Source organism: Haemaphysalis longicornis, unplaced genomic scaffold (genome assembly GCF_048455015.1).
Source record: "Haemaphysalis longicornis isolate Haplotype H1 unplaced genomic scaffold, Haemaphysalis longicornis Haplotype H1 scaffold_2, whole genome shotgun sequence".
Lineage (NCBI taxonomy): Eukaryota > Metazoa > Arthropoda > Arachnida > Ixodida > Ixodidae > Haemaphysalis > Haemaphysalis longicornis.
This window is the reverse complement of record NW_027526295.1, coordinates 119,347,259-119,419,347: the sequence shown is the minus strand read 5'-3', so window position 1 is coordinate 119,419,347 and position 72,089 is coordinate 119,347,259. Positions and strand designations below refer to the sequence as shown.

Here is a 72,089-nt window from a genome sequence, read left to right as displayed (position 1 = left end):
TTTTCACGGATGCACAACATGGTTTCCGAAAGGGATTTTCGTATGAAACACAATTATTGTCTTTTACACACCAGCTTCACCGCATTCTTGACAGTCGCTCCAAAGCCGACTGTATTTCCTTGGATTTTGCAAAAGCGTTTGAGAAAGTGTCCCATAATCTCCTGCTCCTGAAACTAAGCAAACTTAACCTTGATCGTGATGTGTTAAAATGGTTGGAACACTTTTTGTGTGGCAGTACACAGTTTGTTGCAGCCAACTCTTATAATTCCCCAGAATGTCCTCTTCATTCGGGTGTACCCGAAGGTTCAGTCCTGGGCCCCCTCTCATTTTTAATTTACATCAATGACCTCACTGATTGCGTTTCATCAAACATACACCTGTTCGCTGATTATTGTGTGATATTTTGCGAAATTAACGACACAAGTGATGTTAGTATTTTATAAAACGACCTTAATAATATTTCAAACTGGTGTAGTCTTTGGCTAGTGAACCTCAATATTAATAAGTGTAAAGTATTACGCGTCTGTCGATCGTCACCCACTCCCGCTTCGTTCCATCTTAATAATGTTTCACTCGACTGTGTTTCATCCTACCGGTGCTTAGGTGTGCACATTACTCCTCGCCTGACCTGGTCCGTTCACATAAGCAAAATTATTAACAATGCAAACCGCATGCTAGGGTATCTTCGTCGCAATTTTTCTTCTTCACCTGCCTCTCTAAAACTACTGTTGTATAAGAACTTGGTTCGAAGTAAATTAGAATATGCTGCTTCAGTTTGGGACCCCAGCATGGATTATTTAGTTAAAGGCCTCGAATTGGTCCAAAATAACTCTGCCCGGTTTATCCTACACAATTATGATCGTACAGCAAGCGTCACACCTATGAAAAAAATTCCCGCGCCTTCCCGCGAGGGGAACACGAGTAAAGGCAGAGCATTGGGGCCTCAGTACTGATTGAAGGCAGTGTTGCTTCCATCGCTTCTTCCGTGATGCTGGAGTAGCAGACACGAGTAAACGTGGGCACGAGCGTCAACCAAGGAAGGAAGGAGCAACGCAGTGACTGAAACACGAGCGACCGCTAGCCGCTATATTTGCAGCGTGCGCAGTAGAGGGACAGCAGTATGGGGGGGAGAGCGCGCATGCGCAAGCAGCGCGCGCCCTTCTACGCCCCACCGCGCTGCTATCACGCACCTGTTACGCCGAGACCGCGACGGAGCGAACGGGCTGACTACGACGCATGCACGCGCCAGCTGCTTTTGAGATAGAGGAGGGAAGGAGAGGCGCACCTGCTGCGGACGCGAAACTGTTGACACCGTCCGACGCAGAAACAGGCGAGGCTAAGAAATCCTCTGCATTTAAAACTCGTTGCAACTGACTTCCCTTTCTTCTCGTCGTAAGTTCTTTCGCCTGTGCCTTTTTTATAAAATCTTAAATAACAGCCCACACCTCCGAGCTAATCTTTTTCTTTCACCGTCCTACGTGTCATCTCGCATCGATCATGCGCACAAAGTTGGTATACCGGTATGTCAAACAAGAACGTGTTCTGAAGCTTTTGTCCCAAGCACCAGCAAGGAATGGAACCACCTTCCTGGCGCGACTGCTGGGATTACTGATTATCAGCTGTTTCGCGCTGCACTAACAAACATTGTAAACTGAGATTACTTATGACGTGTGCTCTTTTCGGTTTTTTTCTATTCTTGTGTGTTCTAATGTGTTTCGTTGCTAGCATTGTATACTAAAATTATTTATAATATGTACACTAGGCCTCTTTTAATCTGCTTTTGTGTCCTGACTTTGTTATCAGCTAAAATTGCTTATTCAGAAAACATTGAATCCTGCACTCCCTTTTACTCACGTTCTGAATCCATTTTTTGTGAAACCCACTCCCCTCTTCAATGCCTCTGGCCCTGAGGGTACAATAAATAAATAAATAAAAGGTAGCAGGGGTGTTAAATAGGCCAAACGGCATTACCTTAAATTAGTAGAGGCCATCGGGCGTAAAAAACCCCGTTTTTTCGCAGTCGGATGTTTCAGCAGAAATTTGCCACTATCCAGACCTGAGGTCTATAGATGAAAAATATTTGGCGTCGTGTAGGCAGTCTAGTGCGTCGTCAATGCGCGGCAATGAATAAACGTCCTTCTTGGTAATCTGGTTGAGCCGTCGATAATCCCCGCAGACCCTCGGACTTGAGCTGCCTAATAAAGTTTCATCTCTCTCTCTCTCCAGCTACCATCTTTCTTTTTGACTAAAATGAAAGGCGAATCCCAGAGGCTCGACTTGGTTTGATGATGTTCTTGCGAGCATGCTTTGTACTTCCTGCTGAATGAACAGTCGTTCAGCATGGGACACACGGTATGGGCGGCTGTGAGCAGGGCTGGAATCACCGTTGTCCATACGATGTCGAAGAGCAGTAGTCTGACCGAGAGGACAATTATCGGAGTCGGCAATGTCTTGGTAGGTGCTCAAAAGATCGCTTAGAGCGGCAGCTTGTTCTGCCGGAAGATCGCAGGCGATCGTTTTGGCGAAGTCCTCGACATAAGGAATTCAAGTGGTTTGGGTACCAGAAGTGCTCACGCATCATCAGAGATTAGCCTTTAAAACTACAACTATTAAGCATTGACCTATAAACCATAAAACACTGGATACGTCGACTGGTCTGCAAGCAACATGCCAAATCCGTTTCTCTTTGTTCTACAGTTCCTACTTCACGGCATATCATCGGAGGCCCGCGCACACGAAGATGCGCCCCCTTTAGTCATCGCGGCAACCGGTGGTGGACATGGCCTACTGTGCGATCGCTATCAACAGAGCAGCATATAAGAAGACCATCCACACCCTACCGCTTCAGTGGGCACGTCGGCTGGTCTACGAGCAACATACGAAATTCGTTTCTCTTGTTGGTGCACGTCAGTAAGTATTCCCCTGCCGAAACCCGTAATCGTAGTTTGATTCACCTGATGTTCCCATAAAGTGTCTTTTTCACTTGTTTGGTGGTTTAGAATTTTCAATGTCGTTATTGATACTATGTGGGGACATTGAGTTTAAGCCGAGCAATACTATTGCGTAACTTCTTCATGAACTCATTGCACGCCCGCAGAACATTCAAACAAGGCTCGACGCAATAGAAACAAAGCTAAAGCAGATAAAAGGTTCGGTTTCAGTCCTTAGAAATGTAAATATGATAGCGTCAAGCCTGGAAAGAACTGCCCGCAATTTGGAAAACGAAGAGGTCGACTTAGACGACTCTAGCAAACGCAATATTCTTATACTGCTCCGTATACCTGAGGAAGAAAAAGAAACTGTGAATGCCTCAAACTAAGACTGTTGTTGAAGGTGTGCTTCAGAAAGTGCTGGACGTACAGCTGAGCTCGGCGGAAAGACTGCAGAGCATTGGGCGGAAGCAAGCAAATAAACACCCGCCGGTCAGATTGATTTTTTGATAATGGTGAAAAAGGGGAAGTGCTGAAAAACTGCTTTCAGGTAAAGGTACTGATATATCAGTATCCGCATTTTTCCCTAGCCACAAGAGGAAAATGAAAGAAAATGAGGGAGAGCACTTCGGGAATAAAAGAATTAGGAGGCCGGAGGAAATGCTACACTGAAATACTAACAAAAAATTGATTCCGAGCTCTACAAATGGCATGACGCCCGAAACAAAAGAATTCCCCTAATGAAGACCGGGGGTAGCCAACTACGCAAGAACTAAAATAAAGTTGAAGCAGGGAAGCCTCCCGTTTGCATTAACATAAATTCTCGTAGCGTCAGGAATAAATTGGAAGATTTAGAGAGTATTGGAATGGCACACCGTCCCCGTATCCTAATAACCACAGTAACCTGGGTAAATTATGACATAAGAAAAGAGGTGGCGGTGGCGTTGCCATTATCATTAAGGAATCAATGCACGTGATAAGGTGAACCGATATGGGGGGCGTTGAATGTGTTCTTTAAAACTGCATTTACACGAGCTTAGTTGAGGCTGTAGCCGCATTCTATCGCCCTGCTAACAGCTGTAACACATTCTTTGAAAACCTTAACGAGTTCCTGTGTTCCAGCAATTGTGGCAAAAGGGATGTTTTGTTAGTCGGATGCTTTAATGTTCCGTCGATTGACTGGTCTGATGGTTTCCCAGAGGCACTAGTCGCTGCGCCGGGACCGATTGTAGACCTTATGTTATTCCATAATTTTACGCAGTTAGTTAAACAACCCACACGCATCCGGAAAGACAAGAGGTCGGTCATGAAATTATTTTTTGTTGCTAGAGAATTGGAAGTCGACACCTTGACATACAAATAATGAAAGGAATATCAGATAATCACGTAGTTTTCATGTCTATCCCTGGAAATCGCATCACCAAAACCTAAAAAAACACGCGATCGGTTCCAGTCTTTTCACACGGTCAAGACGTGGAAATTATTGGCGCTCTAGGTGTATCCTTTACTACGTTCAGTTCCCTTTACGAGTCAAACGAGTGTTCGGTGCACGGCATGTGTCATTTTTAATTCGTTATTTTTTCGTTCATTGAACGATTTTTCCATTCAGAGAAACTCTCAGCCATCGGGTTAATCCATGGATAACCAGGGAAATACTGCCGTTTGAATGAAGTATGAAAAACATAAGAAAACATCCACAATCTCCATCAGCAGTTAATGTACAAAAACTTGCGCATACGCCCTCAGAATGCATTTAAAAGCTAACTCAGTTTACCACAAAGTAACCATGAAACATTTTTACTTCCGTCAACTGAAAGTGTTTAGAGTAATTTCACTTCAAAGAAGAAGCAAATTTCTAGCATTGTAGTTATTGGTGAAACCATCACTGATTGACTCAATATTGCAACAACTGTTAATAAATTCCTGTGTTCAGTATTCACACAAAATGACACTAATACGTCTTTAGTCAATGTGTACAAAAAAATCCCCCCAATACGCAACATATCCATATTCCAGGCAGGTGTTCTTTTCTCTTTTGCTTCAAATCGACGCAAAGAAAAAACCCGGAATACACTCTATTTATAATCACTTTTTGATGAGGCATGATGAATGGTCTCGATATAGTTGCATCTTATATTAATATATCTTCATCCCAATCAGGGATCCCAGAGGACTCGAAATTCGGTAAAGTTACTCCAATACCCAAAGGGGACACTTCGTATTTGGTTACTTCATATAGACGTATCACCCTCTTGTGCGCATGCGCGAAAATATTGGAACATAGCAAATGGGAACATCGTTAAATGTTGGATCACGAGCATAGCCGTGGGAAATGCCCCACAGCGCCATTACAAAGAGCCAGCGACGACAAGGACGAGGGAGGTGCGCGCGTACCCTGCGCTGGCTATGTGAGTGCCGCCATGCAAAAATGGTAAATAGTTTGTTCGCCATCTTCATGGTTCGTGTCATCCGCTGTGCCGCCATGTTACAATACCATCTTAAACACTTATAAACGTTTCTAGATGAAAACACACTTATTGATCCTGTCAACAAGGCTTCCAGAATGTGAAATATCCCCATCATGAACACTGAAGACGAAGAGCAAGAAGATCTGCTCCTCGTGGCGCGAGCGCGCAATAAGAATTCTGGCAGCCATTAAAGAAAGAATTCAGATGGTTCCCCGGTCTCTCTCGTGTTTACAAGTGGTGCCGTGACCAGGATTTCTACCTCCACGCCACGAAAGCAAGCAGTCTGCCTTGGAGCAGCGGAGAAGACGGCGGCGTCGGAGCAGCTGATCGACCTGGTCCAGACAACGAGGAGACCCCCGCGGAATCAACGGGATCCGCCGAGCTGACAGAAACGTAAGAGGACTTCCGACAACCCTCTTCCAATATGAGCAAAAAGATAGTAACAAAGAAAAGGAGGGCAATACGTGGGCAAATTACGCAGCTTATCAACGCAGCCGAACAGCAAACAGCAGAGAGAGCCGAAAGGACAACGTTATGCTCCACGCAAGCACAGATCAAGGGAATGGAAGCGCGACTTAAAGAAGCAAATAACCAAATAGAGCAATATTTAACAGACGAAGTGGCGGGCAGCGAATTTGAAAGAATCCTTGAATACGACATGAAAATATTGGCTATACTCTCGAAGCTTGAAATGAGCATTGTGGAGTCCATCCCAAGCAACATAAATAGCCCGCCGATAGCACCACTCCCACAGTGGAGCACAAGGACAGATGAATCGGAGTTGGTCAAATTGCCAAAGCTATATAAATTTCGTCGGGAATATGCTTGAGTGGAACAGATTTTGGACCCAATACAAGTCATCAGTTCACGACAGGCCTAACATGAGCAAACCTCAGAAGTTCAACTATTTGATGGCGTCATTAGATGGAAAGGCAGCTGCTGAAATAGGAGGCTTACAGTTTTGCGCGGAAAAGAACTACGATCATGCAGTCCAATTGCTATTGGAAGCTTATGGAAGACACGACAAATCGGTGGATCTTCACATGAACGAGCTGCTAAACATTCAAAAAGTGAAATCAATAAAGGATATTGAAGATCTTCGACGGCTGTTCCAGGCGGTACAAGTGGACATGCTAGCCCTTGAATCCCTAGATGTGAAACCCGAGTGCTATGCACCAATGCTAATGCCAGTGTTGAAGAGGGCTATTCCACCAGAACTATCAGTAGAGTTCAAGTTGAAAGAGTTGTCGCAGAACCCACGGAACAGGGAAGGGGAAGAAAGACAGCATGTTCACTTGTCAACAGGAAAAAATAGCGCATAAGCACTAACCCGATTGCTTGAATTCCTTCGGCATCAAGTAAACCTACGAGAGGAGACAGAAAAGGAGCAAACAACAGTCTTTCAAAAACAGTCAACAGAAAGCACGAGACAGCTTCGAACGACAACAAATTTTTACAGCTCATCCGAAAGAGTGTGCGTATTTTGCAAACAGAACAACCACACGACTGAGGATTGTCCGCGCAATATGCAAATGGAAGAGAAAAAGGCAGCACTAACAGCTAACCGGGCATGTTTCAGGTGCACGCGGCCAAATCACACTGCACGTGTCTTCAGAGCCAGCGTGCGATGCAAACAGTGCAAAGGAAGGCACGCGACATCAATGTGCAGGACAAAACGAGAAAAGAAAGCAGAACAACATGCCGCGATGGTCCAGCCACAAGAATCGGCGGCCTGCACCATGCATGCAATTGAACGGCAGGAAAGGCAGTGCGTACTGCTTCAAACTGTGGTAGCTTGAATTGAAGGAGACTCCTCAGGCAACTACGCACGAATCTTACTTGACAGCGGCAGCCAAAGGTCATTCATCGCAGCTGGATTAGCAGAAGCAATTGGTGCAAAGATCATCAAACAAGAAAAGTTGACGATTGGCTCGTTCGGCGGTAATGAAACGGTGAAGACCATGGATGTGGTGCAAGGAACAGTAGGGCTGGAAACCAAGAGCTCGACCACCACAATCGAAGCACTGAAAGTAGACGTGATATCACGTAATTGTCTGCCAGGACCCAGCAAAGACATCAGCGAAGAGATGAAGAAACTAGATTTGGCAATTGCCGACGACACCAGTAAAACAAGAACGCAAAAGTCGATAGGTTTGCTAATTGGCTCAGACTTTTATTGGGAATTCTTCACAGGGAAGATAAAACGAATAGGTGACAAACTAATGGCTGCGGAAACAAGGCTCGGATGGGTAGTGCAAGGACCATACTGTCAAAACAAAGTGAAAGTGACAAAAGACCAGGCAGTCATGGTGCTTCATGTCAAAGCTACTGATAAAGGAATACAGGACGAATTGCAGAAATTCTGGAATTTGGAGTCAATCGGCATCACAATGAAACAAGGTCTACCAAGTAACGAAGATAAGGTGTTAGAGGGGTTCGAGGAGAAAATAACGATGAAAAATGGTCGCTACGCAGTAGGTCTGCTATGGAAAGAGAACGTCAACCTGGACACGAACAGAGAAATTGCAGTGAAAAGGCTACGGCAATTAACCCTTTCAGCCCTGAATTTTTTCTTTCTACTGAAAAGGTTTTTTCTATGTGTTTTCTTTGATATTTGTACCCTGTTAGTTTACCAACAAAAAATTGAGCTTGTGATGCATGTAATTAGTGATCTACAGGCATGACAACTAATTAGGTCATTAGGCAATTAAAATTTTAAACTCGAGTAGAAAAAATATTTTTGCTTGTTTTCCCAAATTTTGGAAAGAACTTAACCCACATACAAAAATTGAAGCTGGTAGTGCAAATATTTTTCGATTGACAGCCATGTAATTTAACTATGACTTCAGTCCTTGGAGTCACCCTGACGTCAATTTGGTCTTCAGTGCAATGCCTTCCTCTTTCATGTGTTCAGCTATAGTAAAAAACGAACAATAGTTATATCAATCAGAAGGGGCATCCTTGAAGAACTATTTCCCAGAAAACTATCTGTTTTCGTTTTGTTCTCAAGTTGCCAGAAGACTTTTGGTTAATGTCCTAAATATAGGACACCAGGGCCGAAAGGGTTAACAACGAGGTTGAAGAAGAATGGTGCTCTAAGAAGGTATGACGAGGCAATCTCAGAATATTTCACCTCTGGGGTAGCGGAAGAGGTACAGGAGGGAGCAGGGAAAACAAATACCCTTTGTTACTATATGCCCCACCACGCAGTCATACGAGAGGACCGAGCAACCACGAAAGTCAGAGTCGTTTTCGACGCATCGTCAAGCTCGATGGAAAACAGATCGCTAAACGGCAATTTAGAAGACGGTCCAAACTTTAACGAGGACATACTGTCCATGCTTATAAACTTCAGAAAAGAAAAGATTGCACTGATCGGAGAAGTGGAAAAGGCATTTTTGCAGATCAGCATCCACGAGGAAGACCGAGACTCTTTGCGGTTTCTGTGGTGGAAACACGATGACCAGGGAAGACTAACTGACGAAATTCAGGCATGGAGGATGACAAGAGTGACATTCGGCACTACATCGAGCACATTTCTACTGGCAGCCACAATTAAGCACCATCTAAAAGAAATTACTTCTGAATTTCCAGAAACAACAAAAAGGCTACAGAGGGCAATTTACGTCGACGACGTGATGCTCGGAGCGGACACAGTCGATGAAGCCACCAAACGGTACAACGAGACAAAAATGGTGTTCGACAGAGCCTCGATGAACGTGAGAAAATGGACGTCAAACGACAAGCGAGTAAGTGAAGTGTTCGACGCAACCGAAAAGGACGAGGGTGCGCACAAGGAGCTTCGGTCAAACGGCCGAACGAAGTTGTTAGGAATGATATGGAAACGCCACGAGGACGTTCTGTGCTTTCCAGTGGAGAAATGGGTGTCAGACCTAACAATGCTCCCACTGACTAAAAGAACGGTGCTGCAGGCAACTGCTAAAATATTTGATCCACTTGGACTATTGTCGCCATTCACCATACGAACGAAAATAGGTTTCCAGAGCCTATGGAAAGTGGACACAACATGGGATGATCCTTTACCTGCTGAAGAAAACAAAAGGTGGAGAGTTTTAATTGAAGAGGCATTAGCGATGAAGCACCTCCAAGTGCCCAGGTGCTATGCTGAAAATCAAGGTATGATACAAGACTCAACGCTGCACGTCTTTGCCGACTCAAGCCCACTAGCATATGGAGCAGCAGCGTACCTCGTGACATCAAACAGCAATGGAACAACGGCGGCAACATTGATTGTGGCGAAAAGTCGTGTGGCTCCGATCAAAGAACTCACGTTGGCTCGATTGGAACTTATGACAGCAGTGCTAGCCGCAAGATTAGGAGATTACGTACAAAAACACTACGTGGGAAACCTGGGAAGCAGTCACTTTTGGACTGACTCAATGATAGTGTTGCACTGGATCAACGGAAGCAGCAAGAGAGAAGCATTCGTAGAGAATAGAGTCGCGGAAATGCGGGCGACAACGAGCGCGGGAAGCTGGTCATTTGTACAAGGAGAAGATAACCCAGCAGACCTACTAACGCGGGGAATCAAAGCACGTGCCTTGATTGAGTCACAACTGTGGTGGCGCGGACCCAGTTGGCTAGCGTCACAAGAAATTGATCGCTACAAAAACTGCAGTGTAGACGACCAGTTAATGATTGAAGAACAGAGGATCGAATGCAACAAGTGCACAGACAGAACAGAGGGACCGGCATCATCGATATTGAACATCGAGAACTATGGAACGTACAATCCCCTTCTGAGAACAACTGCTTGGGTATTTAGATTCATCAAGAACCTTAAAAAAGAACATTGGAAAGGGCCATTGGGAACGCAAGAAATAACCTCAGCGGGAAATTACTGGATTAAGAAAGCTCAAGAAACCTTTACAGGGCACAGCCATTCACACCGAAAAGGAAAAAAACGTGTTTCAAATACAAGGACAAGACGTATTTGTTGACGATGAGGGGATTATACGGCAAAAAAGACGCGTTGAATATAGCAATACGATAAACAAGCACGTCATCGTGTTACCGAAGCAAGGACATTTCACGGAGTTGCTTGTGAATCAAGTTCACCGTCTGACGATGCATGGTGGAGTTCAATCAACGCTTGCTCAGCTGCGAACACGATTTTGGATCTTGCAAGGCCGTCAGACGGTCAAACGAGTAATAAACAAATGCATCATTTGTAAAAGACAATGCAAGACCACTGATCCAAGTGACACCTCCCTTACCAGCGGACCGAGTCACGCAAGCCACGCCATTTCAAGTCAGCGGAGTAGATTTTACAGGACCGCTCTACGCAGCAGACAAGGGACAGTGCCTGAAACAGTACGTCGTGATTTTCACCTGCGCTGTCTCAAGAGCAGTTCATCTGGAAGTGGTCAACAACATGTCAACACTCAATTTCTTGCAAGCATTCCGCAGATTCACAGCGCGGCGAGGAATGCAAGCATTTGTGTATTCAGATAATGCGAAAACCTTCAAGAAGGCGGCGAAAGATATTAATGATGTACTGGGCACCATTCAACGAGAGAACTTGGATAATTACTGCAGCTCGTGTAATATCAAGTGGAAGCTGATAGAGGGGGGCGCACCGTGGTGGGGAGGGTTTTATGAGCGTCTCATACGCAGCCTTAAGGTGGCGGTCCCACTCGATCGGCCCGCGCTGCCGGTTTTGGACGATGTTTGCGTAGGCGCTGTTGCCCCCCAGTTGGCACCACATTCATGGCTAATGTATCATTAGAAAGCAGAAGTCTTCTAGATTCCGAACTCGCTTACCGGTCTATTCCAGCTAATTTGGCTTTAGAAGGAGAAGCCAATTTGCAAGAGAGAAAAATTGTATTTTTGCTTTTTTTGCTTCGGGCGGTGTAAGAATTTGAGAAAACTATGCGACGTAATTACATGTAGTTTGGTATGTGCATAGAATAGATGTCTATGCAGTTAGTTACGTTTGGAAGTTCCATTTCAGCGAATAGATTTTGTTATACGGCCGTTTGAAAATAGCTAAAATAGCGCAACTTCACTCGCGCTAAACTTTTACATGGATCAATGCAGAGCAATGTGTTTTCGTGTGCGCGTTGCCAGCATATGTATTTGTATACTGCCGAAATTTCGCTGAATTTCGTTCAGCGGTTTTAAAGTTATTTTGGTCTACATATGGCAGTTTACACGTACACATGGGTTTTCTGGTGTAACTTTTCTGCGTTGCTGCTGAAGACGAAGTTTCAATATTTTCACACATCAAACTTGAAGACCTCCTTTACTTAGTTACGTTCAATGTTTGAGCTGTGATAAATAGAACACGTATAAACTGTTACTGAAATTGGCTGATTTTCATCACGCCGGCCGAAGCGCTCAAACGCGCCTATTTACGTACACACACGGAACTCCAAAAAGTGCGTTACATGGAATATACGTCGATGTCATATCTTTATAACATTACCAAGTAAATGTACAATTAACCCTTTTTTATTCCTGTAGCGACAATTTTACAGCCATAACAACGTTGCAGTTTTATGTGGCGCCATCCAGTGTCGAAACTGTAAAGCTACTTCGTTACGTTTCAGCTTTCTGCTACCGATGGCGCGGCCAAACGCACTATTCGAGGGAGCCTCAAGGCGGAACATTCAGGCTCCCCAGACTTTTCGCCTCTTCTTTGTCGCGGTGCCGATACCCGATACTGCCGATACTCGTTCAGTTTTTGTCGCCACGCCGTGCGGTCTGTGCGAACTTCGGTGGTAGCAAATTTGCTTGGTATCTCTGGGCATTCTGCACCGCCGTTGTCCGGTGGAGTACAGCGGTGCGACGTTTTGTGATCTGCGATGGGTAACACCCGTAAAACGCCAAAACGTTTGATAAGGCGTAAAAATGCATCACAAAGTCGCCGAGCGCAAGCGAGAGCGGCCGCAGCTTCCTCATGCAAGTAAGGATTTTCGTTTTGTGTTCATTGCACGCAATCTCGCGCTAACGCGCTGCGAGTGTTATTTCTGTTCAGCCTTTGTTGTGTTCTGGCGGAATATGAGGGTCCGCATGAGGGTTCGCATGTGTTGGGGATGTGAAACAGCGCGCTTAGTTCTTACCACGATTTTGACCGGCGTGGGGCTGCTAGTTTTACCTTTCAATGCTAAAAGCTCTGGGTGGTTTGTTATTCGGAGCCTAGCCACCGCTTGCTGCCACCGCTTGCACTTTTATTCGCGGCCCCTTCCCATTGCATGTGGCCCGGCCACCAATGCCTGGCCGTAAAAATGCAGAAGGTAGCCATATATGGTTGGCGTCTCGCTGGCGTCGTGAAATCCCCCCCCTACCCGTCGTGAACTAACCTGGCTGGCTCGCCGGCGCGCGCCCCGGCGTGCCCTGAAAACTCTCCGTCGTCGCTGCCGTAGCCGTAACATCTAGGCGTCGTGAAATAGCCGTACTCGCTCCTGCCGTACCCGTAAAAGCTACGCGTTGTGAAATAGTCGTACTTACGCCTCTGCTTACGGACGTTGTAGTTGGGTGTTGAAATCTTGCCGAGCTCTGTTTTTTTTTTTTTTTTTTTGACGCATTTAGAACTTTTGTAATAACTATACTTCACGCCCGCCTTACAACTCAGTTGGCTAGAGCAGTCGATTTTGGTTTTACCCAGCCGGCTGAACCGCTACGGCTCACTGAAGCCAAGGCCGACGCAGCCAACGCTAGGGTTACGTCCGATAATCTGTAATTATTATAAGTGACTATGGCTGCACAAAGCTAGTCTGTAAATTTTTTTGTAACCATTTACTTTTGATGAATCAACTTTAACTTTCAAACTTAAAAAATACAAGCGGTTTTGCCTTTGCATAAATATCAAGAAAGACTGTTTTCTGTTCATGTTGCCAAGCAGGCTTGGGGTAGCAGCTTGGAGTTCCTTCCGTACTTAGCTAGAGGTAGTCCGACCATTTATAATTACTAAATAGTGATTACTAATTAACAACGACCCTGGCGGTGTGAGGAAGCGGTGTGTTCGGTTGGATAAAAATCAACAGATTGCTCTCACGGAGAGTTGCGTTCCTCCTGAACAGAACTTTAGTGACAGCTGCCGTTCCGCAACATTAGCATTCCTTATCGTTCCGTCTGGACGGAACGCTAGACAATGCCTTTTTTGTAGTGCTCTTTTGTTCACCTTATCCATAAGCTCCTTCTTTCTTTATCTGGGAACTAGGCGATACAGGTTTTCTGCCCAATTATGGGGTTGCGTCTGGGGTTTTATGTACATTTGCACATTTATATGTTTCCTGACATTTTGTTTTTTCTTGCGATGCATTTTGCTGGTGCACATGCAGTAAAGAGACATTGTGTTTTACAGAAAACGTGCTGAAAATATGCACAAAGCAGTGCCTCTGATGAACACCAACACTGCAACCATCACGGCTGATTCCATCATCACGGCTTTCTCACCCTGTTGTCCCATCGCTGTATTTGATAACCATTATGTTATATTTTTGTCTTTTCAGCTTGCTGTAAGATACAAAGGTCTTTTGCCAGTTTGTGTGCCTCTGTAGGGCTCATGACTTTTGCTTAGTGCAAATAAAGACCTTTGTTGTTACCCTTGCTTGTTGATTTTTGTTTTGCAATGTTTTCAGGAAAAGCAGCTGAGTTCGGTATGCCAGGAAACAACATGCAACCGCGAGAGGAACATTTACCAGCCGAAAGCCATTGTCAACGAAACTGGTTCCTATTTCGTGCAAAACCTTCATGTAGTTAGCATGTTCAGTAACCTTGTTCATTTCAAGCAAGTGAAGAAATTTGTGTACCATTGCGCGTTGATTGGCAAGCACATCTTTCTTCTGATGAACTTATTGTAACATTACATAGCCGAGAGTATTTCAAGGGTAAATAAAAGTTCCTTCGCAGCAGCTTTGGCGAATCTCTGCCTCCTGCATCCGAGTATGCCAGCTTTCTTTTTTTTATTCACATTCCAAGCGCAGCAAAGTTTGTATGAAGGCAGCGGCGTTGGAAGTTTTGTCTCCAATAAACAGCTGTGTCAGTGCCTGTACTGTTGCAGTTCGACCTCACGTGTGACTTCAAAACGTGTGACCTCAGTTTGCTGGGAAAGGTGGCATCTAACTTTGTTGGCAGAGCAAAATTATGCAATGATCTTGGCGCTGTAATGACCCCGTTGCTGGACGGAAAGGTTTCATTCAACCAAGAACATGCAATATAATTACTGATTAGCTCATTCCTGTCAGATCGAATGCAATCTCTGGAAAATTTGGTGACTGGGTGATGGCACCATAAATAGCCGATGGTGGTGGTCAGTGGCGTAGCCAGAAATTTATTTCGGGGGGGGGGGGGGTTGCGCCCCAACCCTAATGCGTGTATATATATATATATATATATATATATATATATATATATATAATTGGTAGTTTTTACAGGACAACATAACATTTTAACACATTTGAAAGACAAGAAAACATCCAGCAATAAACATTTCTGGGGTTTTGAACCCCCCAAACCTCCCCCCCCCCTGGCTACGCCACTGGTGGTGGTAAAAACGTTTGCGCAAAGAAAATAAATGTTACGAAAACTAAGGTTAGGTGCACGATTTGAACCTATGCTAGGGTATGCCCGTCCAGTCCCACACGCGTCCCTTGCACCACGACTAATTAGATCTTACTCACTACAAGGTGAAACGGGAAAGCCCGGCCCCGTCCACTGAGCCGCCACGGCCGCAGAGCGCCGTAGAGCGCTCTGCGGGCGTGGAGCGCCGTAGAGCGCCGCGTACCTCCCGTTGCGGCCAGAGAGTCGTGGGTTCGAAACCGGGCATGGCCTAAGTATTTTTTTATAGTAGAGTGCGGACGCCGACGCCGCGGGACATAGACCCGAGCAAGAGATGCTTCGCATCTAAAATAGAAAAGCCCCCCCCCCCCCCCCACCCACATCGATGTGGCAATGTCAACAAGCTGTTTGGGAGATACTATCAGTTGTCTTGTTCAATAAAACGATTCATTCAAAACAAAATGGAAATTGGAAATTAGCTTCTCCGCAAGTGTATATATGCTCGGTAAAATAAACTCTGAACAACGGTATCAACATAAAATACAACAATACTTTCCTAAATTTAGGCTTTGATTTCTACCTGGAGAGTGAAGCTATGACGTAGCAGTCTTCCTATACAGTGTTTTTTTTTTCTTTTTGAATAAAAGGCAACCCTGTAGAAAGTGGAAGGAAGAACGCCGAGCGGCCCAAACAATTCGCTATATGCCATAGCTATTCTCATAGCTATGGTACCACAGACATTGTGCTGAAGTGAACAATCGAAGTGCCATAACAACGCTTTATTCGAACCATCTTCCCCTGCCCATATTCCCAGATCCCACAACAGGGCCGCTTGGCCTCCTTTCTGAAATAAAGTCATCCTTCTCCTCTCAAACACTTTCAAAACGCCATCAGCAAACAACTACAAAGAGCCGCGACCAGGCTCCCATTCAGAGGGACTTCCTCAGATAGGGAGGGGGGTGTCGTGGGTTGCGGAGGTGAATTCGCTACGGTATTGTGGAAGGGAGGGTGGGGGGTGCTTGTAGGCTCGGCAGGTTCAGCTTTTCTCCAATTTATGTGCAGCGAGAATTCTTTTTTTCTTGAAGTAAAAAAAAACACTGTTTACCGTGTTGACTCGCGGTGTCCTGCCTAGAGTTCATACAAGAAGCTGCGTGCGCCTAACTCACCGTGAAGGAAAGCCGCAGGGGCCTGGCGGTTCCACCTGGCCCTAAGCCCCCTTCACGGTGCATTAGGCGGACTGTTCACAACGATGTAGCCTCCACAATGCTGTACGCAGCTTCTGGTATGAGCTACCACGCACGAGCTAAGGAAGAACGCAACAAGGGTGAGCACTGACTCGAAACGGGAGTTTATAAGTAGTTATAATCGCATTTGAAAATGGAAAAAAAAAATCTGTTCGGTGTTCCCGCTAATGGGTTAGTATTCTGCCTTCCGACCAAGAGAGAAACTACATACCTAGTGCAAGCAGGCCAAACAAACGCAGAAAGGCTTTAGTTGATGGTGTCGCGTGTTTCGATCTTTTTTTTTATATGTATAATAATTCTGAGCAGCATGTTCTGGCGTCGACAGAGAAGCCAACATTGCCGCCGTGCATACGTCGAGGGTGTTGTTGATGAATGAGCAAGTGGAAAACCGCCGTGGAAAACAACCCCTATACAACCTAAGAGCAGCGTATATTTACCTTCCCCCCGCCAAATAAAAATAAAACAAGAAAACATCGTCGCGTGTCGCCAAGAGTCCGACGCTCAATCTTGGCCGATTCGTTTCACCCGGCGTGACCAAAGCTAGCGTTTTGGCAGAACTCTTTACTCAGACGGCGCTATTGTTCTCTACATCTGGAAGCAAGTTAGTTCGCTCCTCCAGCACCAACATCCTGTTGAAAGGTTAGGATAAGTGGAACCAGAAGCAAGGGAGAGGAACACAAGAACAAGAGGGATAGCCAGCTGCCTTTGGAAGTTCAGCCTGACACAGGTGTAGGGCAGCGACAGCACCGTGAATAGAGATTTCACTGGTAAAAAAAGAAAAGACAGGTGGCCTCACAAAAATAATAATCATAATAAATCTATAACATGGAAGCGTGTGGACCGCAAACCCGTGACATGCTGAGGTGCAAAGTGATGAACAGAGGTAAAAACGAAGCAACCTGCCGTATAGTGACTTACTGTGAACAGAACAAAAACGCCATGAACGAGATCGAAATCAACGGAAACGCGAAGAACAGAATCAAAGGATTTCTGGAGACAAATTTATACCCATCACAAAAATATAAATGGCACCGAATAGTCCGTACACGGAAGTGTCCGGGTCCCGCGTAATTAGTTGCCTGAGAAACCTCCGCCACATGGAGCCCAGGGTCGTCCTGATGATCGGCACCAACGACCTGCGTCTGGTATGCACAACAGATGCAATTCTGCCTCTGAGCTAAGGGTATGCTCAGAATTTCTGCATCAACACTTCCATTTTCATTCTTCTTTTTTTCACAGGCCAGAACCATGGACGACGCGTACCAATTGATTACGGATTTGGAGGTCGTATTGGCGCTGTTACTCGGACGCGGATGTGGTGTTGTCGTGATGACGCTGCCGCCGGTGGCCCGCGCTGCGCGGTCCAGCTCCCACTGGCGAATTCTGAATGCCGTGAACGCGTGGATCCTCGGGCTGACTATGGGTACTATGTCTCTCTTTACGACAGTTTGCGGCAGAGAATAACCTGTTCGTTGCGCTACTTTCACGCAGACGGAGTTGTTGCTCTTGAAATCCATCGCCTCTTTGTGCTGGGCAGACGTCGTGTCCGCTATTGCCTGTACGAGCGGTAAGTTGCTCCGGCTACATTGGTTGTAGTGTAATCAACACTGACACATTTACAGGTGGATGGGGTCGGACCGGCGGCTGGACATGGTGCACTGGAACGAAGAGGCGATGGGTCGTGTGACGATGGTGCTGAGGGACGTGATCGGCGCCTGAACACACCCTCCTCCTCTTCTCAGCAAAAAAAAAAAAAAAAGGATAAGTATCAGTTGCACTGCTTTCAAAAGAACTCGATTATTTCGCAATCTGTTCATACGTAATTTCACACCGACCATACATTTAGGACTCAATTTTTGTTGCAAAAGCACGCAGACTCGAAATTTGTTTGTTTATTTTATCCTTTACCTAGTGATTTTTTTTCAATTTCACTTCTATGTCCTTTTTCCCCTTCAGGTATGCATAAACTTCCTTAGTACGTAGAAAAAATATTTTTATAGCTGAACTAAGTGTCCTGACCGCCATTTCACCATTTCGTTTTGCTGGCCGCATCCGGCATGATTATTTCAAGCGTAGTTATAAATAATCAAAATTAGTCCCGAGAACACCCCATTGTATTGACGAAACATTCCCGTGATATTTTATAACGCGCGTGTTGCTATTGCACTAGCATCACTGCCCCATTGCAGGTTAGCTTGGCTCTTCTTATAGATCATTTGTTTTTGCTCATAGCGTGCACATATCTCACCCATTCTTTTTTTCCTTTTTTACAGCGGAGTTCGGCCACGGCCAACTCCCACCGGGAAGCAAGGGTGGGTTGAAAAGCAATTTCCTGCGATCTCCTGCGCTTGCCTGTGCGAGCTGAAGCCGCTGAGCGACGTATATGCTGAAGCTGATATGGTCTTCGCACTTCGCCCCCCCCCCCCCCCTCTCATACCACCAGCTGCAATATTTATGTTGGAAGCTAAATAAATATTTCCTCTGACTCGGCGTGCTATGCTCAGTTTCATCCGGTGTAAAGCCGTGATTGCAGTGCAAAGCATGTAGGCTGAAAGGTTCTACGAAATGTTGACTGCCGCAGTGAGATGTTGGTTATATTTTCGAGGCGATCACGTGGGATGCCACAAAGACATGTGATGTCGGAAAAAAAATTTCGAACAGTAGCACCAGGATAAATTCAACAGCGCACCTGTCGCTTCCTTTGACCGGACAAAATGCTTTCGGCATCTTTTGACCTCTATCTTGAACATGCATGATGAATTACGTTTGGTGCCGGAAGGCAAGAATAGAAGACAGACCATCTGATACTTGCGCATATGGCGCAGTCTATTATATTTGCAGTATTATGTATGTAATACGATAAAAAAACTTTTGTGCCAGACTTAGCTTGCAACCCATACTAGGGTCCAAAGGTGTTCTGATTCCGGCTAAAGTTGCCATGACATCAACACAGAGGACATTATTGCACAGCGGGAAAGACGAGGATAGAAGGAAATACGCAAGGCCCGTGCCGACGATTTAGCGGCGGTTCATTGAGAAAAACCGCCTGAAATATATCAAGAGACGCCGATAATTTTCACAATATCTCTTTCTTCATTCCTTTACACCGAGCTTTCTTTCTGCTCTTTTAGTAATGTGCGCTGGCAATCTTGGCGACATATGTATTGCTCATTCGTCCAACGTTTCACCCCAACAACAGTGAAACGTTTAGTTGATTATTCTGTTTTATTTGTGCTACGCGCGTGTACAGAGAAAAAGCTCTTCAGCGCGATTTCGGAGGCCGAGCGCCAAGCAACTCGCGGCGAGAAAGAAGGCAGGGCCAATCCAGCAACCCCCCCCCCCTCCCCCCGTGCACGGCGGCGAACAGAATCGGTTGGTCATGGTTCAGGTTCGGACAAAAGGAGCGTCTCCCCTCGCGAATCGCAGGCGGAGGGGAGGGGACGCCGGTACGGGGAACATCGCGCCCGGAAGGCCTGTGCCGGTATTTTCGTCCGCCACGGGTGGGTGGCGTAGTCTGGTGGCAAACTCTGAACTAATTCCAACATGGCGGGTGTGGGACCGCCACCTTAAAACCTCCCTGTGGAAAATCAACGCGTGGATGACTATTACAGCAGAAGAGCTGCGAACCGCCATAACAGAAGTGGAAGGAGCTTTAAATAACCGACCGTTGACCAACGTGTACGGCGAGCCTGGCGAGCCTATGCCAATAACCCCTGCGGACATCATCGGAGGGAGACAGCAACTTAACGGTTCACAACGTCTCATCCTCGGGAATATCGAAGAGGCCTGGAGAAGTAGCTGTCGGATCGTGCGGACTTGGTGGGCAAGATGTCATCGAGAATACAGGAAAGAAATCGGAGCGACAGCGCGCACAAAAGCAACGGCCAGTAAAGCGTTGCAGGAAGGCGACGTAGTTCTTCTGGGAGGAACCGGCCCGAGGACATTCTGGGAAATGTGTATAATAGAAAAGACGTATACAGGACGTGACGGTGTGACTAGGGCGTGTCTTCTGCGGAAAAGCAACAAGGAGCTTATACAGCAGTCTACAAAGCACGTTTACCCGCTCGAGGACGGTTTCAAATAAGCGCGCCACTGATCCTTCAAGCGCACTTCCGGCGGGCGGGACTCTGTAAAATATCACCATCATGAACACTGAAGACGAAGAGCAAGAAGATCTGCTCCTCGTGGCGCGAGCGCGCGATCAGAATTCTGGCAGCCATAAGAAAGGATTCAGATGGTTCCCCGGTCTCTCTCGTGTTTACACCAGAAAGGCCTACCGACCGTAACACAACTATTAGAAGCAGTGCATGATTTCGCAAAGCTACTAAAAGGCAGCGTCAAAGCGACAGTATTTTTTCAGATTTGGAAAGGCTTACGATCGAGTCTCGCACCAAGAGCAACTTTTAAAACTAGAACCCATACTGAAGAGCCCCGAACTTCTGACGTGGATATGATATTTTAACCTAAGACGAAAATGTGCAACAATTTATGCTACGTGCTCTTGAGCAGATACCGTTATATCCGGTATTCCTCAAGGTTCAGTGGTTGGACCTCTTTTTTCTACTGCTTATTAATCACATAGCACTGGAAATTCTACTTACAATTCGAATATTGGCAGATCACTGCATCCTCTATGATGAAGTCCACAGCCCCTGCGACAAAGTTCTTTTGAATTCATCTTTAGCGAAAATGCAAGCTTGGTGCTCAACTGGGCGAATCAGTGTTAACAAGAATAAAACAATAGTTATGTCGATTACGCGCAAACATCATCAACTTAGCGTTCAGTATTCTATAGATACTCACACTCGTTCCATTGTGTAAACGTACAAATATATAAGCGTAATCGTTACTTCAGACCTCAGATGTAATGAAAACATAAGGTACATTCTAAAATAAAGCTATGCGTATACTCGGATACCTTCGAAGGTCATTGCAAAAATCAGCCACGGAAATAAAGTTAATAGCTTCCAATAATTTTGTTAGGCCCTCCCTCGATTATGCGTCAGTTATCTAGGATAAGAGAAACAATATTGCTAAGCTGGAACTTCTTCAAAGGAAAGCCATCACATTTGTTCATAATTGCTATCGCTAGCGAGAATCTGTAACTTCGCTTTTGAATAAATCAGAGGTAGATACATTGCACTAAAAATGTCAGCGTGAACAGCTAAGGTTTTTGTACTCACTTTACCGCGATAAGCTGGTAACAGACAAGAATAATTTTTAGACCTGGTGAGTAAGCGCTCAACGTGAGTACACCACTCAAAAAAGATAAATGATTTCAGCCGTAAGACAGTCACGTTAACAACAATTTTTTTCCGAGAACAACTCGCCAATGGCATAGACTTTCAGCTGAGGTCACTGATTGCCACAGAATAGAATCTTTGGCCAAGACGTTGTCAAATTATATAGTTTTTATCTTCTTCTTGGAGCTGTTTTCTTAATTGTGTGACAGAACAAACTGACACGTCATTGTAAATCAACAATGTTGCTCTGCTATGGATTTTTTTATGTATTACATTCTAGGGCTCTCTGACTAGTTACAATGCCCTCATTGTACCATTCGCCCCATTCCTTATGTTTCCATTTATGCTCTAAATATTATTAATTATGCTATATGTATTTGTCCGGCTAGGGACCGCATGGTTTGTTGTTTTCGTTTGCTAGAACACCTGAATGTTTTGTTTTGCATGTACTTATAGTACCTGCTGTTCACTTTGTTGGTGACGCAATGCGGTATTCTTTTCCGCCTATGTTGTGATCGCATTGCGGATGTTGATCCGATGTGCGCATTTATGATGTGTATTTTTGCGAATTCTTTTCTTTGTTCTGACCTCTCCTGACTAAGACCTTTTTAAAAAAGGCTGGCAGTACCCTTGACATCAATATATTTTTTTCAAGTCAATGACACTACACGTATGCTTTTTGCGTGGTGGGAAAATTTCTCTAGAAGCGATACCGGTGGTTGACCTGCTGAATCACGAAATGTTTCAGCAATAAAAATGACGCAAACGCTATCCTGAACTCAACTGTGCAACAAACTCAGTTTTGAAAAAGAACAATTTCACGGCTATGTTTCTTGTAAGCACAGCGTTGTATTCAAGTCTTTGTGATTGAACAAGGAGCTTTTTAATATTGTGCTTCGCACTACTCCCACCAGTTGTCATGTGTAATAACAAATACTCTTGGTATCAATTTTGATCGCAAATTCTTACAATAAAATAGTATTTGGGAATAGTTTTTATGCAAGGGTGTGCCACTAAGCATACCCGTTTTTCGCATTGGCCCAACAAACCATATAATCTCCCATCCACATTCCTATTATCACAGATTTAGGGGTCTTCTTCTTTCAGTTGTATTTATTTGAAAATTATTTAGGCTTGTGTTCCAGTACCAGTGCGTGCTATTCACTAATAAATTGCTTTTTTAATTCAAAGTTAAAAATTATGGGTAATGACATGCCAAGTTATCCACAGATGGTGCACAAAGCATCTGAACGCAGGCACACAAATAACCCACTGCTGAACGAATCAAAAAAGTAATTTATACCAGGAATGATTGAAGTTTTCACAGGGGACCTTGAGTGCAAAAAGTAACAAAGCGAATTGACAAATGAGGGAAATTGTGCTCGAGGTGAGATGGCAACCACTAGCCTCCGGAATCTTAGGCGAGCTTAGAACCTTTGGACAAGCACAGCTACTCGATGGTTTAGGCTGACTACATTTTAAGCTTGTGGATTGGTGGTCCCCCTCAACTTATAAACGTTCATTATTGCAACGTACTCATAACTACCATAAAAATTTGAGCATATAATTGCATTTGTCACTTCTAGATGAGCACCAAAGCACGTTGTTGCTACAGCGTACGTGGAGTGCTAACAACAATATTCGGCCCAATATCTAAGTCATGGTAACTAAAATAAAATGTAACATTGCAAATAATAAAGGGTGGTTATAGTGACCAGGCGCAGGAGTACCCCTCCACACAACCCAATGGAGGCTCCGTGTGATCTCGTCGTTATCATATAAAGAATGAACGCGCTACCTGTCACGCGATATTTGTTTAACAAATTTCAAACTTGCGGGATATACGGTGGTGGGCTACGAACAGTTTACGACAACATCTGATGTGAAACATGGTTGGCACACAACACCAGCCTATTCTTTCCTCGTTTCAGAACTAGTGTTGTTGCATTCACTTTGTCATAGGACTTGTTAGGTGCCTAGAATTTCTATTGTTTTAGTGTTGTGTCGGGTGCATAGCGGTACTATACAGACATTCAATATGTATATCTAGGTAGTATTAAAACCAGAAACAAATTCAGACCGGAATAGTTCTTTTAAAGTTCTGGTTTTCGTCAAAAGACACTCGCATAGCACTCATTACGGCTGCCTTTTAAACATAGAAGTAGAGAAAGAAGCATGTTTTTATTGCGAGTTTTGTTGAAGGAGAATGAGAGAGAGAGAGAGAGAGAGAGAGAGAGAGAAAAAGTAAAGGAAAGGCAGGAATGTTAACCACGCTACGGCCTAGTATGCTATCCTGCACGGGGCAAAGGGGAAAAATGAGTGAAAAGAGGAAAACAGAAAAAGAAGGGGAAAGGTACGGACAGAGCGTGGAGTGGTGTGCCCAGCGGTAGGACACTAAAGACATTGTCTAAAGTTCAGACAGTTCGTAGAGAGTAGTCTTGCGCTACAGTCTCTTGTGCAATTCCGTCGTTTTGAGGAAACACAGGAGCGCTTTTGTCGCCTTGTCCGCAGACGACGGAGAAGGCCAGTAGCCCAGGATTGTCTCCTCAGAGAACGGGCGCCGAGAGTCTAACTTTCGTACAGTCGCAGAGAGCTGGCGGCGTTCGGTTGAAAACCGTGGACAATCGCAGAGGACATGTCGTATGGTCTCTGGTGTTCCACAGACTTCGCACGCCTCACTGGCTGCCATTCCAATCAAATAGGAGTAAGCATTTGTGAATGCGACTCCAAGCCAGAGGCGACAAAGAATGGTTGCATGAGATCGTGGGAGGCCTAATGGGAGGGGGCGCTGAAGATGGGGGTCCAGGGCATGGATACGAGCGCTCGTGAACTCTTGGGTGCTCCATTTCGATAGCGTGGTCTCCCGAGCAAGTTTTCGGAGAGTCCTAGCGGCGTCCGTCCTGGATAATGGAATAGATATGGTCTCCGTTTTTTGGTGTGCCAAGCGTGCGGCAGCGTCCGCACTTTCGTTTCCGACAATGCCGCAATGACTGGGAAGCCACTGAAAGGCACTGTCATGACCCGCTTGGGTGGCACGGTCGTACAATAGTCTTATCTCGGCCAGCAGCTGTTCACGAGGTCCACGGCACAGGGCTGACTGGAGCGATTGAAGCGCAGGTTTTGAGTCGCAGAAGATCGCCCATCTTCGGCATGAAGTTTGTTCAACGGTATGAAGGGCACAACGGATGGCGGCAAGTTCTGCATCCGTGGAAGTGGTGAGATGGGCTATTTTAAATCCTGTGGACATGGACATTCGTGGTATAACGACGGCGCCGGCAGAACTAGATGTTGTTACGGAGCCATCGGTGTAAATATGGGTGCAGTCACTGTATCTCTCGTGTAAATAAATGAGACTTAGCTGTTGTACTGCCAGCGTTGGAAGATCTTGCTTCTTTGTTAAGCCTGGGATAGTGAGGCATGCTCGAGGCTGCGTCGTACACCAAAGTGGGAGTGGCGGCCTCATCGCAGGCGTGTAGTTGGATGGCATGCTGGTCATGTTGGAAGCTACAACCTTTGCGAAATACGCATGGGGGCGTTTAGATGGTAGACTAGCAAGGTGATGATCCGGCAGCCTGGTTAGGTGCCTAATATGCGCCCTGAGTGTTTCAATTGTCAGGTAAGTGGGTAAGGGGTGATCACGAGCCACAGCAATGGTTGCAGCGGTTGAGGTGCACCGTGGTAGGCCAAGGCAAGTTCGGAGAGCCTGGGCTTGTATGCCTTGCAGTTGCTGAATATTGGTACGGCACGTACCATGATTTTATGCATCCTGGCTGACCTCCTCCTTTAGGTGAGCACTTCTGGATCTGCTGAATAAAGGTCACGCATTTGATTACTCGCAACAAACTTCGACTATTTCCTGACGCATAGGCTCCCCGACACGAGTTAAATCTGTCAAAGGTCAGCAAATGCACCCTATAACCACCAAATGAAAGTGAAGGGTGACTCCGCTAAACTTGATGTTAGCCATTAGGTTAAACGGAGTAAAATAACCAAGGAAATACCTGGATGGACCTTAATTTTCGGCCAGCCAACTCGAATCAACAGTTTAGCTTATTCAAAAACAGTGTTTGCAATGCAAACCTGCTCGTATGCTACAACTTTGCGTTCGAAAGACCGCAATTTTCTATCGAATCAACAGTTCTGCTTATTTAAAAGCAGTGTTTGCAATGCAAACCTGCTCGAATGCTACAACTTTGCGTTCGAAAGACCGCAATTTTGTACATCGTAAAATACTGCCCTTTGGATACAATTGAACAGTAACCGAGGCACCCCACGCTTAAAGGGCTGGTGAAGAGCTTTTCTAAAAAATTTGTTGGGGGCATTACATTATGGTTTTCTTGACGCTGAATTCGAAAAACATGTTTATTTGATGTGTAAATACACCCAAACATCTGTTTTCGTCAAAACAAACGACCCATGCCCGCTGGCGCGGTGAGAGCCCTGGCTGCCTTTCGCGATTCGCTGGCGGCAGATGACGTCATATTCGGAAGTGCCGGCACTGCGGTGACCGCTTGGCCTGAAGATCTCATTCTGTTCCCGTTGAGATGCAGGCCAGAAGGTCCTCTGGTGAAGGGAGGGCTCACACAATCTTTCCTTACAGTAGGAGAGCCTGAGGGAAGTATAAACGCAACAGGTTCGCTCGCGGTGACCTTTAGAACGCGGTTCTACCCCGACGACTCATGGACGACTTGTTTCTCAGGTGCAGGGAAGTTGTGCAGATATTGGTTCGCCGCTTTCATTACCAGCGCTAGTCACAATTACTAGCACAATTTTTCAACCCACTATCATCCCCATCCTCGAATGTGGAACTTACATTTCGACAGGCGGCAACAAGCTCTGTGCAGCGGCCTGCGATGCGCACAGGCAGTGCGGCCGCCGCCGGTCGCCGCGTCGCGAAGACGTGCTGGTGCCGGGTCGCTGCTCGCCGAGTCAGCGGAACGTGGCATTGCTGCACATACGCATGTTTTAGAATAGGGAAGCCGAACGTTGGTCGCCCACCAAAAGGTAGAGGAACTCAAGCGGAGCACGCTGGACCCCGAACGCCTTCCCCAACAGCTCTAGCCGGCTGAGGTTGCACGGAGTCGCCGCTGATGTTGGGAACTTAAGGCTTAGCAGCAAGGGACATCCTTAACACCGTTTTTCACCACACTATCATCCCCTTTCTCGCATGCGAAACCTTATTCCTACGTTGATAGTCATTCTACCGATCGGTGCTGTGGTCATTCTTGCGCGCAGGTAACGCCATCCATCGGCCTCTCACCGCATCTCGTGTCCGCGGGCAGGTTCGTATGCGGCCGTCGACAAGCCTCAGCGACCGGTCGGCGCGCGGCATCGCGATACAAATTCGATCACCTCTTTCGAAATCCCCTTGAATGACAATCCCTAGCACAATTCTTCACCACAATATCATCCTGTCTTGTACATTTACCTTGCTTTTCGCGATGGCCTTGTTTCTGGACGGCAGCGAAGAGCGGTCGCTGCCGTGGCACGCGTGGTGCGAGCCGTTTCGTGCTCCGTACGGGAATGCACGACCGGAAAGTGTGCGGAGCGCTTCCGCGCGCAGAAAACGCTTCATGCTCACTGCTTGCTTGATTTTTCCTTAAAATCTAGCTATTCAGCTGAGCTGTCGTCATAGCCAACAGCGTTGATCGTGAAAACGACGAAAAGTCGGGAAGCCTACAGCGCTGCGGCCGAAAAATTTTCTAATTCCCTTATAATAACGGATTAGGAACTTGGGGCACCTCCGTATTCCTTTGAGCCCGTCGCTTCGCGAATGAAGTAGAGCACCCGACGACACGGCCGGCCCCGCGACTACTCGTGAAGGCAGTGTAGCAGCCACGGGCGCTCGGGTAGGAAATCTTTGGTATAGGAGGCGCTTGAGGGAATCACACAGTAGCATTACGGTTAAAAATTGACGCGGAAGCCACTTTAGCCAATGATGATTAATCAAGTGCAGATTACACGCCTGCCTAATTCCGAACTTAGCCCAGAAAACTGGGACACAGCGAAGCGGCGGCGCACGTCGCTGGCCGTCTTCCGAATATGACGCTACTTCCGGTCGCTGCCTCTCAGTTTCTCGCTCTTCCGGCGATGCGGCAGGGAGAAGTGGGCGGTGCGTAGGGTCAACTTTTACGATGAATACCGCTGTCCCCAGGCTAAAAATGACAAAAAAAAACTATACAGGCATGAACTCAACAATGTAATTATTGTAAAAAGCAGAGTTTTGCCCGGTTTTAAAAGCGCTTCAGTAGCCCTTTAAGTGTAGACAGAATGTAGTTTACGTGTATGACGCACTGCGCATGGTTGAGTGCCAAACGGCACTCAGTCAACTTCAAAGTTTATTCAGTGTGGCCTTAAGCATGGTAATTCTTCCTCTGTTCCGGCATTGCTTAATTCTTTTCCTAATTACGAGGCAACCTGCTTTGAATATGTCTCAGTTTGTGCTTCTCAGATTCCTATTAAAGGAGTGCCAACAATTATAGTACACAAAAAAGCCTTTCTTTTTTGCCCTAAGCTGAGCAGTTTTAGAGATCCAGAAAATACTTTTATATAAGTGATCCGCAACGATAATTTGTGCAATTATTTTTCTTCCTGACATTTTTGTAATAGTACAAGGAGTGCCGTCACTAATTGTGATGTCACATTTCGAAGCAATCATATGGCGTAGGTGCCTGAATAAAATTAGATCATTTCTATTCTTATGATTCCATTGCTTGTACGTTTAATGCGCCGACGAAACTCAGGCGATGAGGCGCGCCGTAGTGGAGTGCTCCGGATTAATTTTGACCACCTGGGGATTTTTAACGTGCGCCGAAATCTAGTACACACGGGCGTTTCTGCTTTTCGCCTCCATCAGAAAAGCGGCCGACGCGGCCGCGAATCGAAACCGCAACCTTTCATTCTTATGACACACCTGTGCACCAAACCAGTGCTGATTTACGTTTATGTCTTGCTTTTTTTTTTTTTGAACCTCAGGGAAGGTATATATTTCTAATTTTCAAATCCCCAACATTCCTTGTCCTCTGAATCAGAAACGTCTAGTAATGCATGTTGAATTTTTTTCTGCAGAAGAGACAGATTTTTTTCCTGAGGAGAGCAAACCGACCTTTGCACGCTACAATGTGGGTCTAAAATATACAGCAAATTGGTATTATGTTTTTGGTATTTGGGCCTATCCGACAAAAAATTCACCACTACCAGGCAAAGTAGATGCCGGAGTCAGGTGTTCATGTTCCTGAACAAAAAATTAGAGTAGTAGCAGCATAAAGCAATTGTCTATTGTTGTATTATTCACAACTACGGACAGTGCCCTGCATATGGAGTTGCACTTTTATTCCTCTCCATCTTTAATTGTTGACTTCACGATGCGAAGCGACCTCGGAAAGGATGGTACATAAGTTATTGTCACCTGTTTGCTATAAAGACGCCATTTATAGTCACATTCTAAACTAAAATTTGCGAATAAGTATTTTTTTCTCCCAGAAAAGGTCAACAGTCTAAATGTTGTCTCGGCTAGGACAATAGGCGCTCGTGTTCTATTTTATCTCATTCGCTTGCCTCTGTTTAGGCTGCTATCAATGTGTTTGCTTGGGCTTTCTAAGCAAGCATTTAGAAGAAACAAAAATGTGAGAAATCGTATGCGCAAAAACAGCAACTCTTTCAAGGGTTTAACCTCAAGAAGATTAGCATCCAGGTGCAAGAAAGAAGCACGAATTTTAAACCTGACTTTTGTGGCAATGCACCCCGCTCTGAGCGTTTGTTTTATAAAAGGCCCCGCGGAAAGCAGACTACCGCGCAAAAGTGAACCTTTTTTCCTCGGAGCACCTGAAAAAAATGTCGAAGGGGCTTGGCACCATACTAGCATGGTTATTCCTTGCGTGGGAAGCTTATGGTCAAGTTTCCCATGGGAACCTACGGGAATCTTATTGCTCTAAGCCAACCAACTGGTCTGGGTACGAGGTAGGCTGCATTGCTTACACTGAGGCGATTGCTCGCTTTGTAAATAGTAGATAGTTGGTTTAGCGCCAGAATAGCTAAGAATAAAGAGGAGACCTTGCTAGCTGAGATTGTAGGCTTATAATAATTGATGTTGTAACAATTAGCCTGACTAGTTTAAGAGAGATTGACATTGTTTAAGAAAGAATACTTTAAGAGAGATGAGCACATAGCCTCAAACAAAACCGGTTAAACACGAAATGCTGAGGTCTATTGGAGTTAGACCACGGGCGGGTATTCTTTGCGAGTGCCATTGCCCTTCATTATGTCGAAAGCCATTTTGCGTGGACGCTATAGACAGGGCAGCTATAATACACACGGGTGCTTCGATTTTAGTTATAAGCTCGTGTTCAAAACTCGTCTTGAACCAAAAGTTGTTTCCTGTGATTAGTTATGTTTACCTGTTCGTTAGGTTTCCTGTAGTCAAAGGCGAGCGTATTTCTCCGATTGGAATCTGTTCAGCAACAGTTCACTCGTAAAGACAGTTTCGCACGGATTCTACTTTTTTTTAACTCACGTCCCTTCTCCAGGTATAGTGGACATAAACATTTTACGGGAATGCCGTGTGACGTTAGACTGCAGAAGAGGTAGAAAATCCGAAGCGAATCTCTGTGTTTTTATGTCGAAAAGAATGCGACGATTCCAAAGGCGTGTTTTCGGTCATCAAAAACCTCCTGCTACTTACCATGATAGCTGTGTTTACTTCATTAGGCCCGAAAACTTTCCCCCGGGAGTGGCGAATTCTTAGTTGAGGCGGAAACTACAAATGCATTTAAGAAAAACCCGGTGATACTGCGGGTGGTAGTTGAAGTGGTTTATGGTTGAAACCACGATTGAACTCTGAACGATTCCATTTACCTCGTTTTTTCAGACGTGGAATCAAAGTCCCGCGTTGTGACAAACACGTTTTCATTACCTTTCGGGCCCTGAGTGTAACGCCAGATGCAATTACCGACAATTCCCATTACTCTTTGCATTGCGAGTGCATCGTAAATGCCCCGCTGCTTTGTCATAAGGAATAGCTTCAAATGACCTCGCGTGACATGAGGCAGTCCATGGTGTCACTCGAGGACTTACAATGCGAGCGGCCGCCAGCCTGGTTCCCTACCATGGGGCCAGATCTGCCAGGTACCTACTGATAAGTTACGACGACTTTGTCGATCACTACCACCTCGCCCACGGCAACTATCCTTCTGCACATTCTCAACTCAGGCACGCACAGGAACGCCCATGGAGTCTTTTCTAGCCTCACACTCTCCCTTGCCGAGCGGTACTCCACCACATCTCTCTCTTCCTTTACCCCTGTCCCTATTGTCCCACGTGTGGCTCACGCCCTACTTTGTCCACTCCATGTAAGGCTACTATAATGACTCGTTCCCTCTAATTTCCTCTGACGAGCTGCTGGGTAGCTCTGACCTGGGGCACAACTATCCCTGGTTGACCAGCCTACGCTAGTCGCTGCCAGGATGGAGCATGCGGCCACCCCGACCCGCTAATTCTACTGCGGGGAGTAAACTCTTCTCTGCCTCACCGGTTGTGAACTGAGTTCGCAGCTTGGGGATTGATAATGCGGCCGCCACGTGGAGGAAGGAGTGAAGCTCGTTTCATAATCCGGCGCGCTGCTGCGTGTTGCATTCGCATAAACTATCCATATCGTCCAAATGTCTCTTTGTGCTGGTACCGGTGCGCCATGAAAAATATTCAATGTCCTTCGAATCTGATAAAAAGGATGACCAGTAAAACACGTTTGTTTTTTGAGAATGGTGATAATTTTTATCCAATTAATTCAATAAAACTTGGAAGGGCTCAACCTTTAGTGCAGCGGACAAACATGGGGCGGTCCATTTCCCTTCCGCGTCATAGGCTTCTTACTGGCTGTGTGAAACGCCCATCCAAACCGCTCGACCAGGTACTACAGCACCCAGGTCTCTTTGGGCCGTGAGACCTCCACGTTCACACCTCCAATCAGCACAACGAATATGTCAACAGGGAGGGAATGACGCTTACTTCCGCATGCATCCAAAGTCGTCCCCATCATCCGTGAACGCACAAACGGCAGCAGGTGATGTACGTGCGCTGAGACGTAAAAGCAAATGGCAAACATGTCGCTCCAAAAGTCATTCCTGCTGAATAAGAATTATAAGCTTGCGTCAGTGTTCCAGGCGGATAAGCTACTTTTCACCAGGCTAGTTGTTGTCGATTCACGTCTTTATTTCACTTCAGTTGCACCTGGGGCTATTGTGGAATACAGAAACAAAAGTTAAGGGTGGATTTGGAGATACTCGACGAGGTGGAACTTCAGGTGGCAACGGTCGGTGGCTGCAAGTTCTCTGGCAGCGTCTCGCTGTTGTTCTTGCGCCCATCTATGCTTCTGTGCAACGCTCCCTCGTTGGCCAGTCTTCTTCCTCCAAGCTAACGAAACCCGTCCGTCCAGAAGGGACAAACGATACAACTGCTGATAACGACATAGCACAATTATCAGCCAATTGGGGAAATTTTAAAATGGACATTGGTTGAGGCGTACGGTATAAAATTTTGAAAGAAGCGAACGCTGTGGCCAGGAAAAGCACGGAAGCTGTGCCAAATTAAAGCCCTCAGCGGAGAGAAAACTTGCGGGGCTAGCAATATACAGCTTGCCTGCCAAACTAGAAATAAGACAATGGATGCCCAAGTTATCTGTACTGCGCTCTTTGAAAATTCAACCGGTTCACTAAACGAATGAGGTGGTCGGGAGTAGCAAACAGGTGCCTTTAACGCATACTTGTTTGAGTAATGTTTGTACTCCCAAACGGAGGCTGAATGCTGTACGTCTGGCATGATCTTAATTGCAAGCGGTGCGCTTGTAGCTATTGTGTTCTCGAAACCAACGCGTCGTAAGTGACTCCGGATGGTTTGCACTCCGCATTAGTGAAACATTGGGTGAGGAGAATCGCACTGGCGAAATCTTTCCTCGAGGCACTCACATTGCTGTGGAAGCTCATTCCTAATTATGTAAAGCTCCAATAAAGCATTGCTTTTGGAAAACGTACTCGCGACGTACATCCCGGACACACTGATCATGTTTGCCAGTCACCCGAACTCTGGTCTAATACATTGTAACTGTAAAGTTTCGAACATCCAACAATGAACAATTTCTTCACACTTGAATTATGAGTTTTGTTAGTTGTGAAGACGTCACAAACGCCCTGAGCTATACCTGTCAGCAAGTGGCCCAGATTGTCTTAAACTCAAATCCGGGATGCAGGAGCAAGCACAATTTGATGACTTCTTGAATGTGCAATGGTGCAAGCTTTGCTGGGGAGTTAAGCTCTCTGTGCACGAGCCTTCACTGCGCTCTTCCTACGGAAAACTGTCGCCAATCCGGTAGTTCATTTACGAAACGGTCCCACGTAGCAAAGTGCGACATCATGTCTCGCAAATCACAGTTGTGCGGCAGCTGCAAAGACCACGTTAGCGATCTGCAAAATTTCTTCCCAACAGTTGTACATGCTGACTCGCTGGCGGTACCAAAAACTTCTCCGTCTGCTCCAATAAACGTAAACTGTGGTCTCTTACTGCGCTCACGCACTTACCTTTCCACATGAGTTCTAAATCTTGAGTTCCGGTGAGGCCATGGTGGCTTCCCCGGAGTTATACCGGACCTGTGCCTTCTGCGTCGCAAATGCTGTGGTTTCGGCTCCTCCAGGTCGATGCTGGTCTAGCAGCGCGACCAAATGCACCTCTGGGGATAAATGGACGTAGAATTTAGTTAGAAGGCATGCGGAGTGCCAGTCGCGCAGCGGTAAATGGACGCCAGGGTACATATATGCCCATGCCATCCATCCGCTCACACAGTCCCATTCCTTATACAAGTGAGTGGCTGCTGGTCAACGTAACCGTATGACACCACGTATCGGTATGGCGTTCTTCAACACGGTAACAATCTACACGGTGTCTCAGATATCAGATATGATGCACCATAATTAAAAAACAATGGCGTTAATCAAAGAATACCTAGTGCATAATGTTTTCAGTACAGTACAGTAGCGGCCAGTAATCTTTTCGTTTATAAGATTTAACTATTTAGTTGTAATTATATGTCTAACCCGATAAGCACTGTCCTCATCGATAAAGTGCTAATGTGGCACTTGTAGATAGATATTCACGAGAGGCATTTACCTGCGGTGTCTTAGCTACGTATTAATTGCGTATGCATTTAATCTGACTGACAAAGCGACCCCGCGAAATACAAAAAATATTCTGTTACGACGCTCCATCCCACTTCATAAATCAGCGCGCTGAAATATCGTGATTGAAAGAACTGCTTTGCCACGCCCAAAAAGAAAGCGCATCACCTCAATGTGGCATGCATGGAAGCAGCCGCAACAGCAAGATTCGCGCAGCACGTGTGGCAGATAAGGCACAAACTGGGTCACGATTTCTTGTGTATTTCTGTCTGTTTTTATTGCATTGTGGCGAACTAAGAAGCCGCCTTTTCGAGGACACTGGTTTATGATGCGGGCGGGTGGGAGCACCGTTACGTGATGTTATATTTATTTCGCGCGCGTTATATATATATATATATATATATATATATATATATATATATATATATATATATATATATATATATATATATATATATATATACAGTCAAACCCGGATATATCGAACTCGCAAATTACGGTCATTAGTTCGATATATATTGTTTAAAGAATTTGACAATGCACAGAACGTACCTCATCACTAACTGTTGTTTACTTGCAAGATAGATGCTCCGCGGGCACACTAGCGCGAGAAATAGTCTCCGATCTTCTTTTGCTTCATCATTTTCGAAGCATTGTTGAGCACACACTTTTCAACATTGTCAAGTGACTCGAAACAGCTGAGCCCACAGCCTTCTATTGCCGCGCAGTGGCGGCGAAGAACGCTCAGCGCGTGAAGAGCATCGGAACATGGGGGCGGGGCGGAACTCGTCGAGTCCTCACAGTTGAACACAGATGAACAAGGCGTACCGATGCGTCGTCAACCGCGAAAACACGAAAAGGGAAGCATGCGTAGAAGCGAGGGGAGAGAGAGCCCGCCGCGCGAGACTGGCGAGACAGCGGGAGAGTGTGGTCCAACCACTATTTCCAGGGGGTGGCTGTCAGAGCGAGCGAGAGCGCGAGCGCTTGGGCTAAGTGACTTTTCAAACTGGGAGAGGAGGCGTAGGCAGCTCGCCCAGCTGCCGCGCGGGAAAGCCAACTTCGGGGGCAATCTTGCGCTGCCGAAGTTCGATATATAGGTTGCGGCTGCCTTTTTTGTTCGATGTAGCCGTACTTTTTGCTATATATTCTCCCGGTAACATTATAGTGCACAATAATTGTTCGATATATGGGATAATTTGATGTAAACGGGTTCGATATAGTCGGATTTGACTGTATATATATATATATATATATATATATATATATATATATATTTATATATATATATATATATATATATATATATATATATATATATATATATATAGAAAGAGAAACAAAGGCAGAGAAAGAGAGGTGACAGAAAGTAGATGGCAGGGCTATTGGTGATGGTTTGTTTTTCTGGCCTATTGGGCAACTTTACACACCAAAATTGAGCCAAAAGCTGTCATTCCGTTTTTTAGCATTTGACTGCGCCAAAATTGTGGTATTCTCATGCCGCACATGCTACTTTTTCTGAGAAGGGAAATTATTAGTACTTACACGTACATTCATACTAATATGAAGTTTCCTGATACCTGTGTTTCGCGCAGAGTTCTACATTTAATACTTCTAACTTCTTTGCGCAGACCATAGATGATAAGACAGAAGGTCCTAACTGCATTTCTTAAAGGAGTACTGACACGAAATTTTTATGTTACGTTTTTTTCGCTGCTATGCGTGCCTACCAGCCCACTTATCATAGAATGACAGAGTGGACGGTCGAGTGCAGCGTAAACATTCATTTACGGCGTCGTTTATTCGTGCCAGTTTCGGTTTCGACAAAAAAACGCCGAGCGGCCGCCATGACAGCATGTATGACATGGCGTCACCATTCTTGCCGTATCGCTGCCTCTCTGGAAGCGCGCGCGAGCGAGCGCACGCGCGCGCCCAGACCGGCCGAGGTCTTCGCCGTCCCCACAGGCCCGGGCAGCATTACGTCAGTCCCAAAACCATGACGTGTACACACGCCCGAGCAGCGCGCGCCAACCACAGCCAGCGCGTCGGCTTCGTCACGGGAGCCCCGACGTCGGCAGTTTGGGGCACGTAGCAGATGATGTCACGTCGGCCCGCTCTGGGCTTTCTCGTGCGGGCGAAGATTAAAATGGATTTTAAATATGTTTCGCTGAACGGTTGCTGTTGAAACTTGCTGGGAGATATCTCCTGATAAAAAGGAAGCGTTTTACATAGTTATCTCAGCTTTGAAATTTTGTGTCAGTACTCCTTTAACAATTGTGGTTGCATAACATATTGCCAAGCAAAAGGAATTTCTTTAATAAATAAAAATTTCTTGCTTTGCATGACGCCAAAACCTCTAATTTTGGCAACGTTTTTGAATAATAATTGTGGCTTGTGTATTTCTGGATGATAAATACGAATAGATGTTTCCACATTTGTGAGGTACATTTGCAATTTTTGGGAATAATGATATTACGTTGCAAATTTACATAATAATGCTTGGAAGCCTAAAATCTGATAAAGTCCGCTTTATTTCTTTTCAGTTTTTCTCCCAGAACAACTCCCGCTTCATCCTCACGAACCGAACATACACACCTGCTGGCGGATTCAACCAGTCTCTGTGTATGAGGACGGGATACACAATTTTTTATCATACAGATTATGTGATCGAGAGGAATTTCCAATACAAAAATCTCAGCGAGGACCAAACAGAGTAAGCTTGTTAAGGGGGGATGAAGGGCGAAAACGACCAAAAATTGTTTTTTTTTATTTAGTGCCAAAATTCGCTATCATTCATTGAAAACGTCCTCACCAAGTGTCAGCCTCCGACTTGCACAAGAGATAATTTAAAAGTGGCGCTACACCGGCCCCAAGTGGCCGCGCCTAGTGACTCCAGGTTTCGTGTGACGCACAGTGGTATTTAGGTGGCCGTTTTTAACGCGGTAGCGTTATTAGGCTCACTTCTCCGTTTTTTCGTGCCTGCTAGCCGTCCGCTGTCAGCCATGCTCATCAAGCGTCCATGGAAGTACGTCATCGATTCTAAGAGGAAACTACAACTGAAGCAGACAGATACAAGGGCTCACCCGAATCAGGAAGACAGAGCAGCGGCAACTAGATTGTAAACGACAGGACCATGACACTACGGCCGAGACGAAAGAAAAGACACGCGATTCAAGGAGGCGCCGCGCCTGCACAATGACGTTCATGTCCACGTGCCTTGGGTAGTCGCATGCTCGGCTTACACGGTCACGAGCCGTGCCAGTAATTTTGCACCACCGCCAAAACACCTCTACAAACGATGCTAACGGCGGTGCCACCATATATTGTGCCACAAGGGTGCAAAAGGTTAATACCAAGCTTTCTAAAACTGGTAAAACCTTTATTAAACCCGGAAACAACATGCGTCCCAATAAAAATTAAACCGAGTTTTTAGCTTCGAATTACAAGACTTTTGAGATGATTTTTCCTGGGCAGGTAATTACCGCAAGCTGTGTGCGGAAAACGATGAGTGGCTCCACGTTGCCAATTTATCAAACCTCAAAACAAGTCAGCATGGGATCTCAGAAAACAGCCATGTAAGGATAATGGCAAGGCCCAACCAAGAAGTGGCAGAGTCGGTCACACAATTGCCGAAATACAGAAAATATTTGAACATCGCAACCTCATTGCAAAATGACGATACACGGTAAGAGCAGAATTAAAATAGAAAACGATGACACTTTGGTACGCACTTATCATGACCCGGATATCGGTCAGTCTGGCATACCAGAAGCTTACCCGCACTGAAGACAGCCGAAAAGCACCGTTATTGAAACAGCATATACGGCAGCCCTACCTCTCAATTTTTGTAATCACGTCCCGGGTACTAAATTGTGCCTTATAACAACTTTGAATATACCAGAGGACAGTGACACTCCTACTATCCTAGTACAAAAGGAGTTTTTGGGGAAAAACGTGGGACTGGCCATGCTGTGGAATATATGCCGCACCTCCACAGAGAAAACGTTTGGACGCCATAATGGATATGTTTCCGACCCTGCGCCTCTCCATAAAATCCCTCCCACTACAGAAAAACATAAACCCAAACCTACACAAGGAGCAAGGATGAAATTCTGTTAAGAAAAGCTCCGAAACTATGAAGACACAGTCCATGCCGACACCGGGACATTGGAAAGGACAAAAGCAACACATGTCAGGGGACAACCGTGGCAATCGCTGTGACGTCATTACCCTCTTACACACAAGAACGAAAACGCAGAAATCCTCTTGGCGGTCCACCTAGCGTAACTATCAAATATATGCTTAAACATTGTTACACATGCTCAAACGCAAGCATTCTCTTGGCTGTAGGCAAAAGCTTGAGGAGGATCCTTAAATCCACATTGCTGATAGTTTACATCACATCAACACCCGGACAAAATGCCTGTCCTGAAGGGAACGACGAAGCCGAGGAAAATCCATTGGAACTGGCATAGAGTGCTTTCTTCTGACCGCACCACACTTCCTCCCCCCCCCCCCCCCCCAAAAAAAAAAAAAAAAAATTCCCCGCATTTCCCCGAGGGGAAGAATGTGAAAGTGCGAATGCACGGGTTGAATTTCCGCGGTTCGATAATGTTCGCGAAAGAGAGATCACACACACACACACAACTACAAAGAAAGAAAGATGCATTTATTCACAGTCGTTGTACTTGTTGCTAGAGCGGATCTCAGCTTTGAAAGTTCGTGTCAGTACTCCTTTAAGCGGGTGCATTAGCCCTTCTCACGCCCGATTCCTGGCCAATCCCCCACGTGGGTATGTGCCATGTCAGCGGCCAGGCAGCGCGCGCCCATCTCCCCTCGTTGCTAGGGAAGACGAGGAGCGCGCGCACCCGCAGCTGTTGCTATGCGGACGGCGGCGGACGATTCAGGCTCGCTTAAGAAGTGCATTCGCACTTAAAAAAAAAACCCCGGGCCACCTCAACTAACGTGAAACCTGGAGAGGAGCGAAGGATGCAGTGTATAACTGTTCTTGGCACCTTGGCTTTTTAAATGCAGAGCATTTCTATAACTCGCATGTAGCGTCCGCCGTCCGTCCGCAACAGCTCAGCGCGCAGGTGCGTCCTCTCCCCCATTCCTCCTCTCCCGCATCACGCTACCCTCCTCGCTCTCAACCGCGGCGGCCGCTTTTCTGATGGAGGCGAAAAGCAAAAACGCCCGTGTGTACGAGATTTCGGCGCACGTTAAAGATCCCCAGGTGGTCGAAAATAATCCGGAGCCCTCCACTACGGCGCGCCTCATCGCCTGCGCTGCGTCGGTGCGTTAAACCCTACAATCAATCAATCCTCGCTCTCAACAATAGGTCCGCACCCCTCCCCCTACACTATATAAAAAAATAACACTTACCGGCGCCTGGTTTCGATCCCACGACCCTGCGGGCGGAACGCAAGGTATATGGTGCTCTTCCCACTGCGCCACAAAGCCGACACAGATTCAAAGGCTACGAACGCGCCTTATATCCTTGACTCATTCAAACTACGTCAAGAAGCTGCTGATACAACGCATTCACTACCTGTGGGCGGAACTCGATGTACATGGTGCTCTTCCCACTGCGCCACAAAACCAACACAGAATCAAAGGCTACGAACGCGCCTTATATCCTTGACTCATTCAAACTACGTCAAGAAGCTGCTGATACAACGCATTCACTACCACCAACTCCCCAAACACTACACGTTAACGCAATACACCCACCCCCTAAGCGACGCATTTACTGGAGTCCCCCTCGCGGGGAAATGGGCCCAATTTTTTTTTTGCCAACCCAGATGAAACCGTTGGGTGGTAGAAGTGTGCAGCTTTCCTGTAAACGTCTGTTCTCTAAAGCCCGAAGCTCTTTAGCGCGAAGCGTAAACGAGTGTCCCTGTGTTTTATTACCGTGAGTACATGCGACGATGATTACGACGGTGACGATTACTACGGCTAGGGCAGGAGCCGCCAACAGCACCAGCCCCTATGGGCTACGCTCCTAATATTGCGAACGTCTCCTCATTCTGCGCCTAGGAACACCATCCTTCTACGCGCCACACAGGGACCTCAACGCCGAAGAATCGCAACCTCTGCGCAGGATACAAACCAACACGTATATTCACAACGCTAGATCGGGGAAGATGTTAACTAGGAAACGTGGGAAATTAACCTAAGCTGTTCTAAATATGGCGAAACACGCAATCTCTTTACGCAACAGGGTCACATACAAGGATATCACCATCAGGGGTGAACAACTCAAACATTGCATATCCAACTTAGGTCGACACAACGAGGCTGTCCTGGCTAGCCTGTCACCTAAAGATAAGCGTCAGCTTATAATGGTGGTCTAAACTTCAGGTTCTGCCCTCGGGGTACACCTCCTGTTTACCTCTTTTTCCAAACTACCATCCGCTCTTACTCCATAAAGGTCTCTCTTTCTGTGTGTGTGTGTGTGTGTGTGTGTGTGTGTGTGTGTTATAAAAAAAGATGCCGGTCAGGCCACGACGCTAGAGAATAAACACTTTGAAACACTTACTCTGTCACCTTCTCGCTCAACTGACAAACACACCGCAGCTGCAACCTTTCACGCCCAGATCTTAAGTCACGAAGGAATTTCCTGTGTCGAAGTCATTAAAAATTGCTGCGGCTAGTCTAGGACTCGCCGCTAAACTGCCGTGGTTGGAACGCATAAATGGTAAATGCCCCAACTCCATCCAAACCTCTGCCTCCATGCCGAAGAACGCTATCGCGTCTTACATCTAAGACATAACGTAGATTTCACAAGCAACTTTTTAATATAGCCTGATAGTCTCTGTCGAGAAGCATGTTAATATTTGCCAGCGCTCTTTTGTATCGCAGTCAGCTGCAATAATCTTAGACTCATAGGGCGGGCGCACGGATTCGTTTCGTAGCTCGTTAAGATCCCGAATATAGGCTTTGTTTCAATTTTTGTGAGAAATATTGAAATGAAGTGGCTTCACTTTTTATACCAGTTGTCTCATTTATGCATAAATTACAGTAATCTATCTCTTAACCGAGAGTTGTGTAGAGCCACGATATTCTTTTGACATTTGACTTATGTTGTAGGAAGGCCTTGAAACTTCTTTAATATAGAAACGAATTCACTATCAGCGGCGTCGCCTTCGCTAGTATATATAGGGCAATACGCGATCACTTAGCATAACCAACGAGTGTGGTCAATTGATCTTTGTGTAATGCGGACTAATATTACGAACCGGTGTTAGTAGAGACACTGTAGACGAAGGATGATGGAATAACGGCTAGTCATGTCGCTCATCGGAATTCCTCTATTTCGAGACTGAGCAGAATAAGATAATACGAGATCAACAAGTGTACTTGTGTTACCTGATGAAAAGTTTGGAGGAGAAAACAATGATTATTATTCAAAACCGGACACGACAAAAGAATTAAGGTACTTGACACTGGCAGAGTTCTCGCTCTCTAGAGAGAGAAAGAGAGAGAGAGAGAGAGAGAGAGAGAGAGAGGTAGAGCAACTTTATAACTCTCCTGCAGTAGCCCCAATCATCCCACCCTCTTTAGGAGGGTTCTTGGGGCGACATTTTCTAGAAGGTTATTGTTGATCTCACGCATCGTGATTACGTTTTTTTTTAAAGAATAGTTTTGGGAAGGAGCTCGTTAAATGTATTGCCCAATTCCGAGATGGATTCTAATGGTGATGGATAAACAGTGCATAGAATACTTTATTGCCATAACGTCAAGGAGATGGCTCGTCTATTTTAATTCCTAGAGATTCACAATTTGGTACTGCGAGATTTAGGTCCATTTTTCGCCTGTAGTAATAGACGTGCATACAAAATTTGCAGCAATGGCATGATTACTTGCTTCTCTGTTTCAGTATCCAGGCTTATAATACGGGATACCGAAGGGGTTTTATCATCATTTGATAACCGTCTCAGAAGTGGAGACGAGTGATAACCTAGGATTTAAAATTGATGAACGTGAATTTTCTTGCTTTTGATGTTTTCTGAGGATTTGCGCGCGGTGTAATGTATCACTGCTTGAAATGAAGGTTTCAATGTTAAATCTAGGTGATTGGCTGACAGATATGCAGACATTGTGAACAGGTCCCTGAAGCGACATCACAGAATGTGTCCAGCCTACCCAAACACGGCTAGTTAAGGATCAGCCGTAATGCAGAATAGCCTGCAGTCCTTAGCCTGTCTGGTGTTAATATGGCAGTTGCTGGTCAAAGGAAATGGCCACGCTGTCTCTTTTATAAAGCGAGGGCTTTGGTGAGGTGTCTTGCTTTCAGGAGTCAAGTGTTAGCCATGTGGGTAGCTCTGTGCTCTAGAGAACCTTACATCCTTTGTACTACGCTTAGTCTCTCACGGCTTTGCAGATATCTGGTCTGGGTCCCTTAGAGGCGAAAAAAACTATGGTATTTTGGTTTTCTGGAGACTTCGTAGTAACAGAATGAGCTGCGTCAATGTCTGTGTCAGAAACTCAGCAGCCGATCGTAGCTACCTCTTTTTGGACAATATCGTCGCATTGTTTGTGTCGAGTACAAGGAATCCCCCTCAGCTCACCGCTATTCAGTCACGAATAGGGCTCAAGTTTGGAGACATTCTTTATCAAGCATTTGTTTCTTGCATGCAGCGCCTAGTTATCTTCAAGAAGACGCGTGTTTTCCGCCTGTGTTTCCTCTAAAACACCATGAAGTATTTCTACGCTCGAGTCCAACTCATCCAATTATGTGTGCTGAGACCCTTCTACTGGTTCTAAGGAGAGAATCTTTAATTTCAGTTTCTCAAGCACTTTTTGAACAAGCATATCTAAATTTGGTGCGGACGTAGCCCCCAGCCGTTCAATGCATTTTTTAAGTTCCTAGACAGTAGGCATCATGTAGGTTAGTTCAAACAGCAATGCACTAGAGCAATTCAAGTATCCATAGCAGCAGTTGCGGAAAAGGCCCGAGATTCAAGATAGCTAGACTAGATGTTACACTAACTTGCAAAAGCATCACAATAGCTTAGCATCATGTCCCTTCCGCCACAAATGCTGCTCGCGAGTGATGGCGCCACGCTGTAGCCATGGCTTCAGCCTTCTGGGAGCAACTGGTCACCTTCATCGACTCTAGACGCGCAGATGTCTGCACAGAGGGTCACGCAGGTTACCCACGCAGCCGAGCCCTCCGTTAATAATCAAAGCAGTCGGGGCCACCGGGAAAGAAAATGCCGACACGTGAAGGGCTGTCTAGAGGTACTGTAAGGCGTCACTTCAGTCGTGAGTGTATGCAGTCAGGTTTCTGCAAAAGCGACACAAAAGCGTAGCAGCGAGACACTTCCGCCACAACCGCTGCTTCCGTACCACCTTTACATACCACGATCTCAACTTAGAATAAGGTTCACTTGGTGTGTGGTTAGCCCGTTGAGGAATTTATTTATATAGTTATTTATTGATTTATTTGTTAGTTCGTTTGTTAGTTTGTTTGTTTGTTTTATTGTACCTCAAATTACGTTTAGGGGCATCATATGAGGGGTGCGCTGTTATACTAATTGCAAAGATGACTGCCGAAACCCTTCAATTTTGTGGGGTCGGAATGCTGCACGTGTTGGTGGGAAGGTTATTCCGGTCACTGCAACACCTCCCCTTAAAAGGTGGTGCGGCAGTGACGAGGCTCCCGGCGACAGCAGCTGCGACGCCTTTGCGCAGCGGAGCACCAGTGGTGACGTCACACCTTCCAAACGTGTGCTCGGGTGGCTCAAAGGCAAGAGACAAGGCACGACTGTTGCAAGGCGCTGGCGCAAGTCGTCAAGCTCCTGCTATTCCCGTTTGCGTCACCCGTCACATTCTAACCAAGACAGACGCCGCCGCAGCGAGGAGGCATCGACGCTGGCGTAAAAAAAACGCACGGACATCGCCGACGCGGTCGAATTGCGTGCATAACCGTACCACGCGGTTAACGCTTTGTAACTCTGCTTCGGCGCTGTTGTTTGCCTTTTCCGGGGCGGGCTCCGAATATTTGCGCGATTTCTGTATCGCACAACGACTTTGTACCACTTCTTAACGCTCGCGCTTCAAACATTGATGTTTAAAGCGTGAACTCCAATTATCATTCTGGCACGTAATTTCTGCACGCCGGTGTTGCGCGCATTTTTCGGAGCAATGCTTTACGAACCTAGTCGAGCCGACTTTGGCCGTTCCAAGATATCTCGCTCTATTTTGACAGCAGCGGCGCCGTAGCCCTGGCAACCGATCACCGGACTCGATGGGCCGAGCTCCGCCGCCGCCTCCGGCTCGGCGCATGCATTCTCAGCAGCTGGGTCGCAGCCTGGCCAGAGTGTCACGCCCGCCTAGTCAATGCGATGTGGGACATAGATGAGAGCGAGCGCCGGCCTTTGAGCGCTGCGCGGCAATGGCGGCCTTCAGTCTTCATCGCAAAGGGGCGTCTGATAAGCTAACGGATGTCGCCCGGCGACCTGCTTCACAGGAGAGGGTCCGGAAAGTGAAGCGTGCAAAGCAAGCCTCGGAGATTTAGGAGAAGCGAGCCGTTCGGATAGCAAAATTGACTTCACCAGGCTAAACCAAGACATAGCCAGGCAAAAGCAAGCTTTCGATTTGCATAGTCAGGTTTAGCTGAGCCAAACCGCAGCCAATTTTTTGCCCCCCCCCTTTGTCGGCGATTCCGCAAGGGCGGCGGCTTTTGCCTCGGGTATACAACGAAGCGCGACGAGTGCTGTGGGCCTGACGACTTGCGCCAATGGGAAGACGCGCTCCCCATGGCGGGATTTCAAAGTGCTAGTGGGAGCCAGTTGGCCCTGCCAAAGATGTTTATAATCGGAAACAACTTTCTGTAGCAGTAAAGGCTACAGCGCCAAACCACGCCGTTTCGCTGCACTGCTGGAAGTAATTAAACAAAAATAATTTGCTGACTCTCTCGTGGCCAATTGAAAAATGTCTAGTTTTTATTTTTTTGGATTGACAACGCCACTAAATGATTAACCAGACCATGTGAAACAGAGAGCATTATTTTAGGTTTGCGGGTATTTTTGGTTGCGGCGTTCGCAACCAGCGTTGCATAGGTTCTCTTAAGAAAGAACCATAACGTCCTCGTCCACGGCAGCTTTCTTTCTGATGCGTCGAATGTGTCGCATTTCAGCACTTACTATAATGGTAAAATTTCGATTGGCTTTCGTGACTTCAACCATATCTGAGCTCCTAATATACGAACATCCATCTAAACACTGCTGTTCTCAGTCGGCTGTCAAAAGAACATAAAGTAACTGGAAAGATATCTGAGCAGATGCGCTCGTTTACAGGTTATGTCAGCAGAGGCATGGTAATTGATTGTGAGGCTCTGCCAGTACAAACTGCAAGAGCAGCTAAGCGGGAGACGTTATGAGTACGGCCTACGATTTCATTTGCTTTAACGGCCGTTGTCGAAGTACAAATATACAGGTAATGCGCAAATTGCGCGAGAAAATGGGATACATGACAAGCTGCGTTTACCTATGTAAATAAAATGTACACGAACACAATTTGCAATACAAAGCATGTTGGTGCTTCGCAGTTTTACAGCGAATTAACACACAATGTTCAAACGGTGCCTTTTAGCTGCAACCTCGCCTGGAGGAGATGTTTCGATCGATCTTGCTCAAATAGGGTCAGGCGTACGTACAAAGCAAGGTACTTTTTAGGGTACGCCGAAACACGAGATAATTTATACAGGATGGCATCTCGGTTTGTTTTTGTGAAGGGGACTAATGTACTGTAACACCACCGTACTGTAAAACCACTGTACTGTAAAACCACTGTACTGTAAAAATTGGGTTCAATGTTTCACTCGCGGTATATTTTGGGAACCTAAAACTGAAGCTCAAGTACTCAATTGCGTGAATTTAACAATACGGTAGCGTATGTGATTTCTTCCGAACGACAATTGTTTGCTGTTGACTACGACCAGCTCTTCTGTAGCGCCTGTGGGATCCCAACATTGCTCAACAAAGACACATTCGACGGTAATCCGATTTCAAATCTATTGATCAGTACAGCGAGGAGCAATATCACATTGCTGAGCCGTAGTAAATTAGAAGATTATTTCGCATAATAACGCGGCGTTTTCACAGTAGAAGGAGTGACATCGTGATCCTTCCTAACCTAGGACATATAGCGATATCGACGAGAACACCCATACGCATGACGGCCTGATCGCGAAAACTCCAATCACGACACCCAGGGTACGCCTACCAACAGGTTATTGCGCGTTTTTCATTTCACAGTGATGAAATGAGTGCTAATGTAGGAGCTGCAGTGGTGTGTAAACCCCCGGTATATTGTAATGTTTAGTAAAAGTGCTACTCCTGTGGCAGAAGCCAGTTCGTCCAATCGCTGCGAATGCGAGTGGTGAGAGACTTATTTAGAATTTGGAGAGATCTGATAAGTTGTATGGGAAATGCCATGAACATGTACTTCACCGACCATTTGAAACGAGCAAATAAGTCCTTCTTCAACATCAGCCAAGGACCTGAATTTCCAGCTTCACTTAGAAAAATTTCGTTACATTTGTAGCCCCATTGAAAATAGGTTTATTTTGCGGGCCCAAAACGCAATTAACCTGCCTTTATTTTCAGTTATTGAGCTGTTGCAGTGTTTTGCGAGAATGCTAAACCATTTTATCTTAAATATGAATCAGAAGGGTACTTTTGATAGTTGCTTTTTAATTGTTACAAAATGAATTTATAACTTTCAATGACAGCCTCAAGTGGTGGCCCTACGCATGGGTAAACATGACGTTCTATCACGGAAGAAGGGCAACACCAAATAGGACGAGCTCTACGCAAGACCGCAGTGAGTAATCCTTACCATCAGACGGCAGAAGTTGTGGCGAGAGGTACGGGGATCGTCACCTCACACCTCCACAAAAAGGATAAGCGATTAAATCAACTATGTTTACAGTATATAGAAGATAACAGGCGGGAATACTGGTTGGGAGACAGGCTGGTTGGTTGGGTTCTTCCACTGGCTTGGTTCTATGGTTCTATGGGCTCCTCGTCGTCTTCACCAGGCCCTCCCCTCCCCCCCCCCCCCCTGGTTTATTCTAGAGCTGGTCCGCAACAATATGTTATCTAGTATGCCAAGTATTTTTCAGTGTTTGGGGGCTGAGTTTTTAAAAGCGACGCTTTAATCCTGCGGGTGATGGTACTTTCTTGCGACCATTATAATAACTAAGTTTATAGGTGCCTGCAGACTCTTTTATAGCTTCGGTTGTGTCTTATTTTTGTTGCATCTTGCTCTGTAAAATGTGTCGAAACGTAGATGAATTGGGTCACGGGGCAGTTTTAGCAAGAAATGCTTCTTGAACACCAGTACAATAAATAACCATTATTATAGCACTATAATATTTGCAGACATTTATGTTTGCGTTTCTTCGCCAGAATTACCCGGTAGGTGGCATATCAATGAGTAGCCAGTTAGTAAAAAGCCTCTGTCCCCATATATAACGCAGAATAACTGCTGATAGAGGTGACGCTGGCCGATTACGCTAAGAAGATAAGAGTAAATTGATTTAATTTATTTGAAAAGTAAGCATCTTAGAAACAGGAGTTGGATGACCAGGAGGGGAATTATTTATTTATTTATTTCATTACCTTTAATGCCCAGAGGGTTTTACCGAAGGGAGTGGTCATTGGCATTACCATAAAAAAACAAAAGTAAACAAATCATTGGGAACAACAACAAAAACAATACTGGACAACACAAAAATGCGAGTAGCATACACAACTGAGTCAATAGCTTAAATGCAACCATAAGGAACATAAGTAATTTTCAATGGAAATCATAAATGAAGGTACATCGATTATACTATTTATTGCAGGGGGCCGGCGATTCCATTCATTAGCAGTTTTGGGATTGAAAGAGACAAAAAATAGGTTAGTGTTGCAGTGGGGAATGTATATCTTATGACGATGGTCAATACGGAGTGATATATATGACGGCGCAGAAAGAAGTTCAGTTTTGAAGTATGCGTTTGAAAAAAAAATTATGAAAGGCTGACAACCGGTCAATTTTTCTGCGTAGGGCTAGATTGGGAAGGTTTAAAGTTTGTCTCATAGCCGAAACACTAAATGTCCGAGCATTCTCAGAAAGGATAAAGCGTGCACTATTATTTTGAACCCTTTCCAACATGTTAATGAGATAATCATAATAGGAATCTCACACCGAACACGCGTACTCAAGCTTAGGCTGAATTAAAGTTTTATATAACTGTAGTTTATGATGTGAAGGCACCATAGAGAAATTACGTCGCAAGTACCCAAGCATACGGTTCGCATTATTAACAACAACATTTACATGAAAAGTTGCCAAGAATGGTTGTTGGTGATATGAATTCTTAAGTATTTGTAAGAAGCAATAAGTTCCAGTCTAGAGCCCTGGATATAGTAGTCGGAAATATTGGAGGCATCAGCATTACGTGAGAATGTAATTGTTTTACACTTGTTAGTATTTAAACGCATTTTCCATGTGTTACACCATGCAGTAATATTATGGAGGTCACTCTGAAGTACGGAAGTATCAGAATCTGCAGTGATGGTTCTGTAAATAACGCAATCATCTGCGAACAGCCTAATGCTTGAAGTAACTACTGAATGCAAGTCGTTAACATAAATCAAGAAAAGGGAAGGACCCAGCACGGAACCCTGTGGTACCCCTGATGTCATTAGAGAGTGTGGTGAATCGAATTCATTGCCAGATACAAACTGAGTTTTATTAGATAAAAAAATTTCAATTAAAGAACGAACGTTTGGATCAACTTTTAGTTTGCTTAACTTCATGCATATAATTGATGATAACTAAGTCAAAACCTTTAGAGAAATAAATAAAAATACTATCGATGCAATGTACTTTATCAACACCAGTGGCAATTTCATGTAAGAAACAAATAGGTTGCGTCTCATAAGAAATTTTTTTACGGAATTCATGTCGCTTTGGGGTAAAAAATGAGTGACCTTCTAGAAATTCAACGATATTAGAATATATTGTATGCTCAAAAATCTTACAAGAAACACTCGTTATTGATATCGGCCTGTAATTAAAGGGAGAAAAAGGATCACCAGATATAGATGACGGCACAATTTAACCGATCTTCCAATCGTTAGGTAAGAAGCCCGAAATATAGCATTGATTAAATAGCTTGCACAATATCAAAGCAGAGTACATCTCTGTATTTTTGAAGATTTTGCGTTGATGCCGTCTACACCTGATGACGACAACTTCAATTTTCTAATCAATTTCACCACACCATCCAGATCGAAGAGTACAGCATCCATAGTAGGAAAATCAGCATGAATAAAACGTGGAATTTCAACAACAGGGGAGTGCGAAAATGATTTTGAAACAACACAACGCTGAGACGGCGGGATTGCGGCTCTATCACAATCGGTTAATGAAGCAGTACTCACTGGTTTGTTACCAACAAATGTTCCAAAACACGTTTGGCATCCTTAAACGCATTATTATAAATGGCTGAGCACGCGCGATACGCAGACAAACAATCAAAGCTATCATCGTTTTGGCTTTACGAAACAGCCGCTTTTTTGTTAGATAAGAGTTTCAGCGATACGTTGGACCAAGGGGATCGATGCTTACGGGCTATTACGCGCTGCGGTATAAACGTGTTTACAAGGTACTGTATTTTGGAGTTGAAAAGGGATCAAACTGACCGTTCGAAAAAGTTAGGCATGTAACTGTCCAAAAATCTTGCAAGTTCATTGTTTATAGATTAAAAATCAGCCTTGCTCTAGTCTCGGATATATTTAGATTTTGTCGGAGAATGAGTAATTACGCCTTTGAGAAGAAAAGTTGATCAATAGGTGATCGCTTAAGCCTGGCAAGAATAATAAGGAATGAATAATATCGGGACACGTAGTTAGAATAAGGTCCAGTGTGTTAGCGCTTGTATCATAAATCCTTCTACGTGCATTTAAAATTTGGGTGAGACCAAACTCTGAGCATAAATGAATAAAACTGGCAGCTTCATTAATTAAACCAGGAATGGCAAGATCAAAAACGGGCCACGTTTTTTAGGGATATTGAAGTCGCCTAGCAGAATTAACGGAGCATGTGGGAAACGCAGGATAAGACTGTTTAGTGCATCGTGAAGATCAGCGCAAAATGTCAATGGAGCAGTGGGGGCCGATAGCATACGAATATTACGAAGTCGTGGTAGCTAATGCACGTGCACACGCAAATAATTTCAAGGCAAGACTGTAAGGGTACGTGAAAAGATGAAATGCTGTCAGAAACCGCGATTAGTACGCCTCCTCCTGATCTTTCACAACGGTCAGCTCGAAACAAATCGAAATGTTTTTCGTGTTAAACACTTCGTTGTTTGGAATTTTGGCTGATAACCAGGTTTCAGTCAGACTATACTATCAGCACGGCAAGTGTCGACGGATGATGACAAGTCCTCCCACTTGCCCATAACGCGGCGGATAGTAAGAAGAAAATTAATATCAGCCGTAGAATTAGCAAGCGATTTTGGGATAGCTGTGCGGAAGGCCTGTGTTTTGATGCGGAAACACTAGTTTCACTACCCTGATCCGGGGTGTCGTTCTGGGAATCAATTTTGGAGACGCAGTCGGTCGAAGGAACATACACGTAGCATTTTTTTTATTTATGAACAATTTGTTGTACCTAACAGAGTACTGCTCGCCACTGGCCTTTCAGAATTCGATGAGCTTTCTCCCCAATGCATGTGTGGCAACACAGAAGCCCTCGCTTACGCTAACATCTCCATTTTTTAAGCTATTTTAGGGCAGATAAAATGGCTTCTTTGATTTTAAAGCTTGAAAATGTTACGATCAATGGACGGCACTTATCAGAATAAAATTTTCCCAGCCGATGGGCTCGTGAAATAACCTCATCGAAAAGCTGCAGCTATAAAGTGGATCGCAACAGCTCTGGCCACTTTTTCTCGGAATCCTCCCATCTCTCATTCGGGTTAGCAGGAAGTCCATGAAATAACAAGTTCTGGGGCCGGGATCTCTCTTCAAACTCGTCAAGACGCTGTGCGAGGGAAGCAGTTTCGGTGCCTACAGCGCCATATACTGTGCGGATTAAGTCAAAGTCACCTTGGCCTTCGACTCCTGCTAATTTATCTTCAACAGCTAACACCCTTGTATTAACGTCTAACATTTGTGTCTCAAAGCTCAGCTGAATCGCTTTCACATCAGACAGCTGCGACAATACTTCGCCATGGTTTTTATCAGTCTTCACGCCTAGCGCTTTCAACAGGGTATACATGTCATTGGAAGTCTGGCTGTGGTAGGGCTTAGGTGGTCCCGGATTAAGCTCAACATTACCTCCCAGCAACAAAATATTTGCAACAAAATATATATGCACTTAGCACAAAGGGGGCGTGGCAGGAGAATCAGAAAGCGGTTATCACTCCGGTAACATTTTGTATACCGATAGCAACTAACCTGTAGAAATAAGCAGAAATGGTTGCTGAGCATGCTTCAGGCTTTGCTGCTGCCATGCCCACAGACGATTCCCGGTGCTCGACCGTCCTTTATAGCATAGAGTTTCTCACTGGTAATATGGAGAAACTCTATGCTTTATAGGGCCTTGCTTCGTCACGTGATGGGATGTCACCGAAGCGGTCGTCCATGTCGGCGCAGGCGCAGCCTAACTGATTCGCGAAGAAAACGGAAATTTGATACTGCCCGTGTTTGTAGATGCGGTCCCGTCTGGCACGCCGAAGTGGTTCGAACAAGCCACCCCAGGATGGATCGCCGATACCGCGAGCCATGGCAGAACCTGTAAAATTGTTCGCAATGTAGATTGTCCTCAATGCGAGTGTAGCGCGGATTCCCTACGCCAGTACGGCCCCAAAGAACACCCCGTATAAATGTGGCCTTCTTTATCGCGTGGTAGGTTTGTATTCACGCACGTTCTGGGGTCTAGATGTGTGTTGATACAGACCCCTTGAATAAGTGAAGGGATGGCACTACTACGGGTACGTTAGCAGTACTGGTGCAAACCAAAAAAAGAATTTCAAGAGATGAATTTATATGGGCTGAGATGAATTTGGAACGTATATCGTAGTGGTGACCGGTGAGGCACCTCCGTCCTTGCAAAGGTTGGTATACAACAAAACTTAAGGTTCTAAGCGATGATGTGGAACCTGGGTTTCTTATCCCTCCCTTAAAACAACTCTGATGCCAGCTTAAGAAGCTATATGCAGAAAAGAATATTAGTGTTGTCATTTAGGCGTTCCCGAACTGCGTTCGAGGTATTTACTGTAATTATTTTTCGAAAACACGATTTATTTATACGTCAACACTAATTTGCATAAAATGCGTTATTGCGCGTTAGGTGAATCGAACGACGGACAACCGCTACTTAACTCTGTTTAAAAGAGTGGATACTGAGGAGCAATACAACGAATTATCAAAGGTCCAAAGACGAATGTAAGGGCAAAATTCAAGATTTTGAATCGATGCAGTAGACTTCCAAGATATGCTACCGAGTAACTGGAAATAATTGGGGACGCTTCGGTTTGACAGAGGACACCAATGGCCAGGAGATGAAGATATATTTCAATAAAAAAATTTGGGTTGTAGCACAGTACATTCACCTAAATCTGCTTTCCTTAAGACATGAGGGTTATAATCCAGAGTGATGTAAGCAGCTGAATGATGCGGTCTTTACTGAAACTTGCGATTATAGAACGCTGCCTCAGCATTACGCGGGCGAACAGTGTAAACACCGCTATGATTAGTGACGTCAAAAACTCCCACGCATCGCGTGGAGCTCTAACGTTGTCAGGTGCATACTTAGCTTGGCGTCCAAAGATTTTGACAATGCTTTGCACGAATTCAACCACAACGTTAAGGTATCCAATACTAAGGGCCCCTGCAACGTTATCTTTTCAGGTACTTTTCGGGGTATATTTCTATTCTACGTGTCATTCAGAGATGGACGAAAAAAATCAAGATCAGTAGAGAATTGAAAGTTATTCAATTTTTAAATACTAAAATACATGTAAATTGACAGTTGCTCCATCTCTCGAAAACCAACGCTCGCTGCCCAATCTGTCCAATGACGGCTCATCGTTCGCGGGACCAATGAGGGCAGCGGAACGTCTGCGTTCCAGAAGTTTTACGCCCATGGTTGATTGACCACGGAAGCTTCTCCCCTCGCTTGTTGACGGCGTCGTTTGGCGGCACCGCGACAACCGCGCCGATAGACGCCCAGAAGTAGGAGGAGGAGGAGACGGGGCGCCGAAATCACCTGGCCTTTGCTGCGTTTATGTGTGTTGCACGCCTTTTTTTTTTTTTTTACTCTGCCTTACCGTTCAAGACATTTTGCGATTACTAGGGCGGCTGTTCATAACAAAATTTGGCCTAAAATGATGCCCGAGGGATTCGAACTGTGAAGTGTGCGCTCTGTCTTGGAACTGAGGCTTGACGTGAATTCTACTTTTGGGTTCACCGAAAGTCGACAAACAGTTGCATATCCTGTTTAAAAAGACCTCCTCAGACCTTTGGTTTGAAAAACTGCGCATAAAGGACAAGACAATACAAAAAGGACAGGACGGGTGCAGATCTGCGCCGGTTCTGTCCTTTCCTCATTGTATTGTTCTTTATGCGTAGTTTTTCAATCCCAAAATGTTTCGCCAACTAGCCCAACAACACGCTGTACCTCGTGAGACGCTCGCACACAAATAAATAAGCCACAGCGGGGTTGAACCACATATCTTCAAAACAAGAGTACGTTCTGTTAACCACTCGGCGATTCCAGCACCGGAACGAGGTTCAAAAATGCGGCCTATAATGCCTGGGCATCAAAGAATATGTTTGTATATGTTTGTCGTTATTTAGAAATTGTGGCACTGATACCGTTTACCCCGAACGGATGTTGCAGATTAGCCTAGTGATGCAAATATCACGAAACATTTACCTATAGCTCCCTCGTTTACTCCTAAAAAGCTATCGCACAGTCGCGATTTCTACGGCGCAGGCCAAGCTAGTCATGAAAAGAACGCACCATTAAAAATACAGCGGACTTTGGTAATAGCTTTCCAACAAAAAAAAAGTGCGCTTTGAATTGGTCCGGTGGCAGTCGACTGCTGCTAAAGAAAAAAAGATTTGATTATTTTTCGGTGAACGGAACAGTGCTTGCCAGAGAAACCACGTTATCAAACATCGAGGCGCTTAAGGCGGTCTGAAAACTACGAAGCTACAGGCCGCTTTGCGATGAGTACACCACTTCTGGCGTGGATGCTGATTTGTGCCGAGGATAGACATCGTCTTTTTTTTATTTATTACCGTTTTTCGAAGCACACGTCCAGTCAAGGATAGATTAAAAACCGTCTGCCATGCTTTGGCTGACGGAAAAACTTAAAATAAACATCAAAAGTACACAGTTCTTTCAAACCTGGCAGCCATTCGTGGTCAGGGTCTTGTAGCTTGTGGATCTCGTACACCATGGTTATACTTTGTGCAAAGTACTTGCTCACAGTGAGCGCTTCAGGATCAGCATGGCGTACCGCCATCCTCGACCTCCAAATGGCATGCAGGGCTAGGGCCATGATAAGATTGTACGGCACAATGCTATCACTTTGTACAGACAGAAACCGTATACCATCTGGTGAAACGGGCAGGTCTTTCTTCAAAGTCCTTTGCAAGACATCCCAGCAAAAAATGGCGTCCCAGTACTCCGTGAAAACATGCTCAACTGTTTCTGGCTTTCCATATAATGTGCAGTTTGTTGACCAGGGAACAAACAAACCTTGTTCTTCCACCCAAGTTTTAAAGGGGTCCTGAAATGCCTTCCGCCGATGCATGGATGTACAAGTAACCAAATAAAGCAATGTATTAGCAATCTCCTCCTGCAAGAATTTTGTTAAAGCGATGAGTATTAGCTGAGAAATCGTAAATCAAAAACCGCGAATTATCGTCGCGCCGTATTTCGTCCTCCTTTCAACTGTTTCTTCGCTGTTGGCCTCCCCTCCCATGATGCTCCGCTCCTCAGCGGTGACGTACTTCCGCTATTGCGCTCCCACAGACTGCCGTCTGCTACGGGCCAGCTCTTTCGGCTTTTTCATCTCTGTAGACACCATGGAGACAGGCTGGAAAAGCGAACGAATGACCTGGCCGCATGTGTGCGGCCTGGCCTTGCCCTTTCGCGGTGTACGTAGCTGCAGGGCTGCAGTTGTATCGGCGGCGAACTCGCAGCCGCGTGGGGAGAATCGTGCGCTCGTTCCCTTTGGTGCACCGCGCACTGTTTATCCAAAAAAGCGCGGTCTCAGATGTGGCCCCGCTGGTGCCGGGTGTTATTTTGCGGTGGTTGTAATTCCTACTACCGGCGGCATGTGAAAAAAGACATTTTCAACAGACACAGAACCCGTGCACAAAACGCGCCGGATCGGATCGCTTTATCAGCGGCGATGAACGTGAAGGCGAAGAGCAAACCAACGCTGCACTCGATCAGCGAGAACCCGTGTTCTGACAAGCTGCACCCATGTGTTGCATTCAACACTGACGGGAAAGCGTTTGTTTGCACTTGTTTGGATAGTCGTAAAATGTCCAAACACTTCGGCACTCCGCTAGCAGATCAGCCGGCGAGACATTTCGGAAAACATTTGACAGATGGCGCCGTATGCATTAGTGTGTCGCTACGCGAAACTGATGAGACGCTCTACTAAAACTCCCATCGCGGTGTCACGTAGCGGGACGCAAAAATTTAGCGTTTAGCGTATGCAAAGGCCACAAACGCTGTACTAAAACTCTATTAGCAGCAAAATAGCGTGCGTATGTGAAACCGCTTGCGTTTACAAAGCTGCACGCCGAGCGCGTACGTTTCAAACCTAGTGACATCGTTTAAATACACTGGCAAGCACAGTGTAACGTAGTCAGATATCAACCGTATGCTCACGCGACAAGCAAGAGCTTGTTTTATGTGGGGCGGAGATTGCGCATAAAGGCCCGTTCGCACTTGCGACGAAAGCGAGTGAGAGCGGCAGGAATTCCGTCGCTTTGTCGCGCGACGATCGTTTTTGTCGAATGGTCGGGACAAATTTTGGTTGCGCGACAGAATTCCCGTCGCTTTCGCTCGCTTTCGTCGCCAGCGGGAATGGAAAGTTCTGCCGCTGCCGTCTGCTACGCAGCTCGGAGGTAACCGCGCGATCTGCTCGGGCCGGATGAACGCGCACACTCCCGCACGGCAGCGCCCCAAGCGGCAGACGGCCGCGTACATCGCTCCCGGCGCCCGCCTGGAGCCCGCCCTCGGCACACTAGCCAGTATATTTCAGGCACTATAATGGAGGAAAGATTTTTTGCTTCCGATGAACCTAGTTCTTTGCCCCTGTGTTTTTAAATACATGAAGTGGTTAGCACGTCGTCCTCACGCAGCTCTGTATCGTCGTAGCATCGATGATTGTCCGAACGAAGCTTGCAGCTAAGCCAATGCAGCGACCGAAGCTGTGTGTGTGTGTGTGCATCGCCTCCTGTGTGTTGTGGACGCGTTCGTTTCGCGATGAAATGCGACATTGTACTTCTGCGGGTGGATAGTGCTTCCCATTGTCTGGATTATCTTTCTCGAACGACGTACCACTCAACCTCGCATGGGGTATGTGCAGTGTGCCTGGCTAAAAGCCTTCTCGCATGCGCGCCAGAGTTGTGACTTGCTGCTCGTCCCCGCAAACCGGGTGTGAGGTGAGTGCCGTATTTACGACGGGCAGGAGGAGGCAACTCATCGTCTGTCAATCGCGGTTCAGACTTGCAACGCATGTTGTGACGTTGCGTTCGTTCGAAACGCATCTCTGGATTGTTTTGAAGTTGAATAAAATGTACGCGTCAAACCCGCGCATTCGGCTCAGGGTGTTCTCTGCGATTGCACCAAAGAAGTGCCACGGGACTTTCTTTATGGTACGTACTCACGTAAGATAAAATCCACGTCGTGTTATGGCCGTGTTGCATTCAATACAAACGGTTAAGCGTTTGTTTACACTTGTTTCGTTTGTCGTAAAATGTCAAAGCACTCCGGCACTCCGCTGGCAGATCAGCCGGCGAGCCGACGGTGAGCAGACGACTCATCTCTTTGCCGGAAGTGCGTGAAAAAGCCGCCCAATAGCAGGATGTCTAGCTCATGACGAACATCTGGGAATCGATGATGTAGACATGTGAAGATGGCGGCGTCCAAAAACACGAAGGAAAGGGTGAGAAAAAAGCGACAAACTTTGCAACAAAAGTGTGAGCTTTCCGCTGCGCGTAAAAGAGTAATACTTGGCACAGGTGACGTTGGCGACCCAATCTAGCGATTGCGCTAGTTCATTTAGTGTGCTCAAAATGCCTTTCAGGGCCCCTTTAACAGGGAGGGTGTTGGTGTGTAACTTAAAGAAAAAATGTTTTCCCGGACGCTGGGACAGCCATTTTGATTACACGAAATAAAACATCCTGACCAAGAATAGAGCTGTATAACGATCGATACAGGGGTACCGGGAATAACATTTCCTTCAAATTCTTGGTGAGCGCCCACCTCGATACGGTTGTTAGGTACTCGAGAGAAAACCGCACAGAAAAAAAACCTTGACCGAGTCTACTACCTCCGGCATGTAGCCTTTCATTGTTCCACCTCTTTCAGTCGCAGAGGAGACAATAAACATGGGCAATGAACTGGCTAGTGATCTTTGCATGAAAGTTCGTAGAAAGGGTTCTTGCGAGTCTCGTAAAAACGAAAACCGGTTGACAAGCTGTCTGACATAAATGTGACATAGGCCGACACCACCTTCCCTCACCCGTCGAAAGAGATTAGTTCTACTACAGCGCTCCCACACCGATGACCATATGAAGACAGCAAACACACGATGTATTCTCTGAACATGAACTGTGGAAGAATGAAGGATTTGTAACACGTACCACAGTTTGGCTAAAAGAAAAAGATTGCAGGCTGTGGCACGAGCAAAACCCGACAATGCACGACTGCCCCACTTTGTTGTCTTTTCACGCAACCTTGCTATTTCCCCTTCCCAGTCGTCGTCGTTTTGTTCGTACTGGTCCAAAGGTACCCCCGACAGCGCACCGGCGTGCGCGACCACACCACGTTCTCAAACACACAAGGTGCCGCTTCCCACTCCCCATGAAAAAAACCCGTACATTTCGACCAGTCGAGGATACACGTCGTCATATGGAATGCGGAAGGGTGATTTGGAATGTATTTTAACGAAGCGCGCAGACACTGGACGATGCTGAGGGCGGTTCATTCGCGGCTTGAAAGAGCGCGTAAGCGCGCGAAACGGGCACTAGTGTCTGCGCTCTGTTACTATCTGCGGACAAGTTATAAAGCGACGCTTTAGTGTTATCACTGATGGCATCTGGGACGCGAAAATGCCCCTCAGAAAAACCGGCTTTCTCTGACGGTGTCAATAAATAATCGTGGATGAAGTGAAAGAAAAAAAAACGCTTCCTGTGGCCAGAATTTAGCCTGGCTCGCTCGCGTTATGAAGCCGGCGTCTATCGTATACATCCACTTTGACATAGTTAATGCGGTCAACTGAGGCGACAGCGAAAGAATATGTTACGAGATAGCTTCGTGGTAAACCATCGTCGTCGTTAGACGGGTGGTGCATGATTTTATTTATGCCTTTCTAAAGGAAAAACACGACCTAAAGTATTATTTAGGCCCAGTTGGTCGATACAATGACCTGTACAAAATATATCAAAGCTTAGCCAACCCTAGGGCGCGTTGGGTCCCCGCGTTATGTCGTCATATGCGCAGGCTTCGGGGGTGTTGTAGGCAGTGTCGCATTTTTTTGTATTTGTTGACGTAAAAATTGAATATAACCTTCTCATTTCCGCAACGACTCAGATAGTTCAATTTGCGTCAGAATCTGAACGACACAAACAACAGAAGTAGGACCCAACAAAAAGTACCTGTAAGAAAAACGCTGCAGGGGTCCTTTAAAACTGCCTGTATGCGATCAATACACCACTCTGGCCGATCGGGAAGTGACGAGACACTGCCTTCAGAAGCTCACGGCCGCATTACGAATTCTATTTTCGTTGTGATGTAGCATACCTTGCCCGCGATGTTCGCCTTCCTAATTAGCGGGAATTCCAGTATCTCTTGTCATCACGTGAGATCCAACTTAACGCATTGAATTTTAACGTTTTAAACCGGTACACGTAGCTTGACTGTAACATGGCTTGGCATGTAGTGAGGATCAAGCTGAATATAACTTCCACGTGAAGCACAATTTTTAATCTATCAATACACAACTTTCTTTTGGACATTGGGTAAAACACTACAGGCGTATCGAACAAATGCAGCAAAGAAACTGTTAAGAAATGGAATATTTCTGAACCCTCTGTGGCGCTGTTTAGAGCAATGAAATAGATATAACTTCAAGGTTGATTTGAACAACACGTAACGCTGATATGTGCGGCGTTCTAAGCCTACTCAATATTTCTTAGAAATAAAGTGATCACCGCTCAGAGTAAATCGTATTTTGAAGAGAGATTGTTGTTTCCAGTAATAAAGCTTTCTTTTTCGAACTAGTAATTCTACACTTTATTTCTTCTCTTTGCTGACGTTAATACTTCTACGTTGTCTGTAACTAGGTGAGGGATACCACATTCCGGCCGCCAAGTGGAAGTTCGTCTATACGAGAAAGAACTGCGCTGTGATTCAAGTACTCACCGATGAAACCAAACTACTCCGTGAGTACCTCAATATTAATTAGGAATAATTAGGAATCTTATTTCGTTTCGGTGACTTGTGGAAGTTATCTTTCCACTATACGGGATCAACGCGAGAACTCGCGGTGTTAGGTTTGTATTTCCGGCGGTGCATGCCACCTACGCGGGGAGCTGGAGGAGGAGCAGGAGGACTGAAACTTCATTTTTGTTTAAAAGAAAAGAGAGTTAGGGCCTGCGGCCCTCCGCACAGGTGCAGTCAATATCCGGGACCCCATTGGTCAAGGCCGCCGCTCTCGCCCGTCGAACTAGAGACCTTTTGAGACTCCAAGCAATTGAGCAGGGCTGCATCCCTTGCCTCTCTAGTAGAGGAAGGGTTGGGGGATAACGCAGGGTTCCTCTGGCATGCCCACACCATATTGAAGGTGTCGGACACCGCCCCACAGTGCAGACACCGCCCATCATTTTAGGGTCGAAATGCTTTGCTACTGCAGGACGCATAAATGTGTTCGTCTGCCTACGCGGGGAGGAGTCAGGCAGAATTGAACTTTTCGCCGAAACATTGTAGTTCGGGAATGAGTGTCTGAGGTCTAAGCTTCTGCTTAAAAAAGGAAAAAAAAGCAGGTGCGTGGCGTATTCGTTTAAAGCTACACCGTAAAAAAAAATGCAGATTCTTTTGGTGGATACGTGAACGGTTTGATACCTCTCACACCGGATTGAGAAGAGGAAAAGAAAGGCGCCTTTCTCCCACTCGTTTTGGAAGAGGATGGTGAGTGCTCGCGCCATTGCAAAGTGGCAGAACTAAATATATCAGAGGAATTTCCACGTTGCTCCTGAAAGAAAAAAAACATTTGTGTTTGACCTGATCCCAAATTAGAGGTGTTGGGCTAAAGCAGCGCGATTGGATGCCCTTGTCCTCAACTGATGCGAAGACTCCATCGCACTGACCGATGTGCATATGCCGCCCCATTAAGACCTAGCCGGCATATGACGTGTCATCTGTGCGATGTTGCTTGTCACGTCGGTATGCTCAACAAAAGTGCTACATGTCAAGCGAAACAAAAGCGCTCGCACAAATCTAAAGCAGTATTAACCAACAACCACACTCTGTATATCTTTTTTCGTGCGAGTCGCGCAATATTCTCACATGTAGCTCAGCGAATGCTTTACAAGCCAGGGACTCAACCTTGCCCCCAAATTTTATTTTATTTAAAAAATACCTTACAGGCTCTATTACGGAGCATAGAGTAAGGGGGGTACACAGGAAAGAACGCTAGTGGGTGACACTTCTTCCACAATACAAGTCAATACATTGGAACTAATAACAGTGGTTGCGCAAATGACAAGGAGGGGTTTCAAGCAACAACAAGAATTTCGCAGTCGCAAAAAAAAGCACAAAGAACAAAAACAGAATTGAAGGGGGTTATACAATGCTATTGAGATAGATGTATCATTAATTGCTCGCGAAAAATTTCATGATTAGTTAAATTGACAATGACGTCGGGTAGGTCATTCCAGAGTGCTATGGCACGAGGCAAAGCCGATGAATTGAATGAATTTGTTTTTCCAAAGATGCGTGTGATGCTTCGCTGATTGTGTAGTCGTTTAGACATGCACAATGGTGTGGTTAGTGGGAAGGGTGGTGGCCTGGACGCGTGAATATATTTATGAAGCAAAGACAGGAGGGCAACTGTGCGCCGTATGTCTAGATGCTGTAATGAGAGATCATGCTTTATTTGTGTGACGCTCGAGGGGCGACTGTAAATGCGTGAAATGAACCGTGACGCTCTGTTTTACACAGCTTCTAGCTGGTTAATGAGATAGGCTTGGAAGGGGGACCATATGGGTGATGCGACTTCCAGCTGTGGGCGAACAAAGGTTAAGTAAGCTTGTTTGCGGACGTTATTTGGCGCGTTTCGTAGGTTTCGACGCAAGTATCCTAGGGTTCTTGATGCGTTTGCAGATATGTAGGTTAAATGTGCCGCCCAAGTAAGATTAGAAGTGAGATGGACGCCGAGGTATTTATACGAAGATGACCGTGATACGTTGGAATTGTTTATGTAGTAATCAAATGCAACAGTTAATGTTTTTCGACTAAAAGATATTACTTTACATTTAGATAAATTTAAAGTCATTTGCCATGCACCACACCAGTTGTTAATGAGGTTAAGGTCTTTCTGGAGAGCAAGGTGGTCATCGGTACTAGTGATAGAACGGTATAGAATACAATCATCAGCAAAAAGCGGTATTGACGAAGAAATATTAGTTGGAAGATCATTAATGTAGATTAGAAAAAGTAGTGGCCCCAAGACGCTACCCTGAGGCACTCCGGAGGTGACATCGGAAATTGGAGAGGAAGAGTTATTAACCAGAGTGAACTGCTGTCGAAAGGACAAAAAGTTACGGATCCACGATAAGGTTAGCGAATCTAAACGAAGTTCTGTTCATTTTGAAATCAGACGGAAATGAGGTACGCGGTCGAATGCTTTAGAAAAGTCCAGGAAAATGCAGTCAGTTTGTAAATTATTATCCATATTGAAGTGAAGATCAGTGGTAAATTCGAGTAACTGGGTGTCGCATGAAAAACCTCGCCTAAATCCATGCTGATTCTCAAAAAAGAAGTTATTGGTTTCTAAATGACAATAAATGTGCGAAGAAATTATATGCTCAAGCATCTTGCAGCAAATGCATGTTAGTGATATGGGGCGATAATTTTCTGGTGAATATCTATTGCCACTTTTAAATAAGGGAACTACTTTACCTATTTTCCAAACAGCCGGCAGTTGTCCTGTTGATAAAGATTGCGTGAAGATATGGTACAGGATTTTACTTGAGCATAATGACGTGTTTTTGAGCACCTTAGAATTAATGTTATCAATGCCTGAAGAAGTTGATAATTTAAGTTTTCCAATAAGAATCGCAATCCCTTCAGCGCTGATGGCAATAGGTGCCATGAATGTGTAATCCAACTCGGAAACTTCGGGCACTCTGGAATGATCTTCGCACGTGAACACAGATGAAAAAAATGAGTTCAACACTGAAGCGCTATCTACATCTGATAGAGGCATATGGTTAGCATCTTGTATGCTGACAGAACTGGTAGCATTGCGAGCGGAAATTACTTGCCAGAATTTTTTCGGATTAGTATTTAACATGGATGGCAAGTCCTGAGTAAAATATTTAGATTTCGCTTTGCTTACTTCGGAGCAGTACTCTTTCAAAGAATCGTTGTATTTTTCCCAATCTGAAGGGCTCGAAGTGCGCTTTGCAATTTTGTAGAGCCGCTTCTTCTTTGACCTATGAGACTCAAGCGTTTTGTTAAACCAAAGATTTTTATTGTCGTTAGAGATAGAGATTAGGGGAATATATTTATCAACCAAAGTAATAATTTTGTTTCTGAAGAGAACCCAGTTTTCGTTGACTGATCGGTACGGGAAAGATGGAAGGAAAACCTGATCGTAAAAAACTGCCAATTCATCATTCATATCTTCGTAATTAGCTTTGTTATAGTCCCGAATTTGTTTAATAGTACTATGTTATACGTGGGTTGGGAGGCTAAGTGTTATTTGAAGTAGCTTATGGTCACTGAAACCATCTATGTGCAGAATAGCACTAACAGTCTCAGGAGCGTTAGTTAAAATTAAGTCTAAAATGTTTGTACCCCGAGTCGGTTCCTTGACAACTTGAAACAGGTTATAATCTAGGGTTAGATTTACAAATTCTATTGCTTCATGGCAGGTAGAAGTTAAGAGGGACCAATTAATCTAGGGAAAATTAAAGTCGCCGAGTAAGTATATATTATCAGGAGAGCATTGCTCAATTGCTGAATCAACGCTTTTGCGCAGCTCTTCTACAAACAAGTTATCCGAGTCGGGAGGGCGATAGCATACACCTATCAATATTTTTGTTGCTGATGTGATGCATGCGGTCCATACAATTTCAATAGTGGAGTCTGTGTTGACGCCAAAAGATGACAGTGTTTTTTTAATAGCTAGTAGAACGCCACCACCTCTTTTTTTATCGCGGTCATGCCTAAATATGTTGTAGGTGCTGTTATCGGGGAGAAGCTCGTGATCGGGTATATCAGAATGAAGCCAAGTCTCTGTTATTGCTAAAATGTCAGGGTTACTATCTTCTAAGAACGAGCAAAGCTGATCGCGTTTGGGTATAAGGTTGCGTATGTTAGTAAAGCATAACTGCATGAATGGTGACTTGTTAAAGTAGTCTGAACGCTTAGGTTCCGTTGCGTGTGCATGCTTTCTTTGCTATGTTTTGTTAAGAATAACGGAATCCGTTGCGTGATCATACATGTAGGTCTCGTTGTCAATGCGCAGTTTGTCCACTGACAACTTTATCGGCTTCTTTAAGCGTTTGGCGAATTCAATTAATTTTTTCCTGCAATAACGTGTAGATGGTGAGAAGTCCTCACCAATCGAAAAGTTGGTACCCTTTAGTTTATGCGCGGCAGAAAGAACTTTTTGTTTGTCTTTAAAGGAACTCATTTTAGCAATGATTGGCCGCTGCTTATCCGTGTTGTACTTTCCCAGTCTATGTACCCGTTCAAAGTGGTCATTTGTTAGGGAGATGCTAAGTTTTTCAGAACAAAAAGTTATTATTTTTTGCTCGGATGTTGCCCAGTCTTCTTTGTCTATGTCATCTATACCAAAAAAGAGCAGATTGTCCCGCCGTTGCCTGTTTTCCGCGTCATCACATCTCATCGTTATAGACTGTATCCTATCAGTAATATTGCGCAACGACTCATTATGTAAAGAATCGACTACAGTGGAATCAACTGAAGTCTTTGCGGTTTCCAAGGCGGTAACTCTTTCCGTCAATTGCTTAATCTGCTTTTCAGCCACATCTTGCCTTTCCCGAACACTTTTCAATTCACTGAGTATTCTGGCCTGCCCAGCTTCTAGCCTGCCGACAACCTCCAAAACTGTGGCGACTTTTTTTTCCAGAGTAGGCCCAGGGTTGGTCTCAATATCGCCACAAACAATTAGCAACAGTTCAAACAGAGCATGGCACGGGCGTGCCGGAAGGCAGCATGCTCGCCTCACAGAATCTAACAATGTCGGTGGGCACGACACCGCAATCAAAAAACGATTGTCGCTCTTCACACAAACAGCGCACTCAAGGTAACTAACCTGTAAATACAGCAGTGGTAAGCGACCCATTCCAGATGCGGTGTCGTGCCCAAAGGAAAAAGTTGTAGGCGGGCGCTTATAACCGGCGGCGGTGACGATATCAGTTGACGATCCCGGTAGCCAGACGAGGGAACTGTTTCCGTCCAAACGTGGCTGTGCACAGAACGATGTCGACTGGAACGAAGCTGGTTCTGATTGGCACTGCAGCCAAGGATCGGGAGCCCACGAGCTGAAGCCCATGAGCAGTACAGCCTGTAAATACAGCAGTGGTAAGCGACCCATTCCAGATGCGGTGTCGTGCCCCTTTGTAATAAACCGCCAATTAATTTATTTACTTTGTAATAAACCGCCAATTAAGCTTAGGCTGACTGCTGAGCTCTGCATCTAGTGTTGCAAAATGTCGATTTTATAGCTGCGCGCGTTTAGGTTTTCTGAATCAAACACCATCTCTTAGCAAGTACACGTCTCAGCCTCACTAACAAGTTACAATAACTTGGAACTTATCTTGACCTCACGAGACACATAAACGTCTTCTTTGTCATGACTGATGTGGGTTGACAATCACGTTCGATTCATAACTGACGTATACTCAGACTTACCCAGTCTCATACCTCATATGAGACTCAAACAAACCCCGGATGACGACTCATCTAAAAAGTACTCATAATTTCCCGGAACTTAAACGGGTTCACAAAAACGAAGGGCTCAAGCGCACGGCTTCAAATGCTTGGGCTCAGTCGTACGAAGGCTTGAATGGGGGCGGAAACAACTCTGACTGCGGATTCACTGCAGCCATGCGTGCTTCGGTATTTATTTCTAGCGTCCTTTGAGATAATATGTACCAATTGAATTTTGCAGAGCATTTGACATAGTCTGTGTTCTAACTAAGAGAGAATCTCATTCTGGAGGTTAGCAAAACGGAGTGCACTCGGGTGTTCATAAATAATTACATTTTCTGTGCTGCGTTCGGGGGATTTGATGGCAGTAGCATTATGAGCACAACCTGTAGTGCTGTCAACGAGCGCAGTGTGACTGCCACAGAGCGGATGCTCGATGCGCTGGCTTCTGCTCGAATTTCTTTTCTTGTTTTTGGAATTTCATTTTTGTGGTATTTTAGGACTGCCCTGTTTACGTATCACGGCTGTACATGGTTCTTAAGACGCGTCGTCAAAGCACTATTGATTCTGTTTTCTTGGTTGTATCCTCTACAGAGCCTTATTTTCGTTAAATAGAGCATTTAAAGCTTACGCATTTTTTTCATTGCGATTGCCTTTAAAGGCCAACTGCACTCAAGTTTCACCTCGCCCAAATTTATTTTTGATGTGCCGTAAGTACCCCCAAATTAGCTGGGACACATGTGGTAGCCCCGTGAAACGCCTCGTTATTCGATCAGAAGTGTTTAAGAAAGCTCCGCCGCAGACCACGCTGCACCTGCCGGCAGATCGCGTAAACAGCCATGACGTGCCTGTGACATTCCATCCGACGAGGGCTTCTTACTTTTGCCAGCTACGCGGCTGGAGGACCGGTCGAGGTCTGCTGCGCACGCTTCACCGATTCGCTGCCCGCTACACGCGTAGAGCTTGGGCGGAGACTTTCTCCCCAGCTGGTGACCGTCCGTCGGCTCCCAGGACGGTTGCAACGTCCCTACAATGGCCGCGCTCTCCTCGGTTTCGGTTTCAAAATCGCCGATTTTTTTCTGGCTGCTTGCGGCGTCTACGCGCCTATTTCAGCTGTTGTATTCTGCATGTTGCTTTCTTTTAAGGCAGGCTATACGAAAATCGGTTTTCAAGCGGTCGAAATTTTGAGTGCAGTTGGCTTTTAAGGACAGTTTAGAACTACTGGCGTCGAAGTGCTGAAGCCTTTGGCGTCGAAGGGTAGAAGCTTTTAATAAGCCGTTACATATTACCTTGAAGTCCCATATTTAAGAGTCGACTGCACAGAGACGTCACTCCAGCACTTGCAAAAACTCCAAAATTCGCAATGCGAGCTAAAGGCGATTATAGCAAATTTCTGGGGCTGCTTAACGCTTCCTAAGAATATGAAGCCGGAACCCTAGTTGGACCTCCTGTTCGTTGCTGTGGAACTTTGCGGCCGTTCCCCTCGCTACTTGACAAGCACAATGAAAACTACCATCAAAAGCTTGTTTGGCTCGCTAGGCGCCAACAAAAGCCACATGTGTACCGCCACCGCTACCTTCACCTTGCAAGCGGCTTGCATTCAAGCTGCGAATGCGACTGTTGTGTACTTTCGAAATATGTTTAACGACATTGGTCTTTTTTGGCTACTGGAAGGCGAAAATGTTCATATGTTTGTATCCCTGTCTGCCTTTGTGTCAGTGTTGTACGGAACGTCGTTCCAAGGCATGGCGTTCCTGTAACTAGCTCCTCTTTGGAGGAACGGAGGAACGCCACTATTTCATTGAGGATCGCTGGAACTGTAACGGTAACTCGTTATGTTTATGAAGGAACGGCAGGAACTGAGTTCCTTCTGCAAATGTTACATCGCTAGGAGTTCGCTTTTTTTTATGCGAAGGCTCAAGTACAAAAATCCAGGAGTCGCTACTGTGTTTCTCTTTCTATAAGCTGTCCAAGTTGCCCCCCCCCCCCCCCCTTCAGCAAAACGTGCTTCTTCGAAGGTCAAAAGAAGAAGAGTAATCAAACAGCGGGCCGCAGCTTGTGCTTGCTTTCATGCCGGGTGAGCTTACCCGGCGTTCGAAAGGGTGAATAGCGCAGCCGCGAGGATGCTTTTCACCTTTCATTGTTTGCCTGGGGAGGCCAGGATGGGCGTGTGGCCGACAAAATTGTTCTCTGCCGGAGAAAGATTGAAGTCCGAGTGGCGCTGCGCGGTTCCTTGTGATACATCCGTATCTATACACTGTTAGGAGTTATTACCGCATTTGTGTGCGGGAGGCGCGGGTGCGTTGTTGTCGCGCGAGTTCCGCCCAATGTGAGGTCATTCGAACGGTCACCGGCTATCAATAGAGTGGGCGCACCGCAGTGTCTCGGGATATTGTCCTGCTCGAAGTTACAGAGTACCCAAGCAGTTGGTCACGGCGCGGACTGTCCTCTATCTGGCGGGAATGGGTCGACGGGAATGCCAGGTCCTTTTGTATTGCAGGCGTCGTGTTGACGAAGGACATGAATTTCGTCATTGTTGAGCTTAATTTCACTCGCCTGAGAGAGACCGCCCGAAGGTCGCTGACCAGCATTCAGAGTTCCTTTAGTTGGTCGGTTTCAAACTGTTATAATTTTACTTTGATGAGTACTTGGGAGTTTGAGTGAGAGTGAGAAGATGTATCACGTGAGCAATTGCTTGTGTACAAATCTTCTGATTTTTTAAACGTAATGTAACGCTAATGTAACGAGACGTTCCAATATAGGTAGTGAAACTGGATCGCGTTCTTTTCGCCATAATTGAACTTGTAACCGGAAATCGTTCCAAAATTTGGCAGGAACGAGGAACGAGCTTTTGTTCCTGTATTAGAGAACGCGTACAACACTGCTTTGCGTAAATCGATTCAGCCGGCGAATGAAAAGTTGGAAAACGTTTTAATGGGGCATTCACGTGGGCAAAGCATTTCGCAACCAATACATCCGTTAGAATGCTCCATATTTGTCGACATTGTTCAGGAACACAAAACCGTAGGTGTATTCGAGGAAAATGAATAAAATTACGTATTTATTGGTTTTTCTCAGGCGTCAGAGAACCAGAATTTCAGCGCTAACAGTATTCCACTAAAATTGCCGCTGAGCAGCATTTCACTATTTATCTTACGCTCTGTACCAAACGCCATGCTTAGTTTACACGCTAAAAATGTTAGTTAATAGTGCCCCTAAGAAAAAACAACCTAATGTTGGGTAATTAAGGTAGTTTTAGCTCAGCACCGACACTTCAAGCGCCATCTGTAGTTAACAGCACGCCGACTAAGGCGCACCCGGAATACATCTTAAAGCAAAGCTTCCACCTCTTCCACCCAACGGTTCCTTCGTGGCGTGCGGGACAAGATACTCCCAATGCCGCCGCGGAGGGGGAGGACGGTTTTCACTCACGGAGCACACTGTATATGGCGCGGCGAATGGTTACCCAGCGTTCCCTGAGCGCAGGTACCTCGTCTCATCGACGGGTGCGTCGCGGGATGGCTTTGTTGTATGCTTTAGCGACGGTTGTTTTGGACCTGTTTTGGCGCAGCTTTATGTCTATTGCGGGGTTCCTTCGCGCGGCTCGATTACCTTGTTCGACAGTACCTCCTGGGTAATCCGGACCCGACGGAATTTAGAGATCGTACGGCAAAGATGCGTTAAGGATTGGTTTGCAAAGGTAGAAAACAAAATGTAGAGAATACCTACAGACGTCTGGCCACTGGAGAAACGCCACCTATTGCACACTGCTTCCCATGAATAAATTCCGTTTTCTAAATTGCCGAATACCAATTCGGTTGTGTTTTCAGAAGTGTTACAAAACAAGAATGGAGGAACTAGTTCGGATAAACAGCGATTATAAAAGTTCCCTCAATTTTCTCGCGATCCTCCAACTGACGCCCATTTATACCACCAGTTAGTTAACTGGTGGTATAAATGGGCGTCACTAAACACACATGCCGAATTGCTTCAGTGTCGGCGCTTCTATCGCGCGGTGGTGTAGCCCTGAGCTAGCACACTACAATGGCTAAATTCTGCTGTGTCACCCTACGAAAGACAGTCCTCTCCCTTTTCTTTCTGCCGAGGAACGGCCGGGATACAGCGGCGGAGGCTGCCGCTCCAGCCCGGCCGTGCCCAGGCTGCTGCGTTCTGGACGCCTCCCCCGCGAATTCCAGGTAACGGCTGGCAAAATTTCTGATTTTACTCTTTGTAGAGCCAGGAGTGTGAATTCAAGTGACGTCGCATGGGCAATTGCTGTGAGGGTCGTTTAAAGCATTGCTTCCCAACCACTTTCACAGCATAGATTTGGGCCAAATTTTTGTATATTTTGCAGAAATACATTCGAGCAGGCTTCAGCCCTTCAGCAGCAGCCACTTCACGCTCCCCTATAGATATTACTCAGAAAGAATGTGTTGCTCTATGCTCACTCCTGTTTTATGGACTTGATTTGAAGTTTTCTTGTATACTTGTGGCTTCCACGCATACTGCGGCCGGAATTTGAACATAATTCAGCGGAGGGTTAATTAAGGTGTCTTTTTAGAGCAAAAAAAAGTTATGAGTGATGCCAGGTTCGGTTTGCTGATATTAGTTTTTTCCTTTTTACTCCACGACTCTTAAAATTCCCTGCATCTATTAAAGATTTCTTTTTTTCTTTTTTGCAAACTTTGCAACCACGAATTCTCCGAAAAAGGGAAAATTCTTCCCATGTAACGTGATCGAACAGGCACATTAAACACGTAATTTCGTTACACTGCAGAAAATCAGCCAAACTTTTATCACACGCCATCTGGTATCAATGCCCTTGTTACAGCGCAAATAAGAAACGCTCGTTTGTGTAACATATGGAACACTGTTTTGGGGTTTCAGGTTCACACAAAAGAAACAATAGACCCATTCAAAAGTGCGAACTCTGGAAAAGACAAATAAGAAGAAATGATACAAAAATACGTTTGCCTAAAGGGACATGCTGCGAAGAGTATTTCAAGACCAAATGCAACATAAGTGTAAACTATAATGCACACCGACCTGACCTGTGCGGGAGTGATTAAAACAGCGTGTTTCTTCTCCAGAAAAAGACCCAAAAGCTGTTTGCGTCGCACATGCAAATATAGAAATTCATAAAGGTATAATGAACTGAAGTTTCTGCCTCTTTCTTGCTACATATTTTAAGGACACTGTATTTATTGCACCTCTTCGGCGGAGCTTGTATGGATGGAAAGGGCGGGTAAAGGAAATACGGTTTTTGAATTGCAGCTTGAGCCACCACTTAACAAACCATCGGTAATTGAGTTATAGACCATGTCTTTCGCCATGTTTTTTAGTTGATTCCTCAAGATCTTAACATAATTATTACCACGGGCACCTTATTCTGAAGAAAGCACACAGACTTTTTAAAATAACGTAGGGTGTAATTTATACCAATTGACAGTGTCATAAATGCTGCCTGTGCTCAATATGTTTGAACAACGGCTTAGGGCACATGCGTTTTTTAACGTAAAGTTCACTCAGCTGGTTACAGTAAGTGTGAGCCTGTGTAGTTGTAGCAACTTATAAGCGGTAAAAAACTTTAGGGCATTATTCTCTCTCAATAACCCTGCCGTTATTTTGGGAAATTGTTGGAATTGTGTTTTATAAATAATGAAGAGTACATCACGGCAAACATGAAGTTAACAGAGCGGCAGAGTACACTCCTAACTTCTAGCTGCAATTTATAAGGTAAAAGGGGTCCTACTTTTTCAGAACGAACTCAGCCTAAACAACCACAAAAAGTTTGAAAGGCTGTAGAAACGTCAACAACCAAATTACCGCCCCGCTGAAGCCATGCACGCAATTTTTTTACAGACGTATGTTTGCAGACGTTTTCATTTCATTTATAAATTTGTTTTTAATATTGTTATTCGGTATGTTTGTAGTAGGATACAACTAAATATTACGGGTGGAGGCCGATTTGTATTGTTTTTCGCAGATCGGATATCAGAATTTTAGGCACACCATTGTCATCCGCGGGAGTACGTTACTACTACTCAAGCCTATCTCACCTTCTATGCCAGAGCATCTCACAGGATGTGTTTGGATAAACAGCTACATTGCTGTAATAGGGCCTGCGTAAATTTGATACATAAGATTGTGAGCACAGTTATTTTTACAGAAGGCGCTCTATAGTCTCGGAGTATATATCTAGCGCAAGTTATAAAGAAAGTGATGTATGAAAAGTAAATTTTAGTCACGCAGTTTACACAACGCCTACAGCGTCAACATTGTTTGGTGACTAAGTACAACATTTAGGCCAGTCTCATAACCTCAAACCTATACGCTATAAAACAAATTCGGTGCTCCTCAATTACTTAGTAGTCTTCTTGAGGAAACCACAAATTATATCTTATTAGTTGCCCTCCTACATCTTCAGCTGTTATATTCTCATTTCCAATTTGCGGCACAATACAACTGTTTTAATATGGCGCGCGGAGTGCGACCCGCCTGCCCTGGGTTTCCCATTAGGCAACGTTTTTTTGCAGATTTAAATTCACGCTTAGAAGGCCCTCTCAGCTGTGCTAGTAAACTAGGCCTCAGCCAATAGCGAACATTTTGTGCAATAAGAGAGGTTAGTAAAAGAAGGGAAGGTTTTAGAGCACTATAGTGGGATATTTTGTGCTGATAGGGACAGGAAGAAACCAAGGCAATGTAAAGTATTCTGTAATACCCAGTACATAGACAAATTAAATTGAAAAGAGTTTGGTGTGTGGGTCATAGACCAAGAGCGGGGTCTGTCTAGAAATTTGTTAAGAGTGCAATAATCGCTCTTCTGGGCAAGCCAAACAATCGATAGACGTAAAAGAGAATACCAGCCTGGGCACCAACCTCTACCTACAATAATGAAGTGGTCGACGGTTTCAAACAAGCGTTACATCAGCAATGGACAAAAAACAGAACGAACAAAGATGGTGACGGATGACTTCGCTGAAAACGAAGGTGAGAACCAGTGATCCAACAGGCCGTGGGAAACATTGGAACAAGTAGGGAGGACACAGAAGGTAATTGAAACGTTTATCGGCTG

General features: G+C 45.4%; 1 protein-coding gene across 1 annotated transcript; it reads left to right on the top strand.

Annotated features, from left to right (window-relative positions):
- Positions 1–29,193: 29,193 nt before the first annotated feature.
- LOC144169159 (uncharacterized) lies at positions 29,194–70,132 on the top strand. The gene is made up of 5 exons (XM_077698190.1): positions 29,194–29,369; positions 36,112–36,281; positions 46,308–46,399; positions 59,176–59,274; positions 69,902–70,132. Exons 1-5 carry the CDS (start codon positions 29,244–29,246, stop codon positions 70,081–70,083), a joined length of 669 nt encoding a protein of 222 aa, XP_077554316.1. The 5' UTR covers positions 29,194–29,243; the 3' UTR covers positions 70,084–70,132.
- Positions 70,133–72,089: the final 1,957 nt, after the last annotated feature.

Bases quoted from the DNA above. Each gene is read 5' to 3' on its own strand.
- LOC144169159 (XM_077698190.1), top strand. From the start codon at position 29,244: ATGTCGAAGGGGCTTGGCACCATACTAGCATGGTTATTCCTTGCGTGG. The intron at 46,400-59,175 runs GTGAGTAATCCT...GTCTGTAACTAG, and splicing joins GAGCTCTACGCAAGACCGCA to GTGAGGGATACCACATTCCG. The intron at 59,275-69,901 runs GTGAGTACCTCA...TTGGGGTTTCAG, and splicing joins CGATGAAACCAAACTACTCC to GTTCACACAAAAGAAACAAT.